The following is a 72,089-nucleotide window of genomic DNA, read 5'->3' as shown; positions in this document are numbered from 1 at the left end:
TCCTTCTGCCTACGTCCTACTGTATGTTGATCCTGTGTTCCTCCCTGCGTTATTCCAGTGCTCATCCCTCGTCATCATGTTTTTCGCAGTTGATTTTCAGTTTGGTTTTTGTTCTGCTTTCATTTTGTCTTTGAGTTGCCCGCCTGAACTGGATGTTTTTAGTCGGATATTTAAAGCTTGCTTTCTGTTAGAAACTCAGACTGTCTGTTGGTCTGCATTTGGGTCCTCCTCTGAACTGCTACGGGACATTCTGCCTGTGTAGTTCCTACTTGGTGAATGTCTACGAACTGTGTGATAGTCCTGCCATTGTAAGGTGAATGGAAAAAATGCAAAGTGATGTTGTTTGATTAACTGGCAGACCAGTGTCAGTTTTGTTGCCTTTTTTCCATGACAAAAACGAGATGATGATGAGCTAAAAAGAGAAATTGATCATAAAAACTAAGACAAAGTCTATGTTTCATTTTTGTTGACGAGAAGAGACAAAAATGTTGATGGTGGACTATCAGACGTTGAAAGCCGAGAGCGGCCGTGCTTGTGATTATCTTCAAATGCCATGAGCGACTGGTAAACTCCAGTAAATAGTCTGCACCAGGATGTTTGGGGTGGTGCGAGCTGTGAGCTGTAATTCAGCAGTAAATAATGAGCCGTGTGTCTGACTGTGGATGGTGGAGCTGCTGAATGGATTTGTGGAGTTTGTTAGTTGCAGCGGTGGCTGTTAGCAGCTAGCTCCACTCGCAGACTTCACAGCTTCACCCCGCAGGACTCCACTCAGTCCGGACTGGAGAAGGTTTCTGGGTTGATGGTGTTTGACAGGCAGGTAGGAGGCTCAGCAGATGATGATGATGGTGGTGTTGTTATAAGTGTTGATGATTGGGTTGGATGACAGATCCAGGACATATATATATATAATTCTGTCACTTGACTGTTTTACACGTGGTAATTTTCTTTGTGTATTGTGTTTAAGTCTGAGTGCTGTGTTTCACCTCAGAGCCGTAAAGTTAAATATAAACTTTAAAAACCTCTTTTTTTCTGGGAAATGACAGAAATCCCAAACTGAAGAGGAGGTACAAGAGGCAGATTTGTTTCCTCCTGTAATAGCTCTTAATCTCAGAAGGTTCACATTCTCAGCACATCTGAAAGTGAAGCAGATCATCAGACGCTCCATTGCCCCAGCCTTGGCACCCACAAGTCTTTTATCTCCGACTTCATATAAACGTATATATTAATCCACATAAAGTAATGACCAGAATAATTATCATTGACTCCCTCTCTAATTTAGTGACGCAGCACTTCAGGTCATTAAGTCTTTTCCTTTTAAAACCAATTACCTGGAACATTGATTGGCTGTGCAGGCGTGTGAGGAGAGACGATGCTAATGAGCAATTTAGCTGTGAGGATAAATTGGACACAGACATCACACCTGACCTGCAGCTGATCCTCCCACCACCCCGCTCTGCACTCTGTGGACATATGGACAAACAAACATTTTGTTTTCCTCTGTTGTTTTTTTCCAATTTAATATTTTAAATGAATTTGAACGTGAAAAACAGCACTTGACCTCTTGTTTCCATGCTCTCAGTTACTACCTGGCAGTGTTGGAAGAAAAACTCATTTGTCGTTTATTTAAGTAGAAGTAGTAACACTTAAAGGTCGTCTACCCGACAGTCAGAGCATTGATAAAGCAGCAAACCACTTTCTGCTATGTATAATAGAGTAATGGCATAAGCATAAAACGAAGTCATGCTGCCTCTGTGTGTGTTGCAATCTGAGCTTCTCTGTGGTTTGTTGTGGTAAATTGCTCCAATCGCCAGAAAAACGTTGCCACTGTACTGTGTTTCTGTAAACCACAGATATGTTGAGTTTGTATGTTGTCACATGGCAGATACGTTGAACTTCACATTTCAGCAGCACTGTGGTTAACGTGGTTAGGTGTAGGCACAAAAAGCACTTGATTATGGTTAGGATACAAGTGGCTGAAATTAGTTTCTTTCTGAGGAGTGTCTGGGCTGAGCCTTAGAGATAGGAGCTCGGAGTAGAGCCGCTGCTCCTTCATGTCAAAAGGGGTCAGTTGAGGTGGTTCAACATCTGATCAGGATCCTCCTGGGTGCCTCCTGTTAGTGATGTTCCTGGCACGTCCAGCTGGTAGGAGGCCCCGGGGCAGACCCAGAACACATTGGAGGGATTATATATCTCATCTGGTCTGGGAACGCCTCAGGATCCTCCAGGAGGAGCTGGAAAGTGTTGCTGGGGAGAGGGACATGTGGAGCAGGGGTTGCATTAACCGGATATTCTCAGTCATTGACCCTTTTTTTTTACAACAATGACCGGAAAAACTGAAGGCCGTCGGTCATTTTGACCGGTTGCAATTACCACCCCTGCCCACTTGGCGGCGGAGTGCACAGTCAGTGGTTTAAGTGGCTGCCGTTTTCACACTGCAGAGAAAAAGTCATTCATCTGCTTCATGTAGCGTTGCTGACATAACGCCCTGGACACACCGGACGCGGAACCGAAGCGCAGCGCCCAGCAGCGGAGGCAGTTTTCAATCAGCGCCCATGTTAACCTATCTGACTGTCCACACAGGCCGCGGAGGCAGCGCTTCAGTTCGGCGTCTGGTCTATTTTTCATGCGAGCCGCGAGCGTTTCTGTCAAGCTGGATTGAGTGGATCGTACCAAACAGGAAGTCGGACACAGAAAAGACGAGAGAATCCGGCCAATTTTCAAAATAAAATAACAACAGCACACACTGAGGAACGTGAGGAGAAAATACCGTGTTTATAATTTAAAAAAACACAACAGTACATAACCGAACACATTTTTCAATACCATAATCACTTCATTACAATTTTAATTTTGTGTCACCGAGCCTACAGGCATAACTAGGCTACATAATGCCCTGGACACGCTGGACGCGTTAGTGACGCGTTAGTGACGCGTTAGTGCCGTCGGGTGTGTCCAGGGCGAAACCTAATGGGTGTGTGGATGTCTGTTCGTCTTTTCGTTCATGTCCTTATTAATGCACACTTTATAACTTGCTTGTTGGATTTATTAAAAGTGAACGAATGAAAACTAAATGTCTTTGAATATCTTTATTATCATTTAAAAACGAAAATTAAAATGACCGGTAAAAATAGATTATGACCGGAAAAAGTCTAGCGCAACGTCTGGTGTGGAGTGCTTTGTTTGGCCTGCTGCCCCCGCGACTTAGCCTCAGATAAGAGGCTGAAAACTAATGGATGGAATTATTCCTGCTTTGTGTCCCTAAGCAACATTGTCCTGACTTTACTTTTATGATGCCAAGAAAATGTGAAGTCCAGTAAAATGCTCCGTCATTCTGTGGTGGCTGTGCACAGTTTAGTGAACCCAAACATGTCTGATTTTAAATACATTTCCAAGTGTGTTTCAATGCAGCACTAAATGTAGGCTAGATAGGAAGACAAATAAGCACTGCTGCAGAAACCCTGACACCAGAGGCTGCAGCTCCAAACATATAATACAAGTACTCAGTCTGTCTGCTCACTTTATTAAAGATACAACAAACCGAAATGAAACCCATTTTAAAACCCTGAAAATAGAGGCAGGTATAGAAAATGGATGGATGGAGGTTTAATTTGATTTTGAATCATCAATAATGTTCTGTGTCTGCACAGAAAAACACACACACACACACACAAACCTCCTCCAGTATATACATCTTAATATTGATAACACACCAACCAGAACAATGAAAGAACACTGGTAATAAATATCTGCAACCTTATTTTATTTCAATATATTTCATTAATGAGGCCGGCATCAATAACGCCATGCAGTCACAACTTCATATTTCACCATACATCACACCAGCTGGCCCAGATTTAATGGAATTTCCAATTTAAGGCTATTTTTCAGGCCAGTAATGGATCCATCTGAGAAATCCCAACCTCATTAGTAAGACACAGTACACAGCTGAGAGCCGTGGCTGCCAAGGTGAGCTAAAGAGGCTTACGGCTGCTGAGCTCTGCATTACCTGCAAGCTTTGGCTTTAAAACCCCTCTGATACCCACCTGAAACCTGTCAGCACCAGCCGCAGCTGGTAATGCTTTATTTACACTCGTTTCTGTTGTGCCTTCAACCTTTTATTTAACTCCACATACTCCAGTTGAAGTTTTTTCACCAGTCAAAGCCATCCGTTCCAGTGCAGATTAAACTGGGATGCTTTGAGCAGCAGTCAGAAACACACACACACACACACACACACACACAGAGTCCTGATGGAGAAGAAATAACGGGGCTCACACTGTGACGTTCAGCAGGGATTGAATGTAACTGAAGCTACATCCACACTATATCATTTTCATTTTATAATGCAGAACTTTTACGACTATATGCTTAGTGTCCACGTTACTCCTGCCTTCTGGAGCCCGTAAAGCTCAGCATACACTGTGCGATTTTGGGCTGTCCCAGATCAAAGATGACCAGTGTGAAAGAAATCTTCGGTCATGGCTCTAAAACGGTGTCCTACATCACATGTGCGCTAAAACACCATGTGTACACCTTGTCCCACACATAAAGTGGTGTTTATATTTGTGCACCTCACACATTCTTTAGACCAGACGCACACACAGTTTCAGCTGAGAGAGCTGCAGGTCAGATGATCAGGAGCAGATTAAATATAAGTGAAGAGATGGAAAACAATGATTTTTGCTGGCTGCACAGCGTTCTGTAAAATGTCAATTAAAGGTGCATTTAAATTAATTTAAAAGGAGTGAAGAATGTCGCCAATATTATTATTTACATTCACCTCCATGTTAGTGATCCATTACCCTGTGAAGCACTTTTTAAAGTCAGTCTCCACATGAGCGCTTTGAATGAATCATTGATCATCCTTCTGATGTGTAATAGTAGTGATGATTGAGAGCTTAGTGCGATCATGGTTTGCAGAGATGTGACATGGATGCTAGAAGTATCCACAGCTGTGCATGTTGACAGCTGCTCTGGCACCGTTGGAGAACCTTGTCGATGCGACACAGTCAATGAAGCTGCTCTTTCTTTACTGTATTTCTGGTTGACGGGTCTAATGATCGGTGGAGGGGCGCGAGTATTGATGTGCAAATAGATGCTTGAAAGCATTTCTTCATCCATGTATGGTGAACTGTCAGTGTGGAAATGAGGCTCATGTGCCCAGCTCCACAACGTGTATGCACATTTCTGCCTTTATTCATACACACAGTTTCAGTCATGGATCTACAGAGTTTTATACATCTGGTGATGATGAGGTGATTTAAACTGTTAAAACACTAAATAAAGCAGTTTCACATCACAAATCAGAGTTTCTCTGATGCTGTTTTGCATGTTGGAGACGGGCCGCTGACCCAGCACCTGCTGATGCCTGCTCACCTTTTTCTCTGATAACTTAAAGGAGCTATATGTAAGAAATCTAAAGCAAATAGTCATAAAATCCTCCTAATATGTCACAGAGACTAAGGAATAATGTTCATATAACATACTGATCTCACTGACAACAATAGTACAGCCAGAATATTTGCATCTAAAAAATTTTTTTGCAGTCTGCAAATCATGTTTATGTTTTGAATTTGTGTTTTGGCCTGTTGCGCCACCCACCGCCATCTACCAGTCACGCAGTCAGTAGAGCCTCAGCGTCAGTTACAGTTACGACTGAGCTACAGCAACACGGCAAGCAGCATTAGCAGTGTCCCAGTACATAGCATTAGCAGCCTCCTCAGCTGTATCTCGGCAGCAGCGTTAGCAGCAGAGAAGCCGGACTTGCTCGAACGATCCGCTGGAAAACCGAAGATCAAGGAAGCGGCGACGCGGCCCTGCCACGGCAGCCGCCCATGGGGCAAACAAATCAGTCTCCAGCGTGCCGCTGTCCAGCAACCTCGAATTTGTAGGGGAGGGGGGGCGGACACGACTCGCAGCAGTATTTTGAATTTGAGTACAGTAACCGTTTTAGCCACATTCTTACATACAGCGCCTTTAACATACAGGCATTTAGGAGTTTTTTATCGCGAGCCGCGTTATCTGCAAAGATCTCCTCCTCTCAAAAACAGACAGACAGAGGCCTGTACTACGAAGCCAGTTATGTTTGAATCTGAGGCACTGTCAGCCTCCATTAGGTGGAGTTGTGTTGCTACCTCCTCTCCCCTTGGATCTCCACAAGTGATGTGAGGACTCTAAAACTTCACCTGAGCCTCCCTCGGCATATGGGTGAGTAGATAATGGCTGAATTTTTGGGTGCACTATCCCTTTAACCAGGATATCTTTTTGTTATCTGGTTTGACTAACCCGTCACACTGGACCTTTAAGTTACCATCACTGAAGGTAACTCAAACTCATGTCATCCTCCAGGTACCATGAATATTTCCACCACATTTCAAAGCCGTGTGTTTCACAGTGTTGGATGAACAGACCGAGACGCCACCATCACCTGCATGAGGGTCTCCTAAATTAGTTTCTCTTTGGACCTGAAAAGTTTTACTTTCTGGAGTTATTATAGTGTTCATCTGAGTGTATTCAAAGCACCACACACACACACACACACACACACACACACACACACACACACAAACACACACCAGTCCATTTCTGAAGAGCTGACTGGTTTAGACTGGAAAAAGGATTTGATCTGAACAAGGATTCACTCGGTCGCCATGGAAACAAGATGTGGATTTTAGAGTGTCTACCTATCTGTCTGCAGCTGTGAGTGTATCTACATGTGTGTGTGTTCCATCTGTAAGTGTGTATGTGTGTGTGTCTTTCTTTCTGCCTGCCAATCACTTTCCAATATATCATCTCTTTGATGAATCTGTCCTTGATCCTCACATCTGTCCCGCCACCCGCCGTCCGTCTGTTTCACTCACCTCTCGTCTTCTCCTCGTGTAGTAGAGCTGAAGAGTTTTCACACTTTATTCAACACCTCTTGTGGAGATGAGACCTCACACTCGAGAGGAGGAGCAGGTGGAAATTTGGTAAAAAAAACCCGTTGGAGAGCCAGAATTTGTTTTATTTATACACTCCAGTTGTCCCCAGCTGACACTCTGTCGTCTCCTTGACTGGATCACAAGCTTTAATATTATTATGCCAGATGATCTGATATTTAAAAAACAATCTGTTGCAAAGTAATCCTGTAACCTGCTGTGCACATGTGTTTCAATCTGCCATTTTCATGAAGTCAATTACTTTATCGCCCGAGACTCTGGGTGTTGGCATGGAGACCAATTAGCTGTAATTTTTCACACTCAGCTGTCATATCTGTGCAGACATTTGCAGGAAAACACCGCTTCATTTCAGAGCCTCACATTGTGTTTCATGGTTGCGAGCCTTCTTATTTAATTAGTGTTAGTGAAGAAGAAATGTCTTTATCTCAAAGACAAATCTGGGAACAAAGTCTTATCCTTGACGCCATCGACTGCAGGCTGACACTTGTGAACTGTGGATGAAAGAGGAAACTGACTTGATTTATCTCCGTCTCCATGACATCGAGGGGACGGGCCTCCGTCTGTCCTCCTGTCTGTCTGTCACGTCCCATAATCCCAACACCACTGATTGGATTTTTAATGGAACTTCTGGAGATCCATATATTTTGAATTCAGGGTCCATCGCAGCATGTGCTGAATGAGAAGCACAGTGCACGTCACTCCATCTCAGAGCTGTTACACATCACATGCAGTAATGTACTATATGATTGACCCACAGACTTTGTCTCAGGTTATGAAATTTGATCTGACAGAGAAAGGAGTCACGTAGTTTTTACTTCTTCAGTCTTGAGCTGCACATCGATATACAATGCTCAAAAAAGATTAAGGGAGATGTTAAATCACAGATCAGATCTTGATGAATGGATTATTCAAGTGGAAAATCTTTACTGATGTACATTGTGTAATTTGTTGACAACAAAATGACGTAACAACGGTCAGTGGAAACCAAAATCTAGACCCACCGAGGGCTGGATTCAAAATCCTGACGTCAGGCGGTACTTCATGGCGTCGGATGCACCGATACATAATGTCCCATAGATGCTCAGTTGGATTTAGGTCAGGAGAAGGAGAGGGCCGGTCAATGGCATCAATACCTTCGTCATCCAGGGACTGCCTACACACTCTGGACACATGAGGCCGGGCACTGTCCTGCACCAGGAGGAATCCAGGGCCCTCTGCACCAGGAGGAACCCAGAGCCCTCTGCACCAGGAGGAACCCAGAGCCCTCTGCACCAGGAGGAACTCAGGGCCCTCTGCACCAGGAGGAACCCAGGGCCCATTGCACCAGGAGGAACCCAGAGCCCTCTGCACCAGGAGGAACCCAGAGCCCTCTGCACCAGGAGGAACCCAGGGCCCTCTGCACCAGGAGGAACCCAGAGCCCTCTGCACCAGGAGGAACCCAGAGCCCTCTGCACCAGGAGGAACCCAGGGCCCTCTGCACCAGGAGGAACTCAGGGTCCTCTGCACCAGGAGGAACCCAGGGCCCACTGCACCAGGAGGAACTCAGGGCCCACTGCACCAGGAGGAACTCAGGGCCCACTGCACCAGGAGGAACCCAGAGCCCTCTGCACCAGGAGGATTGTTGATGTGGTAGAGATTGTTCGAGTTCAGAACTAAAGTTTAATAATTTCCATGACAAGTTCTAGACAACAATAAGTTTCCTCTCTGCAGGTTCCCAAAGTGTCAGTGTGTCATGGCGGGGAGAGCTCTGTGATTAAACGGTGTTAAAGTCGTGAATGTAACAGGCCAGCTTTTAATGTGCTCACCTGTAATAATGTGTTCTCTCTGTTTCACCCCGTCTGATGTGTGTTAGGTCATGCGGCTGTAGTGTAGCTTTTTACTTCTGGCGATTCCATTTAAGCTTCAATAATCATGATGATTGTTGAACAAAACTTGGAGGCATCATAAAGTTTTGTTTGCAACAGAGCTTATTTTCAACAGTAATCCAAAATCCAACGGAAAATCCCACTGGCTTTTTGACGAGGGAAGCAGTGTGATGCTAACTTCTGCGTCGGCCTACAGAATAACATCATCCCTCGAGCACAACTATTAGCATGCTGGTGTTAGCATTTAGCTGCTTGGCTTAAAGCCTCCCACAGACTAAGTTTAGTGAGGTAAACTTGAGGTAAGTTGAGTTTAGCTGAAACTAACGTTATACAACAAACCTTGAAACAATGATTCAGCTGTTATCTTAAAAAAAAAAAACGCTTCAACTTTTTTTAAATATATAACGCTAATTATTTATTACACTCATTTTACTTTCATATGCACAGTGTGGAGCACTGGTGACAGCTATGTCCGGCGTGGTGTCCAGAGAGCTGCAGAGACCTTGGAAAGCACCCTCAGTATGCCGGGCGTCCGTGTCTGCTGGTTTGGCTGGGGTGGACTGCAGTGGAGAGGCCTTCTCTCCTTCTTTTCCCACTCCCTGCGAGGAGCAGCACCAGATGTCCTTATCATCCACTGTGGCGGCAGTGACATGAGGAAGGTCAGCAGTGTCAAGCTGGTCAGCATGATGAAGGAGGACCTGCACCAGCTTCACCTCCAGCATCCTGGCATTAAGATAATATTTTCTTCATTGGCCCAAAGGTGCAGGTGGGAGGCTGGTGTCAATCCAGCAAAGATTGATAAGGCCAGGAAATGAGTTTACAGTGTTATGGCTACATTTGTTCATAGTTTAAATGGTGCCATAATTGAGCACCCTCACATCAGACACATTCATCTCACACCTAGGAGAAATTATATGTTTTTAAGTAAATTAGTTAATTGTCTTAAAGACCACCTCCAAACGCAGTGAACTGCTTACAGTTGGCAGTGTCACTGCTTTTGAATTTGGCCTTTAGGACACATTTTGTTAGGCCTGATCATAGCCCAGACTGTCATGGCCAATGTTGAGTTTTTTATATTCATCTATAACTTGTTTAAAATTTCAATAAATTCTATTTATATTTGCACTCCTTTTGTCTTTGTTACTGACTGAATGTTGTATTTCACAATCAAATCTGACTGTCAATTGAAAGGACAAACAAATCATCCACTACAGACAAAACATTAAGCATTAATGTTTAACATTGTCACTGACAAAAAATTAAGCTGTCCATTTCTGTGTGGGCCTGATTATTTTAACTTTGTACTTGAAGATAACTAAGCATCTTCCACCCAGCAGCAGAGCCTGAGAAGATTTTGGAGAGTAACCTTTGTTTGCTGCTCTGTTAGAAGTCTAGTTGTAACACAGAAGAATGTGACTGGATAAAAGGGCTCAAAGTGAAAAACAAAGAATTAGCTGGACACAATAGTTTTGAAGCCCCCAAGGAGGTATCACTTGTTCGCTATGTTGCCAACTCTGAGAGGGTCTTCCTCAGGCAAAGGTATCGTGACGTTTCTATAGTGAGGCAAACAGAAAGATAATCAGCCAATTATGTGTTGTTGTTTTTTTTAGCCTCACTATATAAGCCTCAATACCAAGCAATACCCACAGAACCTTCTCATACGTCACAACGTCACAAATAAATAATACCTCGTTCGGAACTTAAAACTATTCAGTGTGCAGATATTTCCTTGTTTTTCACAAAAGGAGAATCGTTTCTCAGTGAATTTTCTTCATTTGTCTTAAAGAAATGTCCAAACAAAACCAGCACATAACATCAGCTGTTCATTTTTTTTACATTCTGCTAAGATAAATGCAAACTTGGGCAAATGTTAAGACATAAATGAAAACATTAAGATGCCATTAATAATGATTATATTTTGTTAATGGTTTAAATCACCACTATATTTCCAATCATCACAGGAAACTGATGAATGACAGCTTTCAAAAAATTTGCTTTTACTCTGAAGTAAATTTTGTCTGATCCATTTTATATAGCAAAAGTTATAACCATTACACAAACAGTTTAACAAAATTAAGTCAAAGCTTGCATTCATGAAATCATCACTATTAAAAGGTTACAAAAAGTACACATGAAATAAATGAAAAGATTTATAACAGTAATTATAAAACCTATGAATTAGGACCCAGTATCATAATTTGCAAAATCTTAATTTCTTGTGAAACAACCTTTTTACTGTGGAGTTAACATCACATTGGTCGAGGTGTTGTAACTTTCCTCAAGTGTCCTACATGAGAGAAAGATGACAGGTTAAAAACACAGGTAGAAAACATTGACTACAGCCTGTCTTGGTTAAAAGCCCTCTCACCACCAAAATGATCTTATTGCTGAGTAAGTGGCTGTCATTCATAAAATAGTTTTGTGTTTAAGTTCTGTGGATATTCGACTTTATATTTGAATGTGATTTTAGATTTAACTGTACTCTCAAAACAACTGGAGTATGAATGTACAGTATGCAATTCATCCACATTAAAATAATTGTTGCTATCAAAAGGAAACTGAACTGTTCTCAAAGCTCACTGCCACTGTGGAATCATGCTACGTTCGGCTGTCTCATTATGAGAATACTTTTTCCATTGGTTCTTCACAGACTGTGTGTGGGGAAAAAGGTAGTAATTCTCACTTTGATAAAGGGTCTTTGCATAAAAGGCACTAAAATGTTAAAGTTGGTAAATACATGTCATGTTCCTTGATTGATAAAATCTTCATTTGGCCTTTTGCATGTGGGGAACACTAAACTGCACTGGTGTGTCAGTAATTTCACCTTATCAGTAATAGTGCTGTGCCCTAATCGAGTAGTTAGTAATGTATGACAATTAGTAATTTATGTAATGCATTTAAATGTATTATGGACAGTAATTCATCATTTTAAACTAATAAGTTTCTTAACTCTTTGTGAGGTACTGTATGAAAAAAGGTGTCTTTATCCTGGAGTCAGTGCTGAAGTGATGACTCTCAAAGTGTTCACTGCACAGACGGGAAGTCTTGTTTGGAGTCCAGTTCTGTCTCCTCGTGTTGAGTGTCCACTGGTCCAGTCTGTCTGGGTCACCTAGAGGAAAACTTTACACAGACAAATAGATATTAAAAGTAATATATGTGTTAGCTACCTACTTCACAGACACCTTTACATGCAAACAATACAACTTAAATTACTTCAATGTTCAACAGATCATAATCAATTTATTTTAGCAAAACAAAAAGGTGGTGGCCATCACAGTCCTCATATTCTGTCTGTGCATTATCTATTGTTGTGTAACTACACGCCTACAGGCCTTTATCATACACTAGTCTTCTTAATATTTTATATGTGACAGTCAAATGTCACATTAGTTTTTTTTTAATTACGTTACACACCTTATTGTAATTTCACACAGTTCACCACTTTACATACACAAGTATAGCCTTAATGTTACGTTAACGTTACACTGCTCATATGACAACGTTAACATTGCATCATGTTAGCTAACTAACGTGGTGGACCTTTATTTTCAAACCTCACACAGCCTCAGCCTTTTGTTCAAAATATTCTCTCCCTAAATGCCTACATCCTAACACTTCTTTGTCAGGCTCTGACTTCGATGCATCCCCGGACTGGCGTCTTGCTCGAAGGCTAACCGTTAGCTAGCTGGTTAGCTAGTTAACGAGCTAAGCTTGTGTTGTATTGTCTGTGGCTCTGTAACTTGATGTGGATGTTGCTGCTGTGATATAGGTCGCACTTGAAAATGAGACCTCCGGTATCAACGTGATTTTACATGTATTAAATAAAGGCTTAATAATATAATTATAAGCTGACAAGCTAGGTGGTGACCGTAGACACCGATACACGCTGCTGACAAGCTAGGTGGTGACCGTAGTGACCGCAGACACTGATACCCGCTAATTAGTGCTAACATATAAACATAAATTAAATAATAATTTCCGAATTTCACTTATCGGAAAACCTGGAGCACAGACTTCTCTGGGACGGTCTGTTGGTATAATTAATCGAACAGCAAGCCATATTACTCCAATATTTGCCTGAAAAAATATCCAAAAGGCACAAACAGGGCTGAGAGGACAGGTTCAATGCCTTGAACATGGGCACGAATTGGCTGAGATGACACCGAGCAGACGGCCGAGTCTGAGCTCAGCTCTGCGCAGTGAAGCCAGCGGCTAGTTAGCATGCTAGTTAGCCACCCGTGATGGTGCGACCTGTCACTCAATGTGACCACGCCCTTAATTATGCGCAATTTCAAACCTTAATAACATTTAAACGGAAGAGTTAGAAAGTGTGTACTAGGCTTAAATAAAGCTTCACCGTGCTTCTAGCATGGCTGTACACTAGTTTCGCCATAGAGGAACTAATTTCTGCTTCCTGCTCTTTCAGTGTTACAGAGTAAATCAGGAAATCATGCACTTTAAGTAGATCTAAATTGTGAACTAATCACTTTTGGTTAAGTGTGACCTTTTTCCAGTCTGTACATGCAGGTTTCCTGATTAAAAACAGAGAAACCCAGCGTGCACTGCAGGCTGGTTTCACTACATGTAACAAGTCAGTAAATTAACTTTTCGGCAGGGAATGAATCCTGAACAGAGGTCCCTTTAAAGATGCTGATTTTTGAAGAAGCCTTCACAGAGGTGGCTGTGGAATCTTCAATGAAAGAAAATGAGTCCGTGTAGTCAAAGAAAACTTCAGTGAGCAGATTGCGTCTTCAAATCTGAGCCTGAGATAAAAAATCCTATCATTTTACTCTGAAAGACTTTTGCTTTCTGTCGATATTTGGTTTGGGTTGTTTGTTGTGGCTTTTTGTGAGAATAACCTAAAATACAATGAGTCACAATTTAAGTATTTATAGAGCCGAGGGGCGGGCCGAGAGAGGGAGAGGAGAGAAAATGAGGCATTAGAAACAAAATGAAAGAAACCAGAAGAGCGAGAAAGAAACAGCCCTTCCACATAATGACACATCCACCTCCTTCACAAACCAATGAATTTAAAATGAATGTGGACACAGTTGGCTGGCTCTATAATATAGAGGGCCGAATGTTTCTCTTAAGTGTGGAACAGAATCCAAATGGGTGTCACTCTGTCTCCTCATGAAGCGGAGACTGCAGCTGTGTTTCTCTGCATTGGAACAGACAGGTACTACTCAGAGAGAGAAGTAAAGCGAGCGCCGAGATGAAGATTTCTGACCTTATATAATGGATTTTTAATTAGATGCTGTTTGCCGGTCTAATTATCCCCCAGCCTCAGCTCTGTTTCTTTTAATAGAACTCAGTGTATAAGGTGGCAGTTTATATGTATTACTCGTTTTCCTAATGGTGTGTTTTTTGTGCTTGAGAGCTAACAAGGACTTGTGGAGGGGCTTTTAGGCTCTTTGATTTCCTGAGCAATTCAGTGAGAAACGCTCCGAGAAGCAGGAAAACTGCAAATTACGCCGTCATTATCATCAGCACATTGGAGGAAAATGTTGGGCTGATTAAAAGTTTCGATGTTCGGGTGTTAAACAGTCTAAAGAGAGCAGTGATACAAAGTAATGTCTTTAACTGTCATGGGACGCGCTGAGATTTTGTGCATGAAAGGGGAAGTTTGTGAGCGCTCGATTTATGACTCATCAGCTCTGACAAGATAAATGAATTTAACTACAAAGCATCCAGAGCAATTTTAAGCCTGAGTGCACGAGTGACACAAAAAAAATCTGTCTTTGAACTATTTGTGGTGCAGGTGGTCTTTTTATAGCCGTGTTAACAGGCAGAAGTCACAAAGTCTGCACTCTGTTTCCTATAAAAAGATCAATACGAGGAATGGATGAAATCCAATCTCAGTCCATGAATGATCTTCTGCTCTCATGTTTGTGCTTGAGGCCTGATCAATGGCGCCACACGTTGGACCATCTGTCATCAGTTCCCCATCATTCCACACAAGATGCTTCAACACCTGCTTCCGGGCAAAATCACAACACTGCGGAGGGGTTAGTGCCGTAGAGCTGATTGCATTGTGTGTATTTAACAAAGCTCTGCAGGAGTTCTAGGTTTGGATGCTGAATAACTTACGATTTTAGATAAAGAACTCCATTCATAAATTATTCATGATAAGCTGGAACACTGGAAGGCAAACGGATTGATGCAATTATTGCAGTATGTTTGCTTTGTTAAAGGAGAGAGACGAACAAAGACAGACGAGGGAAGCAGCACAAGAAATACAGAAACACAATACTGACATTATTATCAGTATTTTTATTTAAATGGACGACAACATTTACATACACACAAATAAACCACTATTATTCTGAATTTGATACGGGTCATGCAAACAGCATATCCTGTTTAGATATTCTGAATTAGGCCCTTCTCCAAATAAAGCACTTTCAGATTAGGACATGTGGGATGTGTTGATATTAGCTGGGTTTCGGGAGCATTCTGTTGAAACACAGTGCAGTAAAATTATGCTTCTCAGTTTGGGTTTTTACTGCAGTTTGCAACTCACAGCCTCGTGCCTGTTTGTGGTCAGCTCTGTGTGTTGTCATGGATACGTTGTACACAAACCAACAAGTCAACAGTTTGACAGCAGGGGCAGAGATGAAGCGTTCTCATCCCAACTTGTCAAAATAACTTTGTCAGTGGACTTTCTTGTATAACAGTGATGCGCTCGGCACGCACGTGCACAGATTGACCCCAGGTGGTGCTCAAGCATAGACATATATACATAGACGCCGCATCGACTGCCTGAGCGCGTCCTCGCCGGCCCCCATCTTGGATGGGTCTCGCTTCGCCTCCACAATGCATTCACTTCTATTGAGGAAGGAGCTGTATGCACAAGTAAGATAGAATAACTCACTTAATTTTCAACTGATTTTCACGAGGTTTGGTTTGTTACAAAGGGCACACATGTAGTTATGATACAGGATGCGTTCGTACATTAAAAATGTGGGATTTCATGCTTTAATACTTCCTGCAGATAGCAACAACATGTTATTTAGGTCACAACACAGTTATTTTATTCACCTCAACCCCAGAGTGGGCTGGATATATATATATATATATATATATATATATAGATAGATAGATATAGATATACACACAGATATACACACACATGTATATATATATATATATATATAGGCTATACTGTATATACTGTATAAACACAATATACACAATACAAAACATAGTATAGCATATTAATAAATTTATTAATATATTTTAATAAAGAAAAAGCTTGATTGTTGATTTATTTCTCACTCACTCTCTTTTATACCCACAGCCATCAGACTTAATAATTCTTTGTTAAACAGATGATCTTACAGACTTCTTTGAAATTTTCTTTTCGGGGATTAATAAAGTTCTTCTTATTCTTATTACACTGACTGCTGTGATCCCTCAAAAGTAGTAAAAAACATTTTCAGTATTTACATAAACACTGGAATTAATTTTGGTATTGGTATTATAACTATGAAAATGGGACTGTGGTCAAGATAATTTGAAAAAAGATACAGAAGGATGAGCAGCAGGGGATATTTGCAGCACAGCTGGTGGAAAAGTGAATATGTGCACAAAGGTGTGCTATACATAATATGCTATACTATGTTTTGTATTGTGTATATTGTGTTTATACAGTATGTTTATACAGTATATAAATACTTATATATATATATTTTTTTTAATGTACGAAAGCATCCTGTATCATAACTACATGTGTGCCGTTTGTAACAAACCAAACCGCTTGAAAATCAGTTGAAAATTCAGTGAGTTATTCTATTTTACTTGTGCATACAGGTCCTTCCTCAATAGAAGTGAATGCACTGTGGAGGTGAAGCGAGACCCATCCAAAATGGCGGCCGGCGAGGACGTCGGCTCTGATAGGCAGCGGCAGTCAATACGGCGTCTGTGTATATATGTCTATGGTGCTCAAGCACCTGCCCCCCTTGTGTGTGCCCATTTTGCAAGACAAATTTTTTTTCTGTTTCTTTTTAATGTTTTTATATTTCAGTTTTTAAATGTGGCCCATGGCATCAATTCTCAATTAACAGTGTGTTGTTTGCCTGACAACTGCATTTGAGTCGAGGCCCTGCTCCTCCCTCTTCAATTTCATTTGTGGCAGCTACACGCAAATTGACGCCCTGGGGAGCACATCTCCCTGACCTGTCGTCATGGACAGACAGGTAATGACTGTTTTGCCCTGAGCCTCAGCATTTTTTGTCACTGTTGTGAAATTAAACCACTTTTAAAACATCTCAGTACAGCCAGACTAATTTAGGCAATGACCCACCATTAAAGCTTAACAACAAGTAAAGTAGTCTGGTGTAAAACCACACTGTTTCCCTCCAGCTCTCAGATTCAGGTTCACCAACTGCCCAATGAGAGCAGAGACAAATGCTGAATTGCCTTCCCACTCCCACGTGTCTTTTTAAACCCAAACTCAATTTGAAATAATGTTTATGTTGCGTCTCTGATAATTAACTTAAACAAAAATAACGTTTGCAGCTGTGAAAGGTGCCTTTGTGCGTCGGTAGGCTATCTGACGTCAAAGTCACCAACAGAGTGATGATATTTGATGAGTTGGGAATAAGAATGGGCTGGAGAAGCCCTGATTTCTGCTCAGCAGGGGAAATTTAAACATTATGAAAGACCTGGGTATCAGCAGGTTTTTGGATATGTGCAAATATGGCAACACTAACTTTTTCAAGAAGGTGGCTGAAGGATTGAAAGAGGGAGGGCGTGTTTACACAGTCCAACAACTGCTGCTGGGTGAATAAAAACTATTTTGATGCAAAGAAGCAAAATGAGACAAGCACCTCCAGCAGCTCCTCTTATTTTGACATGATAAATGACACGTCGGGGCACATTAATCAGAGCCGCACGGCTCCCTGTAAACAGGAATATTAGTGGAATATTTATTTTCATTAGCCATGTAAATAGCATGGTAGCAATATTGTCTTTTTCAAAATAAGAAACTGAATATATTGTGCATGTAAACACAGTCAGTGAAGCATGTTGGAAAATTTTGTATTGGAAAATTCATGTGCACTGACAGCCTCCTCTGGTTTCAGGGATTTGCTACCCCCCAGCCATGAGAGCATTAATGCATCTGTATGCTTCAAATGAAACGCTTGTTATAGTGTTTGAAACCTTGTCCTCTGCATCTCCTCGACAACAGAGTGAGGGGCCACTGTGTCCCACAGCTTCTGTAACTTTACATAAACCACAGACTGTATATACGGTTGACCAGGTGTGCAGAGGTGAGAGAGTTCGCAGGATTCGATCAGTGAATACGTTTATTTTGTTTTTTCTGCCTTTAATATAAAATAAGTGAGAGATGGAGGTGAAAGAGATGCAACATAGGTCCCACACTAGACTTGAACCGGAGACGCGGGATGGTTGCCGTCTCAGTGTGTGAACCGCAGGGGAGCCCTGTGGGCAGGGTTTGAACTTCTCTCTCAAGGTCTGTTTTTTATTCCTTATGTAACCGAGTGCAACACTGAATGTCTTTGAGGAGAAACTGTCCAGAAGTTATTCCTCTCTGAAAGACTATTGCATCTCAGTCTTCTCTATGACGACAGGCTTTTCAAGCATTCACAACAACTTTGAACTCCTCGTGAGAACAAGTCGGTTTGAATCATGGAGCCTGTTTACACCAGAGAGCACCGACCGGGATCTCAACTGGTTGGTATTCAGTCTGAACGTCTAAGACCTCTTTCCAACCAGCTCGAATGTGGTTACAACATCAATGTGTCACAAAAACAAATTTGTTTAATTATGTTGATAATTTGTTAAGTTATATGTTTGTGATATTTATAAGTGTGCAGGTATTTCTCCAAATTCATATTGCACTGGTGGGTGAAATGTGGTCTACAAAAAGACGTAATTTCAACACATATAATGTTTAATATAAAACGTCATAAATATGGAATTATACAGTCTGTGTGCTGCCACCAAGGAGCTGTCAGTGTAGTGTCAGATCTGTACTTTCTACATCATTCATAGAAAATAACAACTTGCGCTTATTGCTGTGATGTGCATACACAAACACTTGGTGCAGTGTGATGTGTTTCGTTGTGGTGATGAATTCATAAAGCTCTGTGTTCTGTCTTTTTTTTTGGTTTTGTTTTGTTTTTCTGAGCACACAGAGCAGCAGCCAGTAGAGGGACTCACTCTCGTCCAGTTGGTAAGAGCATCCACAGATCAGGATACATGATGATTGGTAAGTAGTTCTGTCACATCCCTGTTGGTTAGTTTCAACTTGTGACCCATGTTCCTCTTTGTTTCGCATGATGTCCTCGACCTTTTCCATCAGCACAGTTTTTTTTTCTGGCTGCTGCTCATGCAGTTTGACCTCATGTGATTTGTTGACTCACGCTGATTTAAAATTTCACATCAAAGTGCTGATTGTCCGAACGGTTTTCTCGCTGACAGACGCCCATCAGCCTCGTGCTGTATGACACAGCTTTGTAATGATGACTAAGTTTCACAACTCTCTCTGCCAATTTCACTTTTAGAACAAATCTGGACTCTAATTCTAGTTTTCCCTCTCTCTATCATGCCAGCAGAGGATTAAAGCTTCTGGGGTCTGATAAAAAATGATTAGGCCAAATGTGTGATTAACAGTGAGGACTGAGAGTCTGTGGCCGCGCTGGCTGCTCTGTGAAGCTGCTTGTGTCAGCGTGCTCACAGTGACTTTGTGTCTCCTCATTCTTAGGGTCAAGGTCTGTTACATAGTGAAGAATCAGACATTCATCTCATCGATTTGACACTGAAAATAAAAATAAAAACCCTTTATCACTGTGAAGATATACTATCTCATAACGTTGACTCAACCCATCCGAAGATTTAACATGATCTCATAATTTTAATATCACATATCATCACCAACAATCCAGTAGTTGTTGAAATATTTCAGTCTGGACCAAAGTCCACATTAAAGGGGACCCACTGTGCTCATTTTTAGGTCCATACTTGTATTTAAGGTTTCTACTTTTATATGTTTTCATGCGTTCATGTTGAAAAACATTTTATTTCCCTCATACTGTCTGAACTGGAACACGTGATCACCCTCTGTCTGAGACACCCCTATTGGTCAGCATCTCCAGGTCTTCCATATCTCATTGTCTCTGTCATTGTACCTGGGGAACGACTGTAAAGGAGAATAGCAGCGACACTTTCTACTGTGAAAAATCACCAATAAACCTTTATACACACAACCAGACATGTTCCAGCAGGAATGTGGTCTGAAATCAGAAAGAAATAAACAACATTAGCAAACAAGATGACATGTTTCCTGCACATTAGCATGTAGCTACATGTATGTTAGCAGTACACTTGCAACCAGGAATGACTTAAACAGTGAAAACTCACCAAACCACCAGAAATTTACAGCAGTGGTAAGATTACATGTTTCCCTGACCTTAGCATGTAGCTTCATTTAGCAGTGGAGGCTACGTAATTTAAACACTTGCACTACTGTGCCTGAAACAGATGACCATATAAAGAAATCATACTGTAGCCAGAGTCATGGGCCCATTGTGAGACAAAGGGCCCCAGGGCACAAATATGCAAAGGGCTCCACCCCACTCCCACACAGAAACAAGACACACAATGCCCCTTTTACACTGCCAGATTTTCCATGAATGTTGGGCTGTTTTGCCGGCAAGCTGTGAGCGTTTAGACACACAGAGCCGGATTGGCGAGTTGATCCAAGGTGTCCAATTTTCCGCCTCGTAATGGTGGAACCCTTTTAGTTTAAACAGACAGAGGCGGCCTTCTGCCACGGGAGGGGCTGTTGATGACTTGTGGGAGGGGCTGATGATGACGCCGCACGTGCGAGCCACTGGCGGTGGATAAACAGGAAACAGCTGATAGCAGGAATTAGCGAGCAGCTAGTAGCAAGAGGGAAACACAAACCTGACAGACACTGTAAAGATGAGCAACTGGGGAGACAAAGAATTGCGCGCCCTCCTTGTCCTCGCAAACGAAGAGGCCATTAACCGTCAGATGACGGGGACGGTGAAGAACGGGCCGACTTACGAGAGAATCACCGAAGGACTGACCAGCCGCGGCTTCCCTCCCACGTCACTGTTTACGTCACACGCTGACCTACACGTTTTGTTACTTGCTCACGCCCCCCATTGCCCTGAAAAAGGCACATTCTGTATATACAAAAGTAGGCAGGTGGCATTTTGCTGCACTCCCCGATTTTGTTTTTATACTGCCAATGCTGAAAAAAGACTGATTGGGCTTTCCTGCAAATTTGCACAACTCCAAACTCTGGGCTTGTGCCAGCTCGGCCCACTCAGTAATCCATTTATGGCCACAGTGGAAAGATCTGTTGGTAGCAAGAGTGTCCAAACCAAGTTTTTGCTCCCAGGGTTTACTTTTACATACGCTGAGCTCATGATTTGAAACTTCGGCCACATTTAACATGAACATTTAAATTGATTCTGGTGGGTTTGATGATGGTGATTTTGGGGCTGTGTCTGGTTAAACAAAAGGAATCTTGCTCTTTAACACATGTCCACTCCGCCATGTCCACACAGAGACGAGATTAGGTGTATCCGCAAAGGTTTTTTATCGTATACACCTTTCGTAAACATGGAACCAGCGTTTTAGGAGCCCAAATATGCAAACTTTTGAAACCGTTTCCCAGAGTGAAAAAATCTGAAGACGCGACCTTCGCGTTTCCGTATTTACAACACAGTTAGCGTCTTTTCTAAAGCGATGACCTTAACCCGCATGCGCTAGGCGTAAAGGAGCCACAACAACAATGGCTGACTACGCAGTGGTTGCGTTTGTGCTAGTTTTGTAATCAAGTGTGACCCTTAGTAGCAGCTCTACCTCGTTGTCAGCCCATTCAAAGTGGGCTCCTCTGGCATTCGTATTTTCCGCCATCTTCTTCGTTTTTGTTTACATTGCACGAGTTTTATGCGCATGCTCCGTTTCTTATTCTCTGTTTTTGGTGTACTTTGTGGCAGCGTTGCAACGCCACTTACAGGCCTTGCATATATACTACAGCATTTTCAGTGGCTTCATGTTTACGTACACATATCTTGAGACGATTCCGTGTTTATGGAAAACTTTAAAAAAACAAAATCGGTTCCGTCTTCGTGTGGATATGGCCTAAGAATAACAATCTGAGCCTGTCAGTGACAAAAAGAAACACTGTTAGTGGACGGACACTGATGATGACCAATTGCCCGCTGAGATTACATTACAGCCTGTTTCACTGCTGCCAGCTGCAGCGCTCTCTTTCAGTACTGAACTAACTGGTGTCATCATAAGTCATTTAGACGAACATAGGAAAGACGAACGAAAATAGGGTCAGAGTTGACAAATATCAAAGTTACCCTTTAACTCATAACTTTGACTTGGTATTTTAGAAGAGCACGATTTCAGAGACTCAGAAATTATGTCATTATTTCAACTTAGGAAATAAAAAGTTGACTTATTAAATCACAATCATGATGTAGTATCTCATCTGACAACCCATCTGATAGTTGTTGAGACTGAAGTGCAGGACAGACCGACCGACTGACACTGACATCTATAAAGCCATAACATGACAAAACAACAACACCAGGCTGTGTTTGTCACCAAAGGGCAAATTGTTTACAGTCATACAGTTAAACTTTTACATTTTGCAGGATTGATACCAGCTGTGAACGTCTGTCATCATCTCTGGGTGATGGATGTAAATTATAAATGTTATCTAAAGCCGCAGACAGCTGAGTGTAATTAGTAAAAGCATTGCTGCGGGGTTTGTGAAAACGTTTTAGAGGTTTATGGAGGTGAATCGGCCAAAATACAGGATGTCACTGCACGATACCACCGATGGGACTCGAATCCTGCCGAGCTATCTCTTCCTCCTAAACATGACTCAGTGCTTTCTAAGCACAGGATTCATTTCTAAGGAAACATGTGACACTGCTGGCGTGAACTAAGCACCGCCACTGCACCTCCATGTGACACATACTGTAAACCCTGACAGAAGGTGCATTTCCATATTTGTAATGCGCCTTAGTCACACTCAGTAGAAAGAATAATGATGGTAGTAGCTCTGTGCATGTTCAGCCCCGGGTGTGTTTGGAAATGGGAGCTCTCTATTGTGTTAGAAGCGACGAAACTACCTGAACCTCTGCACAAAAATGTGAAAATGTAGAATTAGCCTTGAGCGTACGCAAAATATATTCCTCCTACATTAGCCACCTGATAACAGTTAGTTTGAGGAGTGTGCCATAAAAGGAAGAGAGATATGAAATCAAACATCTAAATCTGCGATATGGACCTTCAGGATACTAAAACCCAAATAAGATAATAAATGAATATCTTTATTGCCAGTCTGTCTTTATCTGGAAATATTAAATTCCCCCTAACCTGAAATTAATTGGTTTTTCGCTTCTGTTCAAGACACTGTATTGTATTTATCATTTTCATTTGGTGAAGTTATACACTTTGTTTTAGAGTGAGATGAGGAAGTAGATATAACTGCACCTTCCTAACTGCTGTGGTCGTTGGTATTGTCTTAAAGAAATGATTTGACATTGGGAACATATTTGCTTTTTTGCAGGGAGCGGAGGATGACACAACTTGATCCTGCTCTTACGTCTGTGAGCTCTGTTTAAACGATCAATAGCTCTTTGTCTAAAGTGCATTCAAGGTGTGTTCAGCTCTCCTTTTTGCTAGTTAAATAATCTGGGCACAAAGTAAGGCACAAGAGGCAAATGGGTTGTATTTAGTCCATTGATTGATTATAGGTGTGTTTTGGGCGTTTGCACCGGACACGCTGCTATTTACACTGTGAATTTGGCAAATTGGAGCAGTAATGGTTTCCTGCTGAGAGTAATGCAGTAAGAGCAGTGATGACACACAATGGACAAATATGTGGAAGCATGAGATGCATATTCTATCATTTATCACAGTCAGATCATTAGTGTAATATCTAATACAGTACAGGCCAAAAGTTTGGACACACCTTCTCATTCAATGCGTTTTCTTTATTTTCATGACTATTTACATTGTAGATTCTCACTGAAGGCATCAAAACTATGAATGAACACATGTGGAGTTATGTACTTAACAAAAAAAGGTGAAATAACTAAAAACATGTTTTATATTCTAGTTTCTTCAAAATAGCCACCCTTTGCTCTGATTACTGCTTTGCACACTCTTGGCATTCTCTCCATGAGCTTCAAGAGGTAGTCACCTGAAATGGTTTCCACTTCACAGGTGTGCCTTATCAGGGTTAATTAGTGGAATTTCTTGCTTTATCAATGGGGTTGGGACCATCAGTTGTGTTGTGCAGAAGTCAGGTTAATACACAGCCGACAGCCCTATTGAACAACTGTTAAAATTCATATTATGGCAAGAACCAATCAGCTAACTAAAGAAAAACCAGTGGCCATCATTACTTTAAGAAATGAAGGTCAGTCAGTCCGGAAAATTGCAAAAACTTTAAATGTGTCCCCAAGTGGAGTCGCAAAAACCATCAAGCGCTACAACGAAACTGGCACACATGAGGACCGACCCAGGAAAGGAAGACCAAGAGTCACCTCTGCTTCTGAGGATAAGTTCATCCGAGTCACCAGCCTCAGAAATGGCAAGTTAACAGCAGCTCAGATCAGAGACCAGATGAATGCCACACAGAGTTCTAGCAGCAGACCCATCTCTAGAACAACTGTTAAGAGGAGACTGCGCCAATCAGGCCTTCATGGTCAAATAGCTGCTAGGAAACCACTGCTAAGGAGAGGCAACAAGCAGAAGAGATTTGTTTGGGCCAAGAAACACAAGGAATGGACATTAGACCAGTGGAAATCTGTGCTTTGGTCTGATGAGTCCAAATTTGAGATCTTTGGTTCCAACCGCCATGTCTTTGTGAGACGCAGAAAAGGTGAACGGATGGATTCCACATGCCTGGTTCCCACTGTGAAACATGGAGGAGGAGGTGTGATGGTGTGGGGGTGTTTTGCTGGTGACACTGTTGGGGATTTATTCAAAATTGAAGGCAGACTGAACCAGCATGGCTACCACAGCATCCTGCAGCGACATGCCATCCCATCCGGTTTGCGTTTAGTTGGACGATCATTTATTTTTCAACAGGACAATGACCCCAAACACACCTCCAGGCTGTGTAAGGGCTATTTGACCAAGAAGGAGAGTGATGGAGTGCTGCGGCAGATGACCTGGCCTCCACAGTCACCGGACCTGAACCCAATCCAGATGGTTTGGGGTGAGCTGGACCGCAGAGTGAAGGCAAAGGGGCCAACAAGTGCTAAACACCTCTGGGAACTCCTTCAAGACTGTTGGAAAACCATTTCAGGTGACTACCTCTTGAAGCTCATGGAGAGAATGCCAAGAGTGTGCAAAGCAGTAATCAGAGCAAAGGGTGGCTATTTTGAAGAAACTAGAATATAAAACATGTTTTCAGTTATTTCACCTTTTTTTGTTAAGTACATAACTCCACATGTGTTCATTCATAGTTTTGATGCCTTCAGTGAGAATCTACAATGTAAATAGTCATGAAAATAAAGAAAACGCATTGAATGAGAAGGTGTGTCCAAACTTTTGGCCTGTACTGTATATCCTTTATAACGTTTACATTTTCAGTGTTTTCCTGCCAGATTCGCTCATCGTTCGTGGAAAAAATAGACTATATATATAAAATATAAAATATTGCTGCAGATCACAAGCTGGGCAGGGCACTGCTCCATGTCCAGTGTCAACAGCCCAATCAGTTAACATGGGTGCCAATGCTCCACAGAGAATTGGTGTGTGTGTGGGCGGGACATAAGCACATACAGCCAGCAGCAGCAGCTACCCACCGTCCAACACCAGCACACTGTAAGGGCAGAAACAGAGGGCTCAGAGAGTTATTGACTAGAGATGATACACCGTCTCATGGTGGTCACTTCCTGTCAACGTTACAGATCAGAAGCACAGAGAGTTGTCGACTAGAGATGATGCGCCGTCTCATGGTGGTCACTTCCTGTGAGCCGGCAGTTTTTAACAACGTTGCAGAACGGTGCGTTGACAGTAGCTGCCCGTTTCAAGTCGTCTTGTCGTGAATCTTTGGACTGAACTGGGCTTTCAGCTTTCCAGTCCGTTTGCATCCGTTATTTTATTCCATGCACAAACAGTAATATAAACATGTCAGTTTATGGTTTATAGATGGAGCAAGGCTACCTGTTCCCCTTTGCCTCCAGTCTTTATGCTAAGCTAGGCTAATCTGCTCCTCCTCCCCCACACACAGGCTGCATTCAAGCTTCCTCATGGAGTCGGGGTCGATGGATTTGCACTGAGATTTCAAGCAGGAACATTAACTTTAAATTGCCTTTTATTGTGGTTTCTCCAGTAGGAGGTTGGAGATGTTTGACTTGTCTGTAATGCATGGAAAGCATTAATGCACAGACATGCACATTCAATATTTTTTATTGTCTTTTAATTAGCAGATATTTTGCTCTTGCCGTCTGTGGAGCTTCACAGGAATCCTCAAGCTTGTTAAGAACTCATCACACTGTTGATGAAGTGATAAAGAGGAAGACAGCGGTAAACATTTCCTGCCTCCAGAAGAAGAGTTTTACTCGGCAGATGAGGGTGATGCTCAGCTCCTGTTTGTTTGCTCACATCGACTGCAGTCTGTGTCTCTGATGTGTTTATTGACTCTAGTCTTTTTCTGTGAATTCTGAACTGTTTATAAATCCAAAGCTAATTTTCCATTTCAGTCTACAAGTAAACATATCTGTCACTGATATGGACAACAAATTACAGTTGATCATCTTCAGCTCAGCCACTCTGCAGCTGCTGCAATGCCATCATTTCCAAGATTCACTCACTGCAGATGTCATGAAGCAGAGCAGGAGACAGAGAGAGTGACACATTATTTATTTAAGGACAAATGTTCAGTTTGGGGTTTTGAATCATATTTGTTGTATTTGCATTCTTTTCATTCCCTTTTAATAAAATCCACAGCTGCAGTTTCTTGAAGCAGTCGTGCTGTCAGACTTCAGACATGTTGTTAAACATCTCTATATCTGCAGATATCAACTGTCAGTAAATAATGTAAATATGTCAGAAAGGAGAAAAAGAGCCTGTCTGTAACTGCGATGCTGAAACAGCTCACAGTTTCCCCCACGAGGTTTTACTAGAGAAAGGTTTTGATCCTGGATGTTGGTCTCTGGTTTGTGGGACGAGGACTCCACCAGATGTTCAGTCCTCATCGTTACAGGGCAGCAAAAATCCCAAAGCACATTTTATTTGATTTATTTGCACAATAAAACAAAACAGCACAAACACACCTACAAAAGAAGAAACAGGTTGTTCAGGTGAGATTTAAAAAACACCTGCAGGCTTATAGAGGGAATCTCACCTGCAGCATCATCAGCAGATACAAAGGTCACCTAATCAAGACAAGTGAACACGTGCGGCTCCAGTAACGATCCTGCTACAACACCAGTAACCTTTAATCATGATGGTTTTAATTATTCTCAACTGAATATGTCACCTGTTGGAAATGTCAAGGTTTAGGCTTAAAAATTAGAAATTGGATTTAGAATAAATGTTGGTGAAAGCACCAGTGGAGGAATGTAATTAAGTACATTTACTCCAGTACTGTACTTTTCATACCACTTGATACTTCGGTGCATCTCAGAGGGAAATATTATAATTTTTACATTATATGACAGGTTTCAATAATATTTTTACACACAAAATTATTATTAAAAATGATAAAATATTATAAATTGAATGGCCAAACAGTGGATACAAGTCCAGCTGAAACCATTAGTCCATTAATCAATCAGTGGATCCCTACAGAGACAAACCTTTTTGTTAGAGAGTGAGATCCTTTTTATTTAAGCAGAAACAGATCTTCAAACTCACCAGACTCCATTAAATAAACACGTAAATGAACAGTGCTCAGTACCTGCAGGGAATACACTGCAGCTTGTTTGGCAGCGCTCGCTCCAAATACTGGACCAGTTTCAAAACTTGTCACAAACACACACAAAAAAAGATTTTTTTTATTTATTTTTTGATTTTAAATACTTTATTTATCCCCAAGGGGGAAATTCAATCTTTTCACTCCGTTGTCATATACATAGACAAACAGGCCTGAAATACACACATGCACAAACAGGACCTATACATGCATTCAATGGAGAGATGTCAGAGTGAGGGGGCTGCCCATGGACAGGCGCCCCAAGCGGTTGGAGGGTTCGGTGCCTTGCTCAAGGGCACCACGGCAGTGCCCAGGAGGTGAACTGGCACCTCTCCAGCCACCAGTCCACGCTCCAAAATAGAGCCGAGGTTGAAAAATACAGAAGTTACCCTTTAATATCTGTGTGTTTTAATGTTTTTTTGCCCAGTGTGACATACCTCTAGTTCTTTTGTAAATGTTGTTTGTACTCTATAAGTCTCTATTGGGTTTTTTGATTAATACATACACACACATATATGTATTAGGGATGCACAGTAATATCAGCACATCATCAGTATCGGCTGGTATCACCTTTGAAATGAACTATCAGAATCGGCCAACTTGCTTTTTCTTATTTTACACAATGAATGAATATCACATATACTGAGCAGTATTGTATTTCATGTCTCCATCTGCTGGTGGGCCGTCATGATAAGAGTATACATGTATAACATGATGTTAATTCAATAATTATATAATAATTTAATACAGAAGAGACTCGATGATCACTAAAATTAGGTGGGAAAAAAGTGGATATATCGATATCAGTATCAGTCAAATGAGTTGATACATATTGGCATATCTGCAAAAAATCCTTAAGAAATTTATATATAAAATGACCGTGTACAATACACAATAACAGCTGCATATGGGAGTGTATATGAATATATATGAAGAGTACATGAAGAGTATGAATGACAGTATTTAAAGACCATTACATAAAAAACAAATAGATTAAGCATACAGAGGGAAAAAGTAAATTCAGTCAGAGGATTCAGTTTATTCCTTTTAAATAAACTGAGTGATTTGAGAAGAACCTTCAATTCTAAGAGAAAAGATAAAAATTTAGGAAGCGATTTAGAGAATTTCTGTTTGTGAATAAAACATTTAGCATTTAAATAAACAAAATTAATTACACATTCAAGAGTGCTATGACCTGGAATTATCATAATAACGAATATAATATCCCTAAGGCTTATTGTATGTTTGCTTATTGACCCTTTGTTGATTAGTTTGTTCACTTTTCTTGATTACATGACTTTAGTATTTGCTTATTTTATTTACTAAGGGAGGGGTTTCTTAATTTCACTCGCACATATTGTTCTTCTTCTGTTGTTGTGTTTCTGTCGTTTTGCTTTGTGCAAATAAACCTTAAAATCCTCAAGTTCAAAATAAAAAATAAATAAATAAATGAGTAAATAACATTATCCCCGGAAGTGACGTAACAGGAGCGGCTCCAGCCTCACGTGACGGAGCCTCCACTCCTCCCGTCAGCTGATAAAAGTCGACAACAAGTCAGAAGCTGCTCAGTCATTGTTGTGTCCGTGATTCTTAGACTCCGTCGACTGTTACAATGAAGCTGTTGCTCCTCTTCGTGTTGGCGGCGGTAGCTCTCAGCGCCGACGGACTGGTTCGGTAAGAATATTAATTATTAAAATAAAATAATAAAGTGTTTTTAACGCGGTTTAAGTGAACCGACGTCAGAGCTGGTTAGCATGCAACTTACACAATGTCAGCTCTCTTACCTAACAGTGTCCGACGGGGACAAAATGTTTCTGCTGCACATTTCAAATAAATAATATATGTAATTTTCAGGATGTTAGCTCACAGCTACTTCAGCTCTATGTGTGTTCATGGAGCTAGCATGAGGCTAATGAACGTTAGCCATTGTGTGTGTGTGTGTGTGTAAAACCGTCTGTATCGTCGATGACTGATGATCTTGTGACTTATAAACCTGTTGAGTTGAGGCTGTGGTCTCAGCACCTCTGTGTGGGCTCATAATGGAGATGTTTCCAGAAAATCATACTGGGCTGTACTGGTCCCAATATGAGTGTGACTGTTGGGTTTAAGCTGCTTAATTTCTGCCTCTCTTTAAACATGTTAAATCAGTGTGCTCACACAGAAGAGACATGCAGCTGAAACGAGGACCACAGTTAGACACACAGAGGAAGACACCAGTGCATTAATCAGAGTGAAGGGTGCTGAGATAAGTATGATATGATTAATGTATCAGGAGGCTTGTTGCAGACACAGGAGGGAGATGTATTGCAGAGTTCCTTCCTGCACTGCGGCTGCTGCAGAACAATGAACCCTTATTAACAGCAGACATTTGTCAGATTTGTCAGATTTGTCAGAGTAGGAGCAGCTCAGGTGAGACTGATGTCATGAACGATGGCTCAGTTCCATTTAGTGTCCCAGTAACTTGTGCCAGTGAGCCAGCATGCGCAATACCAGGGGCGTGAGCTAAGTGGAATGCAGCCATAACTGATGTCATTGAATACACCTGTGCTCAGGGCTGCGACACTATGACAGGGTGTCTGCAGGGCCTGATAAAGGCTTGAATTAAGATCTCTTAATATGAGGTCTTAAAGTCTGAAATTGTCTTAAAGTCAGATTTTATGGGTCTTAAATATATTCGGTCACATAACTGTAAAAACGTCTGCAGCCTGACAGACCCAGTGACTGTTGACAGTCATGGAACAGACCGAATAAGTGCAATTGCAACTGCATTTATGACAGCGATTTAGATTTGTTTTCTTTTTACATGAAACACATTAAACTCACGCTGCTGTTGTCATTTTCAGTGTGTTTAGTTGGCAGGAGTACGTACACGTGTCACGCACACACATTTATATATGTTGTGTATTTCCATTGCATGTTTGGTCTGAAAATTCTTTTATAAGTTGGAATTAAAAAGGTCTTTAAAAGTCTTAGATTAACTTTGTCATATCTGTAGACACCCTGTATGAGATTTTCACTGTATGTCCAAAAATGTCACCGTCATTAAACAAGTTATATTATTAGTCAAAATGTCCCTTGAAGGAATGAAAGTGGAGGGGTTAAGGGTGGCAGTAGCTCAGCAAGGCAGCAGTGCCTCAGTCTATAGGGACCTGGGTTGGAAACCAGACGGTCGCTGGTTCAAGCCCCTGTTCGGACCAAATATGGAGAAATATTGAGATATTGAAAAGACACAAAAAAGAGGCTACTAAAGAAGGTTAAGAGTAAGTTTTATTTATTCATCATATATCAAGTCATCAAGTTATTTATTTCTTTTAATGATCAAAACACAATATAAAAATTAACATAAACATCAGCAGCACAAACAGATTGAATATAAGTGCTAGAAATACATATGAAGAACATTAACTTGGATTAAGCTTTATTTTTCTCCAGGGTTACGAAAAGTTAAGACAGTTTGCAAGTTTGTCCCACAGCTTTCCACTGTGTTTTTCCTCCACACCTTAATGTGCTTCATTCAGCTGTGAAGGTGACAACACACTGAGTTACACTTGTCAACAGAGTGGGAGTGGGTAGGGTCCAGTTTTGGAAAGACTCTGAGAGGCATCATTGCTGCATGATTATGACACTGATAAACCCAGATGTCTTCTGTAAATAAACTGACATCTTGTCACTGAGTGCAACCCTCCTCTGTCTTCATCAGTGAACATAACGAGGATAACGCACCAACGTTTGAGCTGATTTCTGAATTATGTTCATGTAGTGACATTAAAGTCTGCTTGTAATCCAGTCTAAAGTTAAGGCGGACCGTACATTTGCTGCTTTTGCCTGTGAGCTTTGTAACAGATTAACGTTTTCTCTTTTGATTATATTTGATTTGTAGCTGTTTTTCTGCCTCTTTGATATTTTGTGTTGGATGCTTTTATTGTGAAGCACTTTGTATCTTTTATTTTTTAAAAGTGCTTTATTTTAATCTTTCACATTCTTGTTTTAGTTTTAGTTTAATCGCCCTTTTAAGGCGTCATTTTAGGCTCTGGTAACTCTTAGTTTGCATATCTTGTAATCGTGAGTTGCAGCTCTCTTTATGCACACACGTTATCATGGGGTGTGCTCAAGATATGAAGCTTCCACTCTGTGGTAACTTGGGCGAGTGACTTTCTTCTACATCCTGCTTTTATACAAACCACAGGGTAACAATATGGCGGCAGGGCGTTTTTAGTGTTTAGAGAGCTGTTTCAGTCACATGTTTGATTTCTGTAAAAGTGTCTTGGTGTTCGTTCACAGACACTGAAGTTAACGGTAACATGACTCCAGTGTAAATGGAACCACATTAAGGTTTGCTCTTAGTTTAGGGTTTAATTTATCAGGAGGAAACGATGATGAAGCCTAATGCAGTTAGCTGACTCTTCATGTACTCATTACATGTTAGATTTACAGTCAGTTTATTAGGTACACTGAGCTGAAACTAATGCAGAGTGATCCAGCAGTCCTGCAGGGAATCCTTTCATCATGAAGGTTATAATGTTCAGTTTCTGTTCTTACTGTTTCAGACAGTGTTGATTCAACTTACGGTCATTTTGGAGACTCACAAATGTTCCTCCTATTTTGTCCACCCCTTTAGTGAGAGTCAGATAAAAAACAGAAACAGCTCTGTATCGAAAAATACAGTTCAATAACACCACAAACGGTAGGATTTATCGCAGGCCTTGTATTCAGGGTGTCTGCAGGTCCTTCAAACGTCTTAAATTTATTTTAAAAAATAATGATTAGGCCTTAAAAGTCTGTAGATCATCTTAAATTTGAATCAGTGAGGTCTTAAATGCTATAAACATTTTATCTAAATTTATTTATCAGTCTTTTAATTTATTTTTGTCCAAATGAGTCGAGCTCTTCTGAGTGAAAGTTCACAAATCTTTTAACCTGCCACTGAACTTAAGTCTTTTATTATTCTGTTTTATACTTTGTACTTTTTAGAAAAATCTAGAAAAACCAAACTAACTCTAATCATATTCCTACATACATTTGCAGTGGACCACATATATACTACTTAGCTTTATACTGACCTGCAGTGCCTGTTTTAAATTTGGATAAAAATCATCTTGAAGGTTGTAAAAAGCATTAAAGTGTCTGATGCCTGTTGACACCCAAGTGTACCTAATAAAGTGGCTAATGGATGTATCAAAAGAGAGACTTTTTGGGGCATGTTTTTGTCACAGGCATTTCTGTGTTATGTATAGCTTGTAAGTGTATTTTGCAACACCGAAGGATAACACGGTGCAGATAAGGTTGATAAGTATGTGGGTTAAATCTTATCTGCACAGCCACCAGTTGTGTTTGTGCTTCATTATATTATTCAGAGACCTTAAACCAGGCTCTAAATCTACAGTCCTAAATCATCTTTTCTTATATTTCTGTGTTTCAGAATTCCCTTAAAGAAATTCCGTTCCATCAGACGTGAGCTGACAGATTCGGGAAGAAGCATTGAGGAGCTTCTGGCCGACACACACTCCCTTAAGTACAACTTTGGCTTCCCCTCCAGCGGTGGACCCACTCCAGAAACCCTGAAGAACTACCTTGACGTAAGCCTCACTCTCCGAACCACTGACCTGTGGACCCTTTAGTCTTCCCTTTCCCCTAATGCACCGCTCAGAAGCCGTAAAAGCCAAGCTGGGTGAGAGCTGCAACAAAGGTCCTCTTGTGTTGTTGCGACCGCCTCGGCCTTTTTCTCTAAATCCTCCCCGCTGAATGGAAAATTAGACTTTGCCTGTCAAGACCAGAAAATCTTCTGCAGACAGCTTTTGTAGAGAGGCTGTGACTCGTTGTGCTGCAGAATAAAATCAGCTTTTTAAGTGATGAAACTGTGAGAGTAACGGCGTTAACCACGTGACGGCTGACTCAGTGTTGATCCGTAAGCCTCTTGATCCTCATCAGCTGACGGAAAGTTTGTTTGTTTGCTCTCGGTTTTACAACATGTCAGGAAATGACCTTTTTATCTTTGATAATGACATCAGCCCGTCACAGTGGTTTGAGAGGAGAAGAGTATATAAGCATTTCACTCTGACTGGCTCAGGCTTTCAGATCGTCTGATGATCTTTGTGGCTGTGCTGCTGCTGCAGGTTGTTCTACATTAAAGGAGTCATTACCCTAGGAAGTAGATTTAGACTCGTACTGGTCAGTAAGGGCGTATCACGGATATCGGTATCAGTATATCTGCTTGTCAATAAACTTCACAATAGAAAGGCCTGCAACGTGTTAGGTAATTCAGGAGTAGTGTCTCCATTACATACTTTGTCCACACAAGAACACTGACCGCTTCATTTTTTCTAGGGATTTTTGCTGATATTTTTAGATTCATTTTTGCCAATTGCTGATGCTGATACATGCGCATATGTTTCTCCACCCAATTTCAGAGGACATCAAGTCTCCTCTGTTGTGGAACTGACATATAATTATGCCTACTCTTATTGTGATGGCTCTGGTGGCAGACGCAGACATAAAATACACCACTCTTCAAAACGAAAAAGACAAGAAACAAGAAAATTACTATAACTTGTGTTAAATGTAAAACATGCTATACTTATTTTTATGTAACAAAAATGTGCGACTCCATATATCTTGGTCACAGTTCTTTAAAAAGTAAAACAAATTTAAGAAATCCTTATTAAAACAATCTGTTTTTGCAAAAACGCTGCATGTTTTTCCAGAAATAATTTTAAACCGCAGAGCTCACAATAAGCAGTCTTCATGGCAAATACTTGTATACTGTGACCTGCAACATTTTCATCTGAAAATCAATCATGCAAATAAAGAATTTACTTAAATATCACTGATGTAACTGATGAGACATGCAAAATAAAAAGTCAGCTGTTTTTAAGGCATGTTGTTGAACTCAAGGAGGTCATGCACCCTTAAACCCTTTTTAGCTGTGCACTAAATGATATGGCCGTACTGTGATGAATTACATCAATGCAGGTGTTACTATTGACATTTCTTACCATGTCTATAAACACCTGCATGTCATGGGTTGAACCCTGCGTGACCCTGACACTGAGTCGTCTGGTGAGGACTTATCTGTGTAATGAAGAGAAAAAAAAGTTAACACCTCCTAATCAACTTCTGCCTCACACATCCACCCAGGCCACACTCACACCCTATCAGCCCCGTGTCCACTTTTCATTTTCCAAAGTTACACAGTAGGTGGAGTTGGGCTCAGACCTAAGTTACACTCAAATTAATTTTACTCAATTATTTATCTGTCTCCTTTTTATTACTTCAAGCTTTATTATTATCCCCGCCAGGTGTAAGCAGTCCGACTGTAACCTGGTTTTGTTCTGTCTGCCACACAGCATCATATCATGGCAGGAGTTGTTTTACAAGTGGAGCATTTTGCCTGTTTAATTTTGTGAACTTTCAGAATTAAAAATGCCATGCAGTTAATGTTTTTAATGATTGTTTTTTAAATGTTTATTGTTGTTTGTCCTACTTTGTTGTGCTGCAGCCTTCAGACAAAGTGAATAAGGTCCAGTTATGAACGACGTGGTTAAAGAGTTCTGGCTGTGTTTTACTTATTAAAAAACATTAATCGTCATCATTGGATTGTATTAAACATGCAGTAACTGCAGCAGGATGACTTCATATGCTATGTGCATGTGTCAGGCTCCATCAAATGTAGATTAGCAGCATATTTTTATTAGCTTCATGGACATGTCTGTGGCCTGTCCTGTTCTGTATCCAGAGTAGGGTTGGACAATGTCTATCCAGTTGGCATATAAAGATGTCCACAGTCAAACAATGACGTCATGCACATGAACTTACTTTTCCTCCGTACATCTTAAAAGCCACCTCATAATTTGATTAAATAATCTGTTTCCTTTTGAGTAAATCAACTCACAGAGCTCTTATAACTATTAGAATAAACCTTTTCTTCTTTTTGCACTTCTTTGCTAACACTCCTTAAAATACTTCATCAGCTGCAAGGCGCTAAATGTTTGTCATCTTTCATTGGCCTCACAAAATCAAATCTTGCTCAGTAAAAGAGGAAGAACACTGAGGTCTGGATGACTTTGACATAACTCTCACAGTCTTAAGATTTTGTGAGTTTCAGCCACATGAAGCGGAAGTTTGCGTCAGCTTATAAATTTGTGGAGTAATCATTTGTTGTGTCACGCTGTAATTGTGAAACAATAACGAGCGATTTATTGACATCATGACTCAGTAACTATTTGACCTGCGTCCTACTAACATTCGCTGACACCAACAGCTGTAAGGCCTCATCAGCAACCAGAATAGATCCGCGACTGTGTTAACCTGCTTTGTCAGACCTTGTTGTTGGTTTGATTTGTTGTTGACCAGTTTTCTGTGGTGAGGGATTACTGTAATCTCTTTCCTAAATGCATAAGATCAGCTGGAGGACTGTGTGTTCTCTCACATAGATTTATTTACTGTCGTGGAAAGTAAATCTCCACAAGCTCTCAAGATCCTGATGGCTGTTATTGAGAATCCTAATATTGTTGGGTTTTTTTTTTTGTCCAGGCCCAGTATTACGGTGAGATCGGCCTGGGGACCCCTCCTCAGACCTTCACTGTGGTGTTTGACACGGGCTCCTCCAACCTGTGGGTGCCCTCCGTTCACTGCTCCATATTCGACATCGCCTGCTGTAAGTCATCCCAGATACAGTCCTGCATGTGTCGGCTGTAAAGTCACGTCTCCGTAGTAGAAAGTAAAAAGGTGACATGTTGAAGCTTTTTCTCCTTTTTCTTCGCAGGGCTTCACCACAAATATAACTCCGCCAAGTCCAGCTCGTACGTGAAGAATGGCACTGACTTCGCCATCCAGTATGGGAGTGGCAGTTTGTCGGGCTACCTCAGTCAGGACACATGCACAGTAAGCTAATCTCACACGTTAGCATCACATCCAGCTGTAGCTTCAGTGGAGTTTTACGTGACAAGCTTCTGGTGGGTTTTTTTTCTTGCTCTCCAGATTGGAGACATATCTGTAGAGAAGCAGCTTTTCGGTGAAGCCATCAAGCAGCCCGGCGTGACCTTTATCGCAGCCAAGTTTGACGGGATCCTTGGCATGGCATACCCTCGCATCTCCGTGGACGGGGTGACTCCAGTTTTTGACAACATCATGGACCAGAAGAAGGTGCAGAAGAACATCTTCTCCTTCTACCTGAACAGGTGGGACACCGTACAGTTGTAGCGTGTTATTGACTTATAACTGTAGAGCATGTAGTAGCATTTTATTTATGTCAAGCCACCGCCGCAGCTTGACTTCAAGTAAGGGTGTGTTGAACGAACAAAATGGCAGCAGGTGATTAACGTGATTTTAAGGAAAATAAATGGAAAAAAAAAAACGTCATGTTCGACACAGGCCAGTTGTTGGGCCAAAAAAATCGTCCAGAGCATCAAACTAATTCTCAGTTTTTCTATTTTCTCCACTGTTTGCTTTTTAATCTTTTTATTTTTCTCTATTCTAGTTTCATCTCGTTGTTTTCCTGCACATTTTTTGTCATGGTTTTTTATATTTGTGTGTTTTTTCCAGTCCTTGTCGTGATCTGACAACACATCCGCTTGACCAATCTTGATCAACAGCGCTACCATCAACTCCTGAAAGCACCTGGGACTTCAATTTAGCACCACCTTCAGTTCTGATCAGTGCCAAAATTTAGCTTAGTTTAGATACTCGTCCCAAAGCAGGTGAACACAGAGCAACAGTTCATGTTACAATTTTTAAGTTTCCTCCTGCAGTGGAAAAGGAGCAAATGTTCACTTTAAAAGCTGTGTTACTGCCCACATACTGCTGCAAGAGTCAGAAACAGGAAACACTTTGCAACTGCTCAGCGGCCTGGTAGATGTGACCACAGCTGGTGTTGAGTCGCGTTGGGACACTTGGATGTTGCTGCCATCATGTTGAGAAACTTAATCCTCTGAACACAGTGTGTACAGCAGGTTAAGATGTTAACAGGGCCTCTGATAACAGCAGCAGATAATAATGATGTGCAGATGGATCCTTCTCACACATGTGGTCATAACATCCAGTGAAAGTGGAGAACAGTATTTCTTGTCCTCGTCTGAATTTAGTGATCTTGTTTATGTTTGACTAATTTATATTTCTGTATGCAGGATTTCGTTACCTAGGTGTGGGTGGTGAACAAATTGTGACATGCGTAGATATTAATCTTGATAAGTGTTCTACATTTATAGACTTCGGGTCAAAAACTGCACAAATAACTTGTTTTAATTTTGATACTGAGGTCATCCACAGATTAATATCACCAGACTCTGCAGCTCCGTTGAGCATTTTTAATGTCTTTTAGCTCATAGTTTTAGATTCACAGACTGCAGCCCTCCTGTATGTCTGTAAACACATTACCTGGATATTTGCAACTACCTGGTGAAGAAAGTGGAAAGTATTTAGCAGCTGAAGAGTCAGATAATTGTGTCAGATGTTGATTAAACAGAAACACGACTTGCTAATGTTGCTTCATGTCCACCAGATGTTTAATAAGGCAACTGTTGGCTGCTTCAGTTGTGCTCCAACTATGGGAATATTTTGGAAGTGGAGGCACGTGAACTCAGAATCTGTTCTAAAATACCTGAATGAAAAACTTGAGAGTGGAAAAAAAACAACAACACAAGAAGACACTGGTAGTATCTAGCTGTCATGATGGCTGTGATTTCTTTCAATACTCTCTGTTGACAGAGTCCAGTATAACCAGGATGTTCTTATGACTTGATCCTGATGTTTTTCCGTCTGCGGAGACGACGTTTGAATTCATGTCATCTCTCTCCAGAAACCCAGACACTGAGCCCGGTGGTGAGCTGCTGCTGGGAGGAACTGACCCCAAATACTACACCGGGGACTTCAACTACATCAACATCACCCGGCAGGCCTACTGGCAGATCCACATGGACGGGTGAGTGCTCCAATATTACACCCCAAACACAGAGATCGTTACATTATCATCATTCTAATAAGTCAGGCCCGGTTGTAGTTCTCTTACTGGGGATGATTGACACACAGCAGATGCTTGCAACACAGAGGGGACAAACACAAATGTGGAAACTTGGGGAAAGAGATGGTTTTTTTTTTTTGTTTTTTTTAATCTGTAGTGTCTTCAAAGCATTTAGGTCTTTCTCAGCATTGTTTAAGTTACATTTGCGCACTTTATTTTCACTGATGGGAGGATTGTTGTTTAGGATTTTTTCTATATATATATATATATATATATATATATATATATATATATATATATATATATATATATATATATATATATATATATATATATATATATATATATATATATATATATATATATATAAATAATCAATCTCAGTTGATAAAATATTTAGATTTTTGACTGTCAGACGAAACAATTTGGAGGCATCACATTGAGCTGCGATTGCCATTTTTAATTTTTTGTTCACTGAAAAATAATTACTAGATGAGAAAATGTTGAAAGTAATTTGGTTACAGCCTTGATTACATGCTGAGTTCAGTGCAGAATTTCTAAACCACCGTGATGCTGAAAGGTGTGTATTGTATGTGTGTGTGTGACAGGATGGCTGTTGGCAGCACTCTGAGCCTGTGTAAGGAAGGCTGTGAGGCCATCGTGGACACCGGGACGTCTCTGATCACCGGCCCTGCTGCGGAGGTCAAGGCCCTGCAGAAGGCCATCGGAGCCATGCCACTGATCCAGGGAGAGGTGAGACAAGCAAACTTAATTTGTCCAAAATCATGAAAAAAGTCATAGTATAGCATGTCGTCCTAAATCATGAAAAAAGTCATAGTATAGTATGTCGTCCTAAATCATGAAAAAGTCATAGTATAGCATGTCGTCCTAAATCATGAAAAAAAGTCATAGTATAGCATGTCGTCCTAAATCATGAAAAAAGTCATAGTATAGCATGTCGTCCTAAATCATGAAAAAGTCATAGTATAGTATGTCGTCCTAAATCATGAAAAAGTCATAGTATAGCATGTCGTCCTAAATCATGAAAAAAAGTCATAGTATAGTATGTCGTCCAAAGTCATGAAAAAAAAGTCATAGTATAGCATGTCGTCCAAAATCATGAAAAAAAGTCATAGTATAGTATGTCGTCCTAAATCATGAAAAAAAGTCATAGTATAGTATGTCGTCCAAAGTCATGAAAAAAAAGTCATAGTATAGCATGTCGTCCAAAATCATGAAAAAAAGTCATAGTATAGTATGTCGTCCAAAGTCATGAAAAAAAAGTCATAGTATAGCATGTCGTCCAAAATCATGAAAAAAAGTCATAGTATAGCATGTCGTCCTAAATCATGAAAAAAAGTCATAGTATAGTATGTCGTCCAAAGTCATGAAAAAAAAGTCATAGTATAGCATGTCGTCCAAAATCATGAAAAAAAGTCATAGTATAGCATGTCGTCCTAAATCATGAAAAAAAGTCATAGTATAGTATGTCGTCCAAAGTCATGAAAAAAAAGTCATAGTATAGCATGTCGTCCAAAATCATGAAAAAAAGTCATAGTATAGTATGTCGTCCAAAGTCATGAAAAAAAAGTCATAGTATAGCATGTCGTCCAAAATCATGAAAAAAAAGTCATAGTATAGCATGTCGTCCTAAATCATGAAAAAAAGTCATAGTATAGCATGTCGTCTAAAATCATGAAAAAAAGTCATAGTATAGCATGTCGTCCTAAATCATGAAAAAAAGTCATAGTATAGCATGTCGTCCTAAATCATGAAAAAAAGTCATAGTATAGTATGTCGTCCAAAGTCATGAAAAAAAAGTCATAGTATAGCATGTCGTCCAAAATCATGAAAAAAAGTCATAGTATAGCATGTCGTCCTAAATCATGAAAAAAAGTCATAGTATAGCATGTCGTCCAAAATCATGAAAAAAAGTCATAGTATAGCATGTCGTCCTAAATCATGAAAAAAAGTCATAGTATAGCATGTCGTCCAAAATCATGAAAAAAAGTCATAGTATAGCATGTCGTCCAAAATCATGAAAAAAAGTCATAGTATAGCATGTCGTCCAAAGTCATGAAAAAAAAGTCATAGTATAGCATGTCGTCCAAAATCATGAAAAAAAGTCATAGTATAGCATGTCGTCCAAAATCATGAAAAAAAGTCATAGTATAGCATGTCGTCCAAAGTCATGAAAAAAAAGTCATAGTATAGCATGTCGTCCAAAATCATGAAAAAAAGTCATAGTATAGCATGTCGTCCAAAATCATGAAAAAAAGTCATAGTATAGCATGTCGTCCAAAATCATGAAAAAAAGTCATAGTATAGCATGTCGTCCAAAATCATGAAAAAAAGTCATAGTATAGCATGTCGTCCTAAATCATGAAAAAAAGTCATAGTATAGTATGTCGTCCTAAATCATGAAAAAAAGTCATAGTATAGCATGTCGTCCTAAATCATGAAAAAAAAGTCATAGTATAGCATGTCGTCCAAAATCATGAAAAAAAGTCATAGTATAGCATGTCGTCCAAAGTCATGAAAAAAAAGTCATAGTATAGCATGTCGTCCAAAGTTATGAAAAAAAAGTCATAGTATAGCATGTCGTCCAAAATCATGAAAAAAAGTCATAGTATAGCATGTCGTCCAAAATCATGAAAAAGTCATAGTATAGTATGTCGTCCTAAATCATGAAAAAGTCATAGTATAGCATGTCGTCCTAAATCATGAAAAAAAGTCATAGTATAGCATGTCGTCCAAAGTCATGAAAAAAAGTCATAGTATAGCATGTCGTCCTAAATCATGAAAAAAAGTCATAGTATAGCATGTCGTCCTAAATCATGAAAAAAAGTCATAGTATAGCATGTCATCCAAAATCATAAAAAAAAGTCATAGTATAGCATGTCGTCCAAAATCATGAAAAAAAGTCATAGTATAGCATGTCATCCAAAATCATGAAAAAAAAAGTCAGAATAAAGTGACACGTAGATTTATATTTTTATTTTCTTGTCAGTTTGTAGTTTAAATGAATGTAACACGTGAACAGTTTATTAAAGAGTGATGTCTGGTTGTTTCAGTACATGGTGAACTGTGACAAGGTTCCATCGCTGCCCGTCATCAGCTTCACGTTGGGAGGGAAGACCTACACTCTGACCGGAGATCAGTACATCCTGAAGGTGAGACTGTGTGCAGGTGATGATTATTGTCCAGCAGAGGGCGACAGAGTTGACTCCTGCAGCAACAATACAACACTGTGACTGTGTGTTACATCATAGAAACAAACAAGTGCAGCTTTGTTTGACCGAGTGAAGCCAGGAGGAGGCTGGTGTGTCGTCTGAGGAGTGACCACACATTCCTCTGTCACATTTATTTAAAACTCCCCAGCAGCTCTGTTTCTGACTCTGTGTCTGTCTCCTTCAATTATCCAGGTGAGTCAGGCGGGAAAGACCATGTGTCTGAGCGGCTTCATGGGCCTGGACATCCCCCCTCCTGCCGGGCCCCTGTGGATTCTGGGAGATGTATTCATCGGCCAGTACTACACCGTCTTTGATCGGGAAAACAACAGAGTGGGCTTTGCCAAGTCCAAGTGAGCAACACGTTCAAGTGCAACACTAAACATCCAAGTTTTGGAGACAAAAATCTGACCTGCACACGTTTTCTGTTGCTTTGCAATCAAACAGTATTTAGCAATAGATTTTGTGTAGAGCCTGAATGCACTGATCGGAACAATTTGTACAATTTCCAGCAGAGTGTGTGACACGGGTTGGAGGTTTGGACTGTGTGTGAAGGTGTGTATGATCAGGGATCAGATGATTGTAACGGTACCGCCCTTTTTAAAACATCTAAGTGATTTTTTTTTTTTAATCAGGGATTTGTTTCAAACAGAACACTTAATTTGCAATTTAGGAGGAAACTGTTCCATTACTACTGACTTTGAGATGTATTTTAATGTGATTGGCCTGAATAAAAAGTTTTTAAAAGAAGCTGTGAGTCTCTGCTGGTTTGTCGTTCAGTTAAATGTTTGGTTCTTCCCAGACACACACATTGAGGATTAAAACTCCTCGGTCAATGAGTTATATGTTCAGGTACGAGCAGGCACATGTGTAAAAGCTCTACTTGAGCAGAGTTCAAATGCACATGCTTGTCCAGTCACGTCACTCGAGTCGGCCACACGTCAGACTGTTGACCCGAAAATTTGCAAGAATAGGTAAAAAGAGAAAATTAAAAGTTGTTTTTAAAACAAAACAAAAAACAAACAAGGAAATTACCCAAAAGCCCCTAAAAATAACAATAATAGTGTACCATAATTTTAAATATTTTTGCCCTAGGTTTTGTTTTTAAATAACTTGGTAAATCTATTATTATTTTGCCATTTGTAGGACATTTCTTACCATTGCTGTTTTCCCCTTGTGTTTTTTTAAAATAAATTTTTAAGGTTCAAAGGTTTAAATGTTTGCTAAAGGCGTCTGAAACCTGGACTTTAAAATGTTTAAATATCAGAATTTCCTAAAGTGTTAAACTTTGTGCAGGAAAACTTAATCAACCAGCGAGACGATCCCAAGACTCAACAAACCCTTCAGACTTTATTATTCCCTCCATCACTTTAATGTACAAAAACTCAGCTACACATTAACTGTAGATTTATCCAGAAGTTATTTTACTGCACATGCTCAATAAAAACACAGTCCACATAAAAACATCCTCTCAGCTGTTTAGTATTCAGTAGATAAAGTTTGTCTTCACATATTTCTCACTATAAAATCCAGTTTAGTAAAGCTCCAACACAATGAGACAGAAATCATCATCACAGCACCGCGCTGACTCGTTCACTGCGAGTCACTCGGCAGGTTTTTGGACCTTTCTGCTGACTTGTGTCGTCAGCTGACCTCTGACCTGACGAGTCGGAGAGGGGGATCAAATCTGGTACCATGGTAGTTTTATACTGTAAAAACATAAAACTGAAAATTTAATTTACAAACAGATAAAATAATTGATGGGAATGTCTGTTTCTGACTTATGAAATAAATTAATCAAAATACTTCATTAAAATTCTGTAAATCCATCAACACAAGAAACTGATCGTCACCACTTTCTAATAAGGCACTGTTTATTAAAAATATAAGAATTGAACAGGTTTATTAATGGTCAGTAAATCATTTATTAATGCTTTATTGATAAGATATTGATCACTGACTTTCTGGAGTAATATCTGTTTATTACAATTTTGAGCGGGACTTACAGGTATACTTCTGCATCGAATCTACCCCATAACCTGACCTGCACCTCCCCAGAAATGAAACTACATGTTGCAGCAACACAACAAAGCTTTAATTTACTTTAATTTCACAGATAAGAAACAATAAATTGTGAAGACAATAAAGCCTCTACAAAAATAGCATTTTAAGTCTTGTGTGTGATTTATCCTGGTTTTATATATATATAGTAGAGGAAAAGTCCGCTAGCTGCTAGGCTAATTTATACAATGTAAAATGCCATAGGCTTGTGCTAATTACATTAGCATGCTGTATTTGTGGGGAAAATGTGTCCAGATAAAGACAAATGCTGTGTTTGTGAATGCTGTCATAATAAAGCTGATTTGTGTACTTGTGTTTGAAATTGTCTCTATTAAGCCGTGTTTAATGTGTGTTTAATGTGTGTTTTGAATCAACTAAACTTTACAGCACTTCACAGAAACCCCACCACTGACTAGTGTTTCGGAGGTGTAACTACAGAGTGACGCAGACACAAGTATAAGTGTACAAATATTAACGCTCATGACGGCGTAGGCTCTGCATAAAGCTGACGCACAAGTTTAAATATACCTTCAGCATTAATAACTGCAGACTTCTCAAATATGAGGATTTGCAGCGTTTCTTTGTCTTAGGTCATAGTAAATATAATATCTTTGGGTTCTGAACTGTTAGCTGGACGAAGCAAAACATTCGAAGACGTCACATTTGGCTTTAGAAAATAATCGACAGGTTGCTCAATAATCAAAGTTAGTTGCAGCTTTAATGACAACGTTTAAACCTTTTTAGAAATGATGCCTTATTAGAAACTGATCCTCTGTCAGTTTGCAACCCTTTCTCACAGGCCGCTTTTTTCCAACGTGGATCTTATTAGAGAAGTTCTGGCTGTCGTTTCTGTTCGTTATGAGAACGTTGTACTCACCAAAATAACTGCAGAGATGTTGGAACACTGTGACATCACTACAGAGAAGTCAGACAGTAAATCGAATTGTAAACAACCAACAGTTCATTCCCAGTATCCAGGCTGCAGCCGACACCAGGCCACACAACACTTATAACAGGCCACCAGAAAACAATATCATCTAATTATCATACAGTCAAACTCTATACGTGATATTAGCAGTAAATCTTTTTCCCATCACTTTCAACAATAACCTGATTTTAATCGACAGCAGGTCAGTCTGTCCTCACCTCCTGTCAACATTCAGCCGGCCAAAGTTGCAGCGGAAAGTTGGGGTAATAATTCAGTCGTTCACTTTTGTTTTTGGTCTGTGGCCCTGTGGCCCTGTGGCCCTGTGGCCCTGTGGGGTTTGTACGCTTCTGTATTTTATCTCGTCAGACTTCAGCTGTGATGTTGCTGCATTTTCACAAAGTCATTTAGTGAGTACAAAGTTATAATTACAACCAAAACTACGAAAATAAGACCCACGTTGTGTGTCAGCTTGGTATAAGTGGAGTATACAAATCAAACATTTCAGAGTGTGTATTTGTGGCCAACACTTGTGACAAGTTTCAAACATGGTATAAAGTTATTACCTGGGACTCTTCTAAGTCTTCTAACATACTCACAGTAGAAAATAAATACTTTTTGGATCCTTGTGTGTACGTGAGGTTTGGCAGTTATCCACAGATGTTGGAGGAGCCATCCTGGACGGCTGAGGCCTCCCTGCTGCAGGCTGCCGTGTCCAAACAGTGACCAGAAGACAAACAGCTCAGTTTCATTCTCCGCCTGGAGTTTGACCTCTGACCTCTGCTGTCAGCCCTCCTGCTCCTGACCTTCTTTCTCTTTTTCTGAGCTGCTGTCTTCACCGTCCTGCTCCTCGGTGCTCTCTGTGCTCGGACTCTCCTGCCCGTCGTCAGACTCCCTCTGCGGGGCTGCGGGGTCTCTGACGACCCCCTCCATATCCAGCTCCTCCTCCGTCTCCTCCTCCACCCGGCCCACAGTGTCTGGGATAATCTCCACCTCGATGTCAGAGGAGTCCTCGCTCTCCTTGAACCACACCGTCTTCTGGCCCTCCTTCCTCCTCTGCTTGGCCAGGATCGACCTCATGCTGTACTCGTCCCCATCTGCTCTGCCCCTCCTGGACGGTCTCGCCGACGGGCTCCCCTTGGTGACGTGGTTGGTGTAGACGCCGCAGGAGGAGCAGTGGCGGCTCCGTCTCTCCAGGGGGATGACCCGGCCTCGTGCCTGGGGGAAGGTGCTCCGTCTGGGGACAGCGTTGTTCCAGCGCCTGCCGCCCCCCCGACTCAGGTCGCCCTCATTCTGGAAGCCATCGTTGGTGTACTGCAGGGAGTCTCTGTGGCCGGAGCGGGGCTGGTCGGACTTCAGGCAGGGGCCCAGGCACTACAGGCAGGAGAGAGGCCCCTGGTTAATACAGCAGATAATGAAGCATGGAGGAGATTGAGGCATTGTTCAATGTTAGAGTTGCCACCGTGGTTCCCGAGAGTGAGCTAGGTTCATTTGTTCTGTTTTAACACAGAGCTCCTCTGTGGACTTCAGCTGATAAATATTCATCAAAGCCACACAGGAGGAGCTCGGCACACGCAGCATCAAACAGTCTGTCTGACGCTCACACCAACACAGGACGGAGGTGCCTTTAAACACAGCGAGAGCAAAGTCTTCACAACTGTTTGAGCTAAAAACATTAATAGTTTCAAAGAGAAACAGAATCTTTGTTTTACAGGTGATTGTCAGCGTGTCTTTACTAAGTAGGTTAACAAACAAATAAATGTGACGACAGTGAAACTGAAGTTTCTTTCACCGTCAACACTTTCTTTGCTTTTACCGATTTCAAAGTATTTTTTCAACTTTCATAACTCTATATAACCTCAACTTAATTTATTGCATCCATTCATTTTCTATAACCACTTATCCTCTTGAGGGTCGCGGGGGGTGGAGCCTATCCCAGCTGACACTGGGCGAGAGGCAGGGTTCACCCTGGACAGGTCTCTATGTGTCAGCCCTGTGATAGTCTGGTGACCTGTCCAGGGTGAACCCTGCCTCTCGCCCCTCACATTCACACCTACGGACAATTTAGAGTCACCAATTAACCTGCATGTCTTTGGAGGAGGTGGAGGAGGTGGAGGAGGTGGTGGATGGTGTGTCACCCGGGGAGACGCCTGCCGAGCTGCAGACACTGTTCAAGGACTAAAATGTGACTCTAATCCAGCCACAGTCTTCAAACCACATTCAAAACTCTGGTCCAAACTAACAGCTCAAACACTCCAGACGAGACAAACACCGACTGACCTCACAGATTTTGTCCACGCTGGCGTTTCCCTTCCACAAGCGGGAAATCAAGAAGCCAATCACAATGAGGCAAAGGACCAGCAGAGCCGCCATGACCAGACCCAGCAGCGCCATGTCGCCTGGACGGTAGCCAACGTTTGACGGAGACGGGCTGGCCACCGCTGCAGGAGAGGACAGGTTAACGACATAAGGTTACACCTGCTGAATCTAACATTACATCATCATCATCCTCATCCTCATCCTCATCCTCTTGACCGTTCATTCAGACACATACAGACAAAATGCATCACGACATTTAAAGTTATTAATTTAACCTACTATGACCTCATTCTGGATCATCAGTCAGCAGTGGTGGAAGAATTATTCAAATCATCATACAGTATAAAAATGATCTGTTGCAAGTAAAAGTACTTAAGTATTAGCAACAAGATGTACTTAAAGTAAAAGTGCTCGTAATGCAGAATGGCTCCAGTCAGTGTTAAACTATTATATGTTTGCATCATTTTTACTGATGTGTTAATGTGTAAGAGGTACTTTAATGTTGTCGCTGGTCATGGTGGAGCTAGTTTTAAATACTTCACATAGTTTTGGTACTTTAATCTGTAACATTGGATCATATTTTATAAACTAATCATGTGTTTTGTTTGAGAAGTATTTATGGCTCTTTAATAAATGCTGTGCAGTGAAAGGTTCAGTGATGGTGTCACCTGGTATGACCTGCACAGAGAGGGCAGCTGTTCCAAACTCTCCAGTTGTTGTGTCCACGGCTCTGAGCTGCGTTCAGGAGAGAACAATTTAACGGCTTACAAAATGCATTAAGTGTGAGTGAATGTACACAAAGATATTTTATTGTGCTTGGTTTAAAAAAAAAAAAAGTTTGCACATCAGTCACCTGAAGGGCGAAGGACTCCGTCTTTACGACTCTCTTCAGGATCACAAAACCATCAGAGGTGACGTTGACGTAGCTGCTGTACTGAACCTCATACTTCACATCTGGATTCAGACCCTGAAACACACACACACACACACACACGCAAATAAAATGCACAGAATTTGTTTAAACTGTTTACACCTGTGATGTTTGTCAGTGTCAAAGATCACTTTGTAAGTCTACAAAGTCTCAGTTTGTTGTCGTACTATTTAGTTTGTATGAAAGTGCTCCATGAACTTCATCTCTCGTCCCACACAATACAGCCTACGTCATTCACACCAGCTAGTGTTGCAGCATAAAGAAGACTTTACTTAAGAGAGGCTCAGACATGGAGTTGCACTGAGAGTCTCCTAATCTCGAGAGAAAGCCAAAGACTTTGAACATCATGACAATTTAAAATGTGTAACAAACAAGCTTTGTAGGCACTGAAGGTACTTCCCATCACCACACTCGCTATTCCAAGTGTTACTTCCTGCCATTCAGACAACCAGCTCTGAGACCAAATGTGGCCAGAATCATGTCAGATCATTCAGCTGAAGTCATGTCAGGAAAATCTACACTATACTACCTGGGCCCGATGGCATCATGTGACGGAGCTAACAGAGCTATATTTACCAGGCTGCAGGAGGTGCAGCAGACATAAAGCAAATTTGACACAGTGGCCAAACAGTGTTGGGCAACCTATTGGAAAATGTAGTGAGCTAAGCTACCAGCTGCTCTACATCAAAATAAAGCTTCACTGCATTGAAGCTATCTCAGAGAAATGTAGCAGCTAAGCTACGAGAAAATGGAAAAAGTTACTCCCTGCTCGCAAAGCTACTTGACTTTATGTCAAATCAGCGTTACCTCAGTGATCAGAAAATCTGTCAGCCAAACAAGCAGGCAGCAAAAAAACATGCAGAGTTGAACTGTTTATTATAAAATAACAGACATAAATTAAAACGTCCTGTTTTTTTGCAGACTTTGAGACATTTGAACATGTCCTCCAATAACATGACATCATCGGTCGGCCTGCTGCTGTCTGCATGTCTCTGTCTCGGCCTCTTTCAGTCAGCTCTCTGTCACTAATTCAAAAACAATTCCAAAATATATTTTTCACTCAATAAAACCATCATAAATAAAAGACAATAATATAAACTATAAAAACAACAGAGCTAAATGAAAACTTTCTTTTTCAGGACATCAGAACACGAACATGTCCTGCAGAGAACACGTGACATCAGTGTATCCCTCTCTGTCCTCTGTCTCTCAGTGCTTTGCTCTGCCCTTGTTGTGTCTGTCTCTCTGGTGTCCACTGTGAATCCACTAAACATGTACACTCTATGGACAACACGAGAGAGACGTGTCAAGAAGTGTAACCAATCACAGGCAGAGGAGGGCGGGTCTTGCCAAGAAAAGCCAATAGCGAAGCAGCAAGCAGAATAAACTGAAGGATCAGTATGTGATGTCATACAGGAAGTGCTCCCCTCGTCTACATGCCTCAGTGTGGCGCTGGTGTCAGTCACATGACTTCTGCTCAGTTTTATCATCCTGACTTTGATCCAGACCTCTGCAGACAAACAGTCCGCTGCACTTCAGAGCTTTTCCCTGGAAAAAGAGTTTGGAACTTTGGTGGACGCCATCGTGCTACTCTGTTGATTAATCAACTTCACTTCTGAAAAGCTGTTTGACTCAGACAGTAGTGACGTCACCACCACTCCACTGAGAAACTGAGCTAAGTTAGTAATGTTGCTACTTGTATTGATGCTTCTGCTCAACACTGGTGGCCAACACTGGAATTACAACATCCGGCTCCGTCACATGATGCCATCGGGCCCAGAAAGATTTTCCCATAGACTTAGTCCCACAAAATGACTCCTTTCACTCTCCAGTAACATCTCTAAAGTCTAGACGAGCTGCCCAATTGAATACTTTTATCCCTATTAAAGGTAGCAAAGGGCTAAACGGGAAGTTAGCTGCTCGGCCTTCAAAAGTATCTGGTGCGCTCGCTCTGTGGGGCCCAGGATGAAGAAGATCCAGGTGATTATACACAAATAAGTTGAACTTTTTTGGCTTCATGAGCCACTGAGCAACTTTGAAAGGAATGAATGGAGCCCCACCGATATCTCCAACACCCTGCAACTCACACCAAAACTATCTGGACTGATAAGTAGCACGACAGGTAAAGGGAAAAATATGTATTTTTATTTTGGGGTGAAGTGTTCCTTGATGTATGAGGATCATATCAGTTTAGATAAATTTCAATTGCTGTTCTGAGTGGTTAAATTAAACTTTACTGTATTTGTAAATGTCTGGAGTGAGTAATAGATGGTGGGAACAGTTTCACAAATAAAACAGTGAAAACATTATTATTACGGGAGGTTTTTAACACTCACAGCAGCAAAGTCCTCGTCCCGCGCTCGGACCCTGAAGGGCCGGTTGGTGCTTCGGTCTCGGAGGATCATGCTCTCAGGGACTGAGTTGCTGTAGATAAATCCTTCGTATCGCTCCTTCTCGAAGCGAGGAGGGTTCCTGCTCTTCTTCATCACCTCGATGGTTACCTGTGTCACTGCGAACTGGTCCCTGTTGGTCACCTGTGACGCCTGATGTGCCAGGAGGGGACGACAGGTGAGTTACACCAAAGTTATATAACTGATAGGATCCTTTTATAGTCAGATGTCAAAACAGTGTCATTTTTCCATTCATAATAACCAGATAAGATTTTTGTTGTTGTTTTTTACCAGCACAGTGAGAGTTATTGGGCCGATGATATCAGCAGCTTTAGCCATGGAAATGTTTCCTGTTTCCTCATCGATTTGGAAAATATTCCCCTCATTTCCTGATGAAAGAAAACAACTTAAGCAACAATCATCACTACATCATAGCATCATTCAGGAGAACCTTACACGTGCAGCACATTCTCCCACCACACTGCCTCAGTACAAAATATGCAGTAATCATGACTCATCAAACCTTTATAATGTTCAGTTTTGAAGAGGTGTTGATTCATCATGTTTAAGAGGCTGTAGTTTTAGTGACTGATGTAGTTGGAGTGGACAAAATAGTGCAAACACCAGTTTAAAACAGAAGTTATCTCATGACACTTTAGAGCAGGGCAAGGCTACACTCTATAATTTACAGAGGCCCAACACAGCCCCATGAGCACGAGGCACCGCAGGTATGGAAAAACTCCCCCTAATAAACATGATGGATTATATATAGTTTCTGCTGCACAGCAGGCACGTTAATAAATCACCAGGCAGCAAATAGAAACAGAAGATGTGTTCAGCTCAGACCTCTCAGTATTCTGTAGCCGATCTGCTCGCTGCGGTTCTTGTCTCCGTCCTTGGCGAACACCGGACCCGGCTCCAGCACCAGCGGCCCTTCCTTTGGATTCAAACCATCACACACTGATTTATGTTCATTCATACGAAGAGTTTTTCTCACAGAGACGCCTGAAATAACGTGATGAGCTCTCAACATGTGTGGTCTCTCAGGGGGGAGATAAAGATGAAGTGACACTTTTCGCTGTTTCATTAACACCTGTGTGTTCTCACTCTGTGAGCTGGATGAGAATAACTTCCACCTGCCAGGTGACTGAATCATATATTATATATACTGCCTAATGTCAGAGGCCTGAAAACTAATGATGAGATCTCACAGACGGTGCATTCAGGTGCTCCTGGTCCTGGTTTTGGTTGGATGTGATGTAGCAGTGAGTGAAGACTGCCATGATATTTGGAAAGAATCACCTGAATGCACCATATGGACCAAAGTGTCAACTGACCAATGGAGTAAATCTTCTGTGGTGACAGACACTATGTGGCCATAAGTAAGTGGACAGTCCTGCACATTTGCTGAAGATCAACGTTGTGTTCACGTCTTTACTACCAGGAGTTCTGAGCCTTACTGTTTTTTTTAAACCCTGGATCCAGATGCTCACCTCCTTCTCAGTGAGATTGACTTTGCCTCTGTAGCCGGTGCTCACACACAGTTTGGCAATTCCCAAGTTGGTCCTCATACAAGGCTGAAACCAGGGAGGTCGGTTATCAACGTCCTTCACCTGCACCAGGATGGTGGCCACGGACGTGAAGAAGGGCTCATTGGAGGCCGAACCGTCGAGCGTGTCCTGGAACACGTGACACATACAGTGGGTATAATAAGCCAGGTTTTTGTGATGTAAGAAATGAGACCAAGATAAATCATCTCAATGTTTTTCACCTTCAGTGTGACGTATAACCTGAACAATTCAGCTGAAGAACAAACAAATCTTTCAGGAGGGAAAATATAAAAATATCAAAACTTATAATAACCTGGTTGCATCAGTGTGCACAACCTTAAACTAACATTTGGTTGAAGCACTTTTTAATTGTATCACAGCATTCAGTCTTTTTGTGTAAGAGTGTATCAGCCACATCTTGACTTCGCACTACTTGCCCACTCTGCTCCAACTCTGTCAGACTGCGATGGCGTCTCCTGTGCACACACCTCTTCAGGTCACCCCACAGATGTTCAGTTTGATTCAGGTCTGGGCTCCAAAACTTCAATTTTCTCCTGGTGAGGCCATTCTTATGTTGATCTGGACGCATGTTTTGCATCATTGTCGTGCTGAAAGGTGAAATTCCTCTTTATCTTCAGGTTTCTAGCAGACAGCTGATGATTTTGGGCCAAAACTGACGGGTATCAGGAGCTGTTCACACAGTACGTCCCTCCCACTTGGCTGAAGCTCCAGTTACAGCTCAAGACAAACAACACCAAAGCGTGATGCTGCCTCCACCGCGCTTCACCATGGGCAGTGTTGTTTTTGCACCAGACATGCCCGACCAAAAAGTTTGACCTCAGTTGCATGAGACCGTAACACATTTTCCCACAATGCTTTTGGGATTTTTTTTTTTTTTTTTGCAAAATGTAGCTGGCTTGGATGTTCTTCTTTGTAAGAAAAGGCTTTTGTCTCACGATCCTGCCCCACAGTCCAGACACAGGAAGAATACGGGAGATTGTTGTTGATGTAGTACACAACCAGACATTCCTGCAGCTCCTTCAGTGTTGCTGTCTGACTCTGCAGCCGCCCTGATCAGTTTTCCTCCTGTCTTTTCATCAGTTTTGGCGGGACGTCCAGTTCTTGGTAACGCCACTGTTGTTCCATATTTTCTTCACTTGTTGATGACTGTAGTGGAAATTTTTTTGTACCCTTCTCCTGACTGATGCCTTTCAACAATCAGATCCCTTTGATGCTTTGGGAGCTCTTTGTGGCTTCTGCTTTGAGATGCAACTCAGTAAATGTCAGGAAAATCCCACCGGGACAGCTGAACTTTATTTGGGGTTAACATGAGGTGTGTACTGACCACTATTTAACATCAGTTTGAATTTATCAGTTTAAGGGTGAGCACACTAGGCAACTATGTTGTTATAGGTTTTATTTTTTTATATTTTCCCTCTAAAAGATTTGTTAGGTTTTCAACTGAATTGTTTGTTCAGGTTATGAGTCACATTAAAGGAGAAAAAAGTTTTGAAATGATTTATTTTGCACTAATTTTTTACATTATAAAAACCTGGCATTTTAACAGGGGTGTGTGGACTTTTTATATCCACTGTATTTACAGGTCAAAGGTCAAAGAGCAGCAGGTACACCTGGAGAGTGTTTTTATAAATGCTGACTGTACCTGCACGTGTAAAACCAGAGAGATCTTCTGTACGACATCATAGTCCAGGATGCTTTTAACTACTATCTTTGGAGTGTTGACGTTTTCCAGACGGAAATATTTATCCTGTTCAACAAACAGAGATATTAATTATATTAAATTACATTCAGCAGCATCTTTGAATACATATTATTTTCATAATTTTTCTCTCTATTTTCCAATCAATCAATCATTCCTTTAAAATTTCCCTTGGGTAGGGAACCACTCTCTGAAGAGACACATTCACACTGATGTAAACAGTGTCATGTTTCTGTTCTCTAAAGGAATAAAACCAGTGAGTCCAGTATCACCACATCTAATCTGTTCTTACTGTTGCAGGCTCTAATCGATAATACAGCGGCTCTGAATCAACGTCTGTTGCTTCTATCAGTCCCACGCTGGAGTTGACTGGAATGAGCTGCAGGAGACAAAACTCAGTCAACACATCATGTTAAAACCTAAAAACACAAACACGTGTAACACCACCAACACTCACCTCATTCACGTCCAGTACGTAGTGGCTCTGTGCAAAGTTTGGAGGGTTATCATTCACGTTTTCAACCAACACTTCGACAGACTCGTTCACCTGGAAGAGAAGCAGCAACTCAGCTCAGAAACAAACAGACAATCTCCACAAACTGTGACAGACTGAGTGATATTGTGTCAGTTTTACTCACAGATCTGGAGCCTTCTCTGCTGCACTGCACCCACACCATCAGAGCCGCACTGTGCAACGACTGACAGAAACACACAGCAGTTATACGCACTTAACACACAACAACTGAATTTGAACACCTGTACTCAGGAAGTAATGTTCAAGGAGTTCTCGTGCAGGAAGTTACATTTTCTCAGATTTAAAATCAATATGTAATCAAATACACTCACCGGCCACTTTATTAGGTACACCTGTTCAACTGCTCGTTAACACAAATAGCTAATCAGCCAATCACATGGCAGCAGCTCATTAACATTTAGTCATGTAGACATGGTGAAGACGAGCTGCTGAAGTTCAAACGGAGCATCAGAATGATGAAGAAAGGTGATTGAAGTGACTTTGAACGTGGCATGGTTGTTGGTGCCAGACGGGCTGGTCTGAGTATTTACTGGGATTTTCAGCACAACCATCTCTAGGGTTTACAGAGGATGGTCCCAAAAAGAGAAAATATCCAGTGAGCCAAAATGCCTTGTTGATGCCAGAGGTCAGAGGAGAATGGCCAGACTGGTTCAAGATGATAGAAAGGCAACAGGAAGTCAAATAAGCACTGGTTCCAACCAAGGTGTGCAGAAGAGCATCTCTGAAGCAACAACACCTTGTCCAACCTTGAAGCAGATGGGCTACAGCAGCAGAAGACCACACCAGGTGCCACTCCTGTCAGCTAACAACAGGAAACTGAGGCTACAATTCACCAAAACTGGACAATAGAAGATTGGAAAAACCACATTCAGATGGAAGCATGGATCCATCCTGCCTTGTATCAACGCTTCAGGCTGCTGCTGGTGGTGTAATGGTGTGGGGGAGATTTTCTTAGTACCAACTGAGCATGGTTTAAACACCACAGCCTACCTGAGTATTGTTGCTGAGCGTGTCCATCCCTTTATGACCACAGTGTACCCATCTTCTGATGGCTACTTCCAGCAGGATAACGCACCATGTCACAAAGCTCACATCATCTCAAACATGACAATGAGTTCACTGTACTCCAATGGCCTCCACAGTCACCAGATCTCAGTCCAATAGAGCACCTTTGGGATGTGCTGGAACGGGAGATTCTCATCATGGATCAACTGTGTGATGTCATCATGTCAATATGGACCAACATCTCTGAGGAATGTTTCAGCACCTTGTTGAGTCTGTGACACCAAGAATTAAAAAGGGGTCCAACCTGGTACCAGCAAGGTGTACCTAATAAAGTGGCCTGAGTGTACATACATAGTTTGTCCAGTATAAAACACTGACCTGTTTATTTTTCAGCTGTAAAACGCCCCTGTAGCAGCACACAATTCTTAAAATTTAAAAGCTCCTTATCAAAATGTTCACTAATTGCACACAGCCATCAGCTGATAGGATCACATTTTAAACTTTAATCACCTCATAGTCGAGTCCTTTCTTCACCATCAGGGCGTTTCCTCTCAGGTAGAACAGATCTTCAGGGTTTATGGTGAGGGTCAGCGTCACATCACCGTTGGAGACAATTTTCACCACCTGCACGTCAGCCGTGTTGTTTTCAGGGATGGTCACAGGACCCGGAGGAACCGTGCAGACTGAGAGAGACGAGAGGTACATAAATCAGACAATCAATCGATTATTGCAGAAAACAATCAGCAGATTAATCCATGATGAAAATAATCATTAGTGAACAGTTCACAATGAGCTCCACCTCAAATAACTACCACAATAAAATCCTGCTTCTACATCAATGAGTTTGAATCATCGAATGAGATCAGATATAATAGTGAAACAGTCACAGAGGACAGATTTATACTTTAATTACCTTAAATACAGTTTACTGATTATACTTACATCATTTTACAGAAGAAACATCTTTAATGCAGGAGTATTTTTACAGTGTGATATTAGTACTTTTGCTTCATTAAAGGATCTGAATACTTCCTCCACCACAGTGTACTTCTCTGCTTCATGCCATGAGTGGCGTCCCCAGAAATGTTCATCGCAGTGGCCAAACAAAGCCACTTAAAAACTACACACACCAAACGCACCAAAACAAAAAGCCATCACTGAATTCAAGGAATTCTATTGTGCTGTTTAGATATGTAGTTAAAAATGTTGTCAACATGTGAGTTAAGAAATTGCACACTGATATACTGTGAGTTTTATTTTTTTACAGTTGTTATTACTTGTTATCTGATGTGCACAGACTAATACCAACACATCCTCACTGTGACCTCGTCACATGTCCACGTTTGGTCATGGACTTTCCACGTCCACATATGACGTCCAAGGTACCCTGGGTGTGTTGGTTGTTGATGTTCTGGGACGCCGTGTCAACTTCAGCCTGTTACATGCATTGTCTGTTTTCAAAATACACTTCTGTTTTCACAGGAAATGTACAGTTTACATACAGTCTCTTTCAAAATAAAAGTTCTACATCGATAAAACACAGCAAATTGATATTTTTTTCTTCAACACCACACACACATGGTTAGGTTTAGGAAAAGAAGAACAGGGTTTGGCTTTACAATCTTACAGGAAGTGAACACCAGCATCCTGGGTGAAAGTCGGTGGTTGTTGGATCCACCCACCCTACTCAGACTTTCCCCACCTTAACTTTCATTGTTGTCCCATTACCTTTCCCCCTGCCACCACTGGGCGCTGTTAAACAATAACTGTGACCTGCTGCATATCATGCTGATGTGAAAGGACGTCTTTTTTCATCTGTGTCTCACACTGGAAGTCACTGACCAAGAGCTGGTTTTCAACGACTTTGGAGTGAGACCAGGTTGGACAAGCTATTATGACGTGGTTGAAACAACTTAAGGCATCTGTTGCCTTAAGTTGTTGAGTTTCACAAGATACCAATATCTTGGGGGCAATGGCATCAGTGGGGCCATGGCCCCCCCTGGCTGGCTGTTGGGGGCACCACTGCATGCTGTAACATTAAAATATTATATTTAACCTTAAACTAAAATAAGCACCATACTTTCACGGTTGGATGAACTTGTCAGGGGCAAAAACTTGATTTAGCGACCCAATCACCAATGTTGGCTTTTTATGTTTCTGCAAACCACAGATACGTTATTATGTAGCTGACATGGTGAAACTTTACAACAACAACACTGTGGTTAACACGTGGTTATGTTATTACTTGGTGATGGTTCAGAAAAGATCATGTCTTGACTTAAAATACTGAGCATGGCAGCACAATGCCTCCAGGAAACAGAGTCGATGTCTCAGTAGAAAACAAATGCTTTTTGTGGCACTATCTCAGCTGGAAAAACATCAAGGGGTCACTAAAAACATCTCTTAACCAGTAAAACAGTAATCTGCAGCACTGAACATGAGCAGGTGTCTCTTCTAGAGGTCACACTATCCACCATCCACCATCCCCTCCACCTCCTGATGACGTCACTTTAGAAACGCTGACATGAAACATTTAAAAACGTTTGAATATCACATGTCAGGTTTGCAGAAAACATACAATGTCAACATTTTCTTTGTGGTTTCTCAGATGAGTTTGGACCCAGATTGATCTCTATTAGCCACTGATATTATGTGTGAGCGTGACACTTAAAGCAGAATCCAGCCTGAGCCTTTGCACATAAACTTCCTGGTCCCTGGTCTGTGGTGGTTTCATTAAACACAGCTTGATGCAGGAATATGCCCCGATATAAACTCGATAATGACAGTTTTAACACTGGATTTTGACCCATGGCCTCTCTACAAGGTAGAGCCCAAACATGACAGCATGTAGGAAAACACACCCTGCATTACTTGATATGAAACTTAAGGAATAGTTCAACATTTTGAGAAACACTCACATTTGGGTGGAGGTTTACTGTAGAATGAAAAGACATGTGTTGTGTCTGTATGGAGAATATGAGGCGGCCACAAGCAGCCTGTTAGCTTAGCTTAGCATAAAGACTGGAAGCTAGCCTGGCTCTGCCTGATGGCAACAAAATCAGCCCATCAGCAGCTCTACAGCTCACAGATAAACATGTTAAATTTTGTTTAAACCACACAAAATGCTAATTTTCTGTATTTCTTTCATGCCTTTCTGTGTTTTTTCTTGCTGTACTGAAATCAGACCCTACACACTCTGGCTGTGAGGAGTAAACATGAACTAACCCTTTGAAACTGTGAGGATATTTCTGCATTTCCTTTAAAAAGCAGTTCCTAACATAAGGGTCAGTTAGGCCTCCTGAACTCTGAGGAGGGGACACGATGATTAAAGGTTAAAGGATGAAGAAAAGTATTTCAGTTGCACAAAGTTACTTTTCAGTTACTTTTGTCAAATTTCTGTATTTACATGGTGAAATTCAGGATTCTTTGACCTTCTCAGGGTTGTAAAAATCCTCCTGAGGGATCACAGGTGGACACGGGGTCCATAAAGTCTGGGAGCCACTGCTTTAAAGGAGCAAACATCACAAACATCAGCTGTCTGTCTCACTGTCTCCCAGCAGCCTCATCAACATCCACATCCCTCTCTGCCCTGAGCAGCCACAGATGACGCCCTGCACACACACCAGAGCTCTACTCACTTCTTTCAGCCTCACAAAGTGTACAAAAGCAGACGGCCACGACGCATCCGAGGAGAACGTTCACAGGTTTGCTCTTCGATTTCAGTTCCATGTCCTGATTTCAGACGCAGCAACAAATGAAGTCCCGGAGGAGGATGAGGAGCCCGTGGTACCAGCTGGTACTCGTCCACATAATGCCCCGTCTGTGCTGCCCGGCGAGTGGGAGTCGACTACAGTTGCAATGTTTGTGACTTCATCTTACGGGCACATATTGCATTAAGCGCCTGCCAGCAGAGGACTCGCAGCCTCCTACTAAAATACTTGCATCTGTTTTAGCTGGATGGGTCATTCTGTATTGGTGGCCCTGATGCATTCTGGGAGGAATCCAGCAGAGGAATGTTGGCAGCTGAAAACATTTCTCACATGTTTCTATACTCTAACCTGTGTAAAGATGTACATATATACACACATTTACAAATAAATACACTGACATGCAAATAGTTTTTCCATTTTATGCTACGTCCTCTCCCATCTCCCATCTCAGAGGTAAATATTGTACTTTTTACTGCTCTACATTTGTCTGACAGCTTCACCATGTGTGACCACGTATCTCCAGATGTGTTGATGTTGAATATTTGTGATCAACTGAAGGATGAAGTGTTTATTTATGTGCTGAGAAAATTCTCCTCCTTCTTAATCTCAATTAACGCTTTAAAAACCCTCTATAAAGGAGGTAAAATGAGCTCAACCTGAAACATCTACAGCAGGAAAATGACACATTAATGCAGCAGTGATATTCATCCAAAACATCAGACAGACTAGTCCATAGCCATTGGTAGCTTTGTCACCTTCTACCTATGCCAGTCCTCAATGCCTATGTGCAGTTTCACATAGATTGACCACGTCAGTGAGTAGAAAAACGTGGGACAGACAGAATGACTGACTGACAGAATGACACACTGACAGTTTCCGTGATTATGTACAGCATACCATACCATGACTTAGTCATACCAAACATTAGAAAACAACACCAACATTGGTCCACAGGGGGAGCCACAGCGATCGGTCACATTTTAGCCATTTTGAAGCATTTTTCTGTTGTTATAGCGCCACCCAGTTGCCAATTAGAGTTAAATTTCTCCAGTCACCTTGAGGCGTCCTGTTCTACATATCTACCAAGTTTAGTAAAAATCCATATGGTGGTTAGGCCTAGATAAGAAATGAGCTCTCTAGCGCCCCCATTTTGTTTGATGGGGTCAATAATGGAGGGGTCCCCTCAGATTATGTGTGGTCATATGCCTACAAAGTTGCGTGGTGATGGGTGAAACCCTTGAGATGTTATACACCTTTATGTGATGAGCCACGCCCTCCGCAATATTCATTGCCTTATAGAAGCTCAGTTTTAGTAAGTTTTCCAACTTTTGCCAAGAGGGAACTTTAGATATTGGTCCCTAGATTATGTTCACCCAGTTTCATGCAGATCGCTCAAACTTCCTAGGAAGAGATCCATTTGAAGTGTTTTTCAAAAAATTCAAAATGGCGGAAAATCTATATAAGCGGAAGTTATGGGTTCTTGAGGCAAATGTGTTCCTCATGAGGAGAGGCATCTCTGTGCAAAGTTTCATGTCTCTACGACATACGGGGCATGAGATATGCCCATTCAAAGTTTGACATTTCAATCGGTTGCTATAGCGCCCCCCTTTGGCCAATTGATGTAATATTGCTTCATTGGCATCCTCCCATGACCCTCTACCACTGTGCCAAATTTCACATGGATTGACCAAGTCAGTGAGGAGAAAAACGTGGAACAGACACACAGAGTTTTCATCATTTTGTAGTAAGATAAAACTCTGACAGCAGGGAACACTTCACTGCTACATGCATACTTTTACTTTCACTACTTTAACTACATTTTGCTGAGAAATACTTGCAAGACTTTTAGTCGTACTGTATTTTCACAGTGTGGAATTATTGCTTTCACTGGAGTGACTGGCTGGGTTTGGGGAGTGAGTTCCAGAGGGAGGGGGCAGCGATGGAGAAGGCCCTGTCCCCCCAGGTTCGGTGCTTGAGATTTCCTTCAGATGAGTGGAGGTCGTGGGAGGGGGTGTGGTGGTGGAGTAGGTGTGTGAGATAGGAGGGGGCCTGGTTGTTGAGTGCTTTGTGTATGAGGAGGAGGATTTTGAACTGTATGCAATATGTGATGTGGAGCCAGTGTAGGTTTTGGAGGACGGGGGTGATGTGGTCTCGGGAGCGGGTGTGGGTGAGCAGGTGGCCAGCGGAGTTCTGGATGTAGTGAAGTTTATTGAGGAGTTTGAATGATGAGCCATAGAGGATGCTATTGCAATAGACCAGTCTGGATGTGATAAATGCATGGATGAGGGTTTCTGCAGCAGAGAAGGTGAGTGAGGGGCGGAGACGGGCGATGTTCTTGAGGTGGAAGAAGGCAGTCCTGGTGACGTGATTGATGTGGTGGCCAAACCTTAGCTGGCTATCGAAGATGATTCCTAGGTTGCAGGTGTGTGGTGAGGGAGACAGAGTGCAGTTATCGAAGGTGAGGCAGAGGTTGTGGGTGGCTTTGGTGCGGGATGTGGGGTCGATGATGATTATGTCCGATTTGTCACTGTGCAGTTGGAGATAGTTTGTTTGCATCCATGATTTTATTCCAGTGAGACAGTTGGTGAGTGTGGAGTGGGTGGTGTTGGTGATGGCTTTGGTGGAGATGTACAGTTGGATGTCGTCAGCGTAGCAGTGGAAATGGAGGCCGTGATGACGGATGATCTTGCCAAGGGGGCGCATGCAGAGGATGAAGAGGAGGGGACCAAGCAACGACCCCTGGGGGACACCTTGGGACAGGGGAGCGGTGGGGGAGGTGCAGTTGTTTACACTGATGAACTGGTGTCGGTTGGTGAGGTAGGAGTGAATCTAGGCGAGTGCTGTGCCGGTGATGTGGAGAGATGATTCCAGTCAGGAGAGCAGGATGGAGTGACTGATGGTGTCGAAGGCTGCTGTGAGGTCAAGGAGGATGAGAATGTTGAGGTGTCTGGAGTCTAAGGAGAGGAGGAGGTCGTTGGTGACTTTCAGGAGGGCTGTTTCAGTGCTTTGTTTTGAACAGAAACCGGATTGGAAAGGATAAATGCCTTATGACAAGAAAAGCCTACACTGCTGAACACATCACAAAATGGGAAAGAGAAGGTAACTATTCAATATCAAATGAGGACTGGCTGGATACGTGCATGAGAACTCAGACCTTTCACTTTAGCAAAAGTTCTGATACCACAGAAGAATAGAAGAGTAAAACTAAAGTAAAAGTCCTGCGTTCAAAATTTTACTTGATTAAAAGTATTAAAGTATTAGTATCCATTAATACATAAAGTACTCATTATGCAGTCCAAGGGTCCACTTCAGAATAATACATTTCATAGTATTGTGTTATAGTTATTGATGCAGTAATGTGTTCATCACATTCATGTTACAGCTGGTGAAGGTGGAGCTCATTGTAATTACATTTAAGTGGTGAATCTTTCCTCTGAGATGAAACTAACTCATGATGCTACATCCTAATTTATGTGTTGGAAATACTTTGTACTAGAATCTGCAAAGTAACTAAAGTTATAAATAAATGCAGTGGAAAGTACAATATTTCCCTCCTCACTGTAGTGGAGTACAAATATAAAGTAGCAGAAAATACAAAAACTCAGGTAAATTACAAGCACGTCCAAATGATAGTACTCGAGTAAATGTACTTTTCACCACAGCTGGTTAATAAACAAAGACACAAACACAAGTTAACAACTCAGGGATGTTTTCCTCTGCTTCCTGTCTGCTCTGTAATCATGACACACTTACACTGGCACAAACTGGGACACAGCATGGCTTCACATGTGGACAAGGCACCACTATGCACACACACACACACACACACACACACACACACATACACAGAGCCATCTCCTCTGTGTGGGAACAACAGGCTCACAGTGTCATGATGTTACATGAAGCTCATATATTATGTTTCTGTGCAGAGATGCTCCTCACTAACACACACACACACACTCTGTACTAACACACACACACACACACACACACTCTGTACTAACACACACACACACACACTCTGTACTAACACACACAGCTTCTCTGTGCTGCTGCTGCTTCACCATCTGACCACCGGGAGGAGCCGTAACATCAAATTATATTCACAATGTTCAACACAACTTTATTTAACCTCTCCAGGATAGACAGCTCGCCACTGAGCCTGACAAATACGCACATGAAAAACAGGAGAAGAAGAAGAACACTGATAATCACTAAAAACACATGAATCACATGAATAAATAAAATTAACAATTAACAATATCCCAAAATACCTCAGAAAAAATGTGTGTACACACACAAATTAACAAAATGTTCTTTTGAAGAATTAAAGCATAAAGGACATGTCTTCTGATTTATTATTGTTGTTGTTTTTTATATTTTATTTTTGGTGGGTATATTATTGTATATTATTTAACTGTTTATTGAATTGTTGTTATTATTATTTTTATATTATTTAATTGTCTGATTTTATTTGCCTCATTGAATCCTGAATTTTTTAACCCCAGTTCATCTGTGTGAAGAATGTCATTTGACAAGTCTCGGACCAAAGGGTTGCATTTATTTCTTATTTCCAGTTACTTTCCGCCCAAGGCCCGGCCACCACACGCTCGCTTATTCCAAAAGCATGGAATAAGAAGTTTGGCTTTGTTTGTATTTTTTAAATTTCTATGCAATCAGTGCCGTGAATAAATTAAACTTGGCTGAATAAATCTGTTTAAAGACTGAACTTTGTATAAAAAATAACAGAAGCTCACTGAGGCCTCTTTCTCCCCCTGAAGGTGCAAAATGGTTTAGTCCACTCCTGCACTAGGACTGTTTTCTAAATGCAGCACGAGCCGAGTGATGCTTGTTATGCTGCTGGAGGGCCGAGGTGCACTGTCCTGTCTGTCCCACAGAGAGGGGGATCAGGGTCCCGAAAAAGAAAAAGAAAGAAAGAAAAGGGAAAGAAAGCAAACTATATAGAAATAAATAAAATGATAAAATAAAAAAATCAAGGGTGCGTCAGAGAGACATATGTGAGGAGAGGAAGGGCGAGGGGCCCACAGAGACTGCTTATACAGAGGGCACAGGATTCGGTGCTACACCCCTGCCTACCAGCATCTCTGAAACTCACTAACTTCACAGTAACTTCCTGTGTTCTACCTGTACATACAAACGTTAACATGCCAAATATTACATGCTACAGTTCAGTATGTCAAAATATATATGATCAAATATAAGAAAGCAAAGATGTTTCTATTTTTCATCAGCGATAGTTTTGTTTCTATGAAGCGTCTCAGCCTCACTCTGCAGCTGTAACTTCTGTCTGTGTTCAGTGTGTCTATAAAACTTATATAAAAGACTTTTCACTGACCCCTTTTTATATAATAATTTGTGCCATGTTGGTGATGTAACGTAACTTTGGGTTGGTGGGGTTTAGCAGAGAAGCTAATCTCATTAGAGACCTGCTTATTAGAGTTCTTGTTCCACATAGAACAGAGACTCAGAGAGAAAGAGCTGCAGCTTTAAAGAAACTCCATCAATGTTAGTTTTTTGGATTTATATATGGAATAAAAAAAATATGGGAAAAATTGACAAGAAGAGGTTCTTGATTCCTTCAGTCCTGCATTAAAAATCTTACTTAAGTAAAAGTATGATCAGTAAAAGTTAACCTGTTTGTGCCCAGATTATATTCAGTATGAGAACACATAAATATTTCCCTTGATGTTTTCTGTAGTTTGAGGATTATAGTTTCAGGTGTCCTCTCATGCCCTCTGCTTCTGCAAATGTTTCAGTGTTTATCTTCATGAACCGACTCCTAATATCCACATAAAGTTAGTGAAAGTAAAAGTGCATTAATTTGCATCTTATTTTGCAGATTTTCTGTAGTTGAGTTTAGGACTAGATGTTACAACACTGAGACTGAGTGGGAGTGTTAGTGCTGGCTGGGGGTTTCCAAGTGGGAGCCAAAGGGTTGAGATTAGGTGGATAGAGAAGTAGAAAAGAGCAAAGGGAAGGCAGAGCCAAGGAGAGACGTCTGTGCGGACTGAACTCTCCCCCATCGTACACTCTACCTCCCCCTACTCCCTCATTTTGATGAGGAAAGAGAAGGGAGAAGAAACTAAGAGGAGAAAAACTGACCTCGCTTTAATTGAGGTGGAGTTTAACTGGTTGATAGTTGTTGCACATACTTGTGATTGTGAGTGATTGGAGCCATGCTGTGTGAGGGGGTGGGGGTTTAGGGAGGGTCAAAGCTTGATGGGGTCATCAGGTGGGTACCCTTCTTCACTGGTGTTTCGATGAATGGCCCACGACACCTCCAGAGGGCTCATCAGCAACACCTGGCGTCTCAGGTGCGCCCCCCTCTGCTTTTACTCCCTCGACCCCTGCTGCTGCTGTTGGTGGTATTTAGGGGCCCAAGTGGTGTCTTTCCTCTTAATCAAGAGCCACCAGCTCGCCTGTTCGGCTGCACCAGAGAGGGCTTTGATGGCCTGATGTTGGGCCTCGAATTTCCTTTTCTTTAAGCAGCCTGGTAGTTGACTTGCCTATGAAGCCTCTGCAGCCCACTTCAACCAGGCAAACCGTGCCCAGCGTCGGCTGCCAGCTCGGCGTATTTAAGGCTCTTTGCACTCGTAGGCGTCCTCCACAGCATCCTCCGAGGGCACAGTGAGCTCAATGATGTAGAGGAGGTGCAGTGAGGAGGACCAAAGCACGAGGTCTGGCCTGAGGTCAGTAGAGACGATCACAGATGGGAAGCATTGACGCTAATTCAGATCTGACAGTAACCTCCAGTCTGGTGCCCCTCCCTGCTGGCTGGTGATAATCATGTTAAATAATGTTAAACTCTGTGCTACATTTGGAGGATATGACTTGATTCTGCAGGTTTAAGGACAAATCTTCAGCCCTAAATGTGCATGATGAAGATTTTTGTGTGTTTCCTTTTAAAAGCGTGACCTCTGATCGTTAAGTCACGACACAATCGCTCTAAAAATACTCAACGTATGTCACAGAGCGACTGTCCAACAGGATGAACAGAACTGACTTCTAAAATACAGGCTGAGTCATAAAATAGAAGTCATTAATAAATGATGGTTTCTTCTTTTAAACCATATTAATAAAACCATGTGAGAGTCGAACTTCAATGAATCTCAGCAGTGAGTTTCCAGCATTCACTGAAACTATAAAGTATCTGTTGCAGTGTTGAGAGGCGTCTGAGGAGGAAGATAAGCAACTGAAGTTTTAAATGTCAGAAGAGTTTAGTGGTGAGGACAGAGACGAGTGTTTAGTTGTTTCCTGATGCTGTTATTTGACTTCAGGTGCTTCTGTTCACCTTTATCTTCCTCTGCTGTCTTTATCTGCTCTGTCATCTGTCTGAAAATTATATTTTTGACTTTCTCTATTCGTCCGTGTGTCTGTCTTTAAAGCTGGTAACTTTCATAAAAATAACTTTTTGTCATACTTGATGAAACTGTCACTACGTCCACACAACGAGACAGAAAATCTGTAAAACAACACGTTCCTCTGCCCCTTCGTCATAGTGCTTCTGACGGCATTTAATAGAATCAACAGTGGCTGAACAAAACAACCAATCAGAGCCGAGGAGTCTCTGACACAGCTGTCAGTCATGTCCATCACTGCTTGTGAACTGCAGTCAAACTGTCAAACAGCGCTGATCAAATATGAATCAAGATTCTGTTACTTCAGTTCCTATTTCTCACCTCAGATGTGTGACTGTTTTGCTGTAAAATGAGAACCTTTGTGACCTGGCCGCCATGTTGGAAACAGGCGAGGCGAAACTAGGCAATGCTCAGGCAGTGCTCCTTACAGAGTGGTGCAGGAATGAGTCCTAAAACCCTGAAATGAGTTTGCATTTCCGCACTTGTGAACATGAAGTTTATTTATAGCCCAATGTTAGCTTTTTACTCCTGGTGACTGCATTTACGCTTCAAAAATCATGACAGTGGTGTTCATTCAGAGAGATTATCTTGCTGAACTAAACGTGTAAGAATGAAACATTTGTTTGCTACAGAGCGTATTTTCTGCAATAATCCAAAACTAAATGAAAAAGTCCCATTTAATTTTAGATGAGGGAACCAGAGTGACGCTAACGGAAAGGCAAGATCTCTCACCCATCATACCACATGTGGTGTCCCCCAAGGTTTGGTGTTGGGTCCCACCCTGTTCACTCTCTACATGATTCCCCTAGGCCATAGCATCAGTAGGCATGATATCTCCTTCCACTGCTATGCCGATGACACGCAGCTGTATCTCAGCACAAACCCACTCCCTCTACACCCCTGCCACTATCCACACTGACTTCCTGCCTGGAGGAGATAGAGGTATAGATGAAGCTAAATTTCTTACAGCTAAATAGTTCAAAGACAGAAGTTATCCAATTTGGCACTCCGCACCAGGTCCATTCATCCACCATCACCAGCATCACTTTCTCCGGCCAAAACACGCCCCTCTCCACATCCGTTATTAACCTTGGCGTTAGAATGGACCCCTACCTCACCTTTGAGACTCATATCAAACACCTGTGTAAGACGTCCTTCTTTCACCTCCAGAACATCGCCAAACTCTGTCCCATGCTCACCCTTGCAGATGCAGAAAAGCTCATCCATGCCTTTGTCTCCTCCAGGTTGGATTACTGTAATGCACTCCTCATCGGGATCCCTAGCTACAGCCTTCAGCAGCTCCAGTACATTCAGAACAGTGCTGCTAGGATCCTGATGAGGGAGCGCAAACCTGACCACATCACCCCCATCCTTAAGTCACTTCACTGGCTCCCCATCTCACTCAGAGTCGAGTTCAAGGTTTCCCTCCTCACCCACCAGTGCATATACAAACATGCCCTCCCACCTCAAGGAACTCCTTACCCCTCAGACCAATACACGCACCCTCCGCTCCTCCACTGCACACTTCCTCAAACCCCCCAGGTTTAATCTAAAAACCATGGGCATGTGGGCCTTCTGCTCGGCAGCTCCCAGGCTGTGGAACGCCCTCCCTGACCACCTCAGGGCACCACAGTCTGTGGATACTTTTAAGAAAGGTCTAAAAACTCACCTCTTCAACAAAGCTTTCCATTGACCTCTTTTTTTCATGTCACTTTTATCCTTATATATCCCGTGTACTGATGTAATGCTTTGATCATGTGTTCTTTTTCTTTTGTATCATTTTTGAGTGCCTTCTTCTGTTTTAATTGTAGTTCATTGTACTACACTGTTGTTCTTATCATTTGTTTTATAGCACTTTGAGATTCCCCGGAATGTAAAGGGAATTATAAATAAAATTTATTATTATTATTATTATTATCATTATTATTATTAGCTTCCGGGTCTGCTTACAGAAAAACGTCCTCCCTGGAGAACTCTGTTCCAACAAATCCCGGGACGTACAGTTTACTTTTCATTCCCAGTGCCGTCTTCTACTGGGAAGCCCATCATCTTTCTCTCCACACACACACGTCCTTCACTAATTAGCCTTATCCCATCAGTCAGCTCTGTTTCATAGCCATTCTGTCATCTAATAAATTTTTCAAACCAAACTCGAACAAGTCCCAGAGGCATGGAGGAGCTCCCAGCTTTTTCAAATATTACAGTGAAAGTCATTCGATTCAATGACTGCTCTCTTTCTATATATATCTTCATCTATGTTTGTGTGTGTGTGTGTGTGTGTGTGTGTGTGTGTGTGTGTGTGGCTACCTGCAGGGTTAATAAACCATCACAGGCTCATTCAGGGACAGACTGACCTGTAAAACTGTGGTCAAGTGGCAGGAACACAGTAAAGAGGATCCGGAGGAGCTGCAGGTGAAAGAAGCTGCTCGCTGTGGGGGGTGACAGCATTTTAAATCTCATTAGTCACAGTTTGACGGCCTTGTCACTCATTCTGCTTAAAGAAAATGTTACTGTGGAATTAAAATATGTCTCTGTTGAATACAAATAAAGATGGTAAAATGAACCCAGACCATTATCAGGCCTCGGTAATTTGTTCTCCATTGTTTTGATTTAACAAGAATAATTTTAACGAGACATTTTAATGGACAGTTTACACTTAATTCAAACATTCCTTTTAGAGTTGGACATTCACAGTATCTTTTTAAAATGTTTTAACACTGACTTTAAATGGGGACATTTGTGTTTTTGCATTGCCTACCATAGTGAGCAGACCATCCACAACAAGAGCATTTGAAAAACACAGATTTGTAACGTGAAACTGCTTCATTCTGTGTTTTTACCAGTTTAAATCACCAGTCTGTTTGTTTTGGAGAAGAAGAGACCTCTGAGGATAATTCAGCTCCTGGTAAAAACCTCCTGAACAATAAACATTGAAGGAATTCTAACCAGGAGAAGTTTCGGCTGGTTGCAATCCTGACCGCTAGACGCCACTAACCCCCCCCCCCCCCCCCCCCCCCCCCCCCAATGTGGCATTTATACTTCTGCGTCGACACAGAGCCTACACTGCAGCCTGACGCGCACCTCCTCAGAAATGTAACTACATGTCACAGCAACGCAGACCTCCTGTCTGTTTCTACAGGAGCCTCCGCAAAAATAGCATTTAAAGTCTTGTGTGTGATTTATCCTGACTTCATATGACTGTGTCATAATGTGTGTTCAGTGTGTGTTTAATGTGTGTTTATTGTGTGTTTAATGTGTGTTTAACATGTGTTTAATGCGTGTTCAATGAGTGTTCAATGTATGTTTAATGTGTGTTTAACATGTGCTTAATGTGTGTTTATTGTGTGTTTGATGTGTGTTTAACATGTGTTTAATGTGTGTTTAATGTGAGGTTATTGTGTGTTTATTGTGTTTAACGTGTGTTTAATGTGTGTTCAATGAGTGTTTAATGTGTTTAATGTGTTTATTGTGTGTTTAATGTTTGTTTATTGTGTGTTTATTGTGTGTTTAATGTGTGTTTAATGTGTGTTTAATGTGTTTAACATGTGTTTATTTTGTGTGTAATGTGTGTTTAATGTGTGTGTAATGTGTGTTTAATGTGTGTTTAACGTGTGTTTATTTTGTGCTTAATGTGTGTGTAATGTGTTTAATGCGTGTTTATTGTGTGTTTAATGTGTGTGTAATGTGTGTTTAATGTGTGTTTAACGTGTGTTTATTTTGTGTTTAATGTGTGTTTAACGTGTGTTTAACATGTGTTTATTTTGTGTGTAATGTGTGTTTAATGTGTGTGTAATGTGTTTAATGTGTGTTTAACGTGTGTTTAACATGTGTTTATTTTGTGTAATGTATGTTTAATGTGTGTGTAATGTGTGTTTAATGTGTTTAACGTGTTTATTTTGTGTGTAATCTGTGTTTAATGTGTGTTTAACGTGTGTTTATTTTATGTTTAATGTGTGTGTAATGTGTGTTTAATGTGTTTAACGTGTGTTTATTGTGTGTTTAATATGTTTGATGTGTGTTTATTGTGTGTTTAATGTGTGTTAAATGTGTGTGTGTAATGTGTGTTTAATGTGTGTTTAATGTGTGTGTAATGTGTTTGATGTGTGTTTAATGTGTGTTTAACGTGTGTTTATTGTGTGTTTATTAATGTGTTTGATGTGTGTTTGTGTGTTTAATGTGTTTGATGTGTGTTTATTGTGTGTTTAACGTGTGTTTAACATGTGTTTAATGTGTGTTTAATGTGTGTGTAATGTGTTTGATGTGTGTTTAATGTGTGTTTAACGTGTGTTTATTGTGTGTTTATTGTGTGTTTATTAATGTGTTTGATGTGTGTTTGTGTGTTTAATATGTTTGATGTGTGTTTATTGTGTGTTTAATGTGTGTTTAATGTGTGTGTGTAATGTGTGTTTAATGTGTGTGTAATGTGTTTGATGTGTGTTTAATGTGTGTTTAACGTGTGTTTATTGTGTGTTTATTAATGTGTTTGATGTGTGTTTGTGTGTTTAATGTGTTTGATGTGTGTTTATTGTGTGTTTAACGTGTGTTTAACATGTGTTTAATGTGTGTTTTGAATCAACTCAACGTTACAGCACTTCACAGAAACTCTGCTGCACAAGTATAAATGCTCACAGCAGCGTAGGTCATGTGCGTAGGCTGCGGTGTAGGCTCTGCATAACGCTGACGCACAGGTGTAAATCCCCCTAAATCTGACAGACTGAACGTTTGATAGTTAACAACTGATGGACTGATTGTTGCAGCTCTAGCTCTGTCTGATTCCACTGTGTAATGATGAAGGTCACATGACTGAAACCTTGTGTTTTTATCTTTAAATCCATTTTCCAGTGAAAGTGCTGCTCACTGTCAGATCATACCACTGATATCATCTCGTCCTGAAGTCTTACCTCACCTCTGACTCAGAGCTGATCACATGCTTACATATAAACAGATTATTTTGGTAACAGGCAACTTCCTGCCAGGAAATCAGAAATACTTTAATTTGCAGATGCTAACTGTGCTTGTTGCTTCATCTTCGTATCTTTTATGTGTTCAGATGTAATTCTGTACATCAGAAGTTTACATGATGTGTAGGAACCAAAGATTTTAATCCATGTTCTTCTTTACTTCCATCAGAGAGAAGATACTTCACAGTGATCCTTCTCTTCATGTATTTCTGCCCAGATGGATTCAAGGCTGGTTAAACACCTGCGTTTTTTAAAGCATGAGTTCTATTCTCCTTTTCCTCGCAGGGCTTTGTGACGACGTGTGAGAAAACTAATTGCTGCTGACTTTATTCTAATGATATTCATGCCACAGGAGCAGCCGCGGCACAAACACCTTTACACTGAGATCAAAAGCAGAAGAGTCGCTGGAAAACTTGTCAGCTGTTTGCAGCATGTGATGTCTGATTAGAACGAGGTGAGGTGAAAACTACACCTGGAATTAAAAAACCTCTCTGCCCTCTGTTGATGGCAAATTCAGGAGCTAAGATTAGTTTGTAAGAAGTATAAAAATATTTGCTCCCTGACGTCCGGGTTGTGTGAGGCAGAGGGAATAAACAAACACAAAGAGCGGTGATGGGACGTGTTTTAACCCGAGATGATCCGGAGTCAGTGTCACTGC

The 72,089-nt window shown here is 41.3% G+C and overlaps 2 protein-coding genes across 2 annotated transcripts; one reads left to right on the top strand and one right to left on the bottom strand.

Annotated features, from left to right (window-relative positions):
- Window positions 1-29,274: 29,274 nt before the first annotated feature.
- ctsd (cathepsin D) lies at window positions 29,275-42,695 on the top strand. The gene is made up of 9 exons (XM_033625837.2): window positions 29,275-29,435; window positions 33,181-33,337; window positions 36,291-36,414; window positions 36,523-36,641; window positions 36,738-36,937; window positions 38,554-38,676; window positions 39,324-39,468; window positions 41,790-41,888; window positions 42,141-42,695. The coding sequence occupies exons 1-9, from the start codon at window positions 29,374-29,376 to the stop codon at window positions 42,300-42,302; spliced, it is 1,191 nt and encodes a 396-aa protein (XP_033481728.2). The 5' UTR covers window positions 29,275-29,373; the 3' UTR covers window positions 42,303-42,695.
- Window positions 42,696-44,708: 2,013 nt separating this feature from the next.
- On the bottom strand, window positions 44,709-59,181 carry cdhr5a (cadherin-related family member 5a). Its single transcript, XM_033625825.2, has 14 exons — window positions 59,020-59,181; window positions 55,892-56,064; window positions 54,480-54,539; window positions 54,299-54,388; window positions 54,134-54,220; window positions 53,785-53,889; window positions 52,065-52,250; window positions 51,418-51,508; window positions 50,863-50,960; window positions 50,518-50,724; window positions 48,104-48,217; window positions 47,919-47,985; window positions 47,212-47,372; window positions 44,709-46,305 (listed from the first exon to the last, which is right to left on the bottom strand). The coding sequence occupies exons 1-14, from the start codon at window positions 59,108-59,110 to the stop codon at window positions 45,718-45,720; spliced, it is 2,118 nt and encodes a 705-aa protein (XP_033481716.1). The 5' UTR covers window positions 59,111-59,181; the 3' UTR covers window positions 44,709-45,717.
- Window positions 59,182-72,089: the final 12,908 nt, after the last annotated feature.

The sequence above is a fragment of the Epinephelus lanceolatus genome, chromosome 2, assembly GCF_041903045.1.
Source record: "Epinephelus lanceolatus isolate andai-2023 chromosome 2, ASM4190304v1, whole genome shotgun sequence".
NCBI classification, from domain to species: domain Eukaryota; kingdom Metazoa; phylum Chordata; class Actinopteri; order Perciformes; family Serranidae; genus Epinephelus; species Epinephelus lanceolatus.
Note: the sequence above shows the minus strand (reverse complement) of the source record. Positions and strands in the feature narration are given on the sequence as shown.

Bases quoted from the DNA above. Each gene is read 5' to 3' on its own strand.
- ctsd (XM_033625837.2), top strand. From the start codon at position 29,374: ATGAAGCTGTTGCTCCTCTTCGTGTTGGCGGCGGTAGCTCTCAGCGCC. The intron at 29,436-33,180 runs GTAAGAATATTA...TCTGTGTTTCAG, and splicing joins AGCGCCGACGGACTGGTTCG to AATTCCCTTAAAGAAATTCC. The intron at 39,469-41,789 runs GTGAGACAAGCA...TGGTTGTTTCAG, and splicing joins TGCCACTGATCCAGGGAGAG to TACATGGTGAACTGTGACAA.
- cdhr5a (XM_033625825.2), bottom strand. From the start codon at position 59,110: ATGGAACTGAAATCGAAGAGCAAACCTGTGAACGTTCTCCTCGGATGC. The intron at 54,540-55,891 runs GTGATTAAAGTT...TGTTTCTGTCAG, and splicing joins AGAAAGGACTCGACTATGAG to TCGTTGCACAGTGCGGCTCT. The intron at 48,218-50,517 runs GTGAGTGTTAAA...TGTGTGTTTCAG, and splicing joins GGGACGAGGACTTTGCTGCT to GGTCTGAATCCAGATGTGAA.